Here is a 72,089-nt window from a genome sequence, read left to right on the forward strand (position 1 = left end):
GAGGCCAAACTGTGTCGGATCTATACGCACACATGAACGCGTTTAATGCTAAACTAGGCCTGTTTAAAGAAGGCTTCCAATCCGACCGTCCGAATTTGGCACACTTCCCCTCATGTGAAGAGATGCGCAAAGATGCTCCCGAATGCGAAGAAACCATGCTCAAGTACAAAGCAGAAATCGAAAAACTGCAGCAGCAGTTTAAGAGCCGCTTCCAAGATTTCTACGCCATGCAGCCACGCATCGCGTTGTTCACTGACCCGCTCTCTGCTGCTGTCAGCGAGCAGCCCCCTGAGCTGCAGCTTGAACTGTGCGAACTACAGGCAGACCCGTTTTTTCAAGCAAACCGCAACGAGAGGGGAATCTCCTTCTGGAGACTGCTACCAGAGTCCCGATTTCCAATCCTCAGGGATTTTGCACTTTCGATGGCCAGCATGTTTGGGAGCACTTACATCTGCGAGAGCAACTTCTCAATGATGAAGCACATCAAGTCCAAAGAAAGAAACCGACTGACCGATGAGACACTCTTCCAGCTCATGCAGATTGGATGCACCAATATTGAGATTGACATTCAGTCTATTGTGCGCCAGCAGGAGAGGCCACAAGTGTCTCATTAAGACAGGATTTTACAGAGGATAACATTTTGAGAAAATGAAAAATGTTATGTAATGTCAGAGCAGAGAAGAATTGCACTATTAGAGATATGTTTTGTTTTGTGTTCTTGACTGAAAGAGACAAATTGTCTGTAATGTTTGAAAATTGGTTTAATAAATTTTGATTGCCAGTATATTTTGTTCTATTTATTAAATTAGTTATATATAGTTAGTATATAGCTATAGTAGGCCAATTAAGTGACAAGGTTATAATGGTGAAAGTGCATGTTGATATACGTGGCCCTCTGGTAGTGAGGTGAAAATTTGTGTGGCCCTCCCTTTTATCAAAGCTGCCCATCCCTGTTCTATAGAATCGGTGCCCTTTGTGTTTGATTGTAAGAAAAAAAAGTACATTCAAATTCTAAACTTTTTTTGATGTGATGTGACATATTGATATTAACATGTAATTGAAACAATATTTTCCCATCTCAACATCACTATTAAAATGATTATTTTGAGAAATTTTCAGAAACATGTCACACTTTAATTCAACCCCGTCACGGTCATTTTGTTATTCAGGTGCTAATATTTAGAATGGGTTTCTGATAATATTCTGACATGATCTCTCAGTTTAGATGTCCCTTGTTAATAATCATATAATGTTATTCAATTTAAAAAAAAATAAAAAGCCTCAAGGACCATCCAAGACCGGTTATGATGAAAATATTTGTCTTCCCACTTGGCATTTTCACTGCTCATATGCAGTAATGTCATGTAATTAAAAAATATATTCATCTACTTGTTTTTCCAGTTACAACACACACAAGTAAACACATGTTGATGTTATATGTTGTATATTTAATACAAAAATACAAAGAAATGCTGAACAACGGAGTTGAAAATCATGTAACAGGGTTGAATGATGATGTCACTTTTTTAAATTCTTTGTATAAAACCCACATTTTTGTGAATTAATGTAATGAAGAAGGTTTTTCTTCCCTTTGCCCAGCTGTCCTGTTAATCCTAACCCTACATTTGACCATGTGTGATGTCACACATGGTAAAAATAGGGTTAGATAGTGAGACCATAAACACTCTTTCTGCCTTTTCTCAGGCTAGGATGAACCGATTTCTTAAGTGTTTGCATATTTATATTACATAGGATCTCAGAGTTCAATACACCTTCATATTCCCACCAGTTAAGTATGTCTTTAATGTCATATTTAATAAGAAAAGTACCTAAAATATTACAAAGATGTACCAGGGATTCAACCCCGTAACGTGCATTCAACCCTGTTACAACCCTGTTACAGTAAGAAGTGTGATGGGGCTGAATGTGATGGGGTTGAAAGTTTTATGCTAATCTTTTGTTAATGTGTTCATGCTAGCAGCTAGTAGTGCACCACATGGCATTATACAATGTAGATATTTATGCACTTTTCCAGTTGCAAACTTTATTTTTTGACACACCTGGTTTACTATGAGTTTTCCTCCTAACAGTGTTGAAGCCCTATGATTGACCAAGCCCATTTGTACATAAAAATCATCAAATATTCATAGAAAGTTAATGAGAAGCCTACCACTTGCTTCACCATGATGTTCAAAAGACTTTGCTGATGTCACTTGCTCATGAAGAATGTCAAAAGGGTCGTACTATTATTTTATGGTAGGGGGAGAGTGGTTGCGTTACGGGGTTGAATGAAACGCAGGGACAGGGATAAACGCTTAAATTACTTAAAAAATAAAAAATTATACTTTATATTAAATGTGTTATTCTTTAAAATTACCCATTTCAATTAAATTAAACCAAAAAGTGCAGTGTTATTTAACATTGAATACTCAAAATGGATATTATTCTTTTCATGATGATGAATGGGGACAGGCGGAATTCTCAATAATCAAAGAGAGAAAACATGTAAATGTTGAAATAAATTAGTATTTTAATTTTTTATTTCCTACAGCATATTAAAAACATGCAGAACTTTTAAAAAATCTGGTTGTAATTTTCTTAAATACATGTTCTGTAAAGTTGTATTAGTAGACATGCTTGGGACATTGAAAGATTATAAAGGGCACCGAATCTGTAGAATGACCCACTGAGCCAGTTCTGAATGCAAATAATACAGAATTATAACATTCTGCCAAGGTAGCCTATATTGCAGAAAGCCATTTCCATAGCATAACAAACATTGAATTTCGACACGGTAACTCAGATTATCAAGATATTGTTACTTACACATACAATTGTAATTGTAAATTGTTTGCTCCGACATATTTTCTTATTTATGTTAGTTTCAACCAAAAACATTAGTTTTAAATAGGCCTAGTCCTATAATTGGCAGCCATCGGTGTTATAGCAGCAATGTGTAAACTGCAATTCATTCACTATATTGTTCCTATGGAAATAGGATAGGCTAATTGAGGCGTTTTGGAATATATTTATGTATATATTTGTCCTGCAGGTGGCCGCGATGTCCCTAAAAGCATACAGTCTACAGGAAAATGAAATATTTTCGAGCAAGTTGCTAGGCAACGACATTGTTTGGGGTCCGCGATCTGACAACTGTACGTGCAGTCATTCATAAACTCTTACAATAGATAAGAGATGAAGATAAATACAACAACTTTAGAGTTACTAAGTGAATTGAGTTATGTGAGTCTGAAGGTACGAACACACTACACGCGTTACCCATGTAAGATTCACGTGCGTAACGCAGCTAAAATGTTGCTTGATCATTTTGTGTCAAAAATGGTTCTACGCGCGTAGTCTCCCTCCCGATATTGTATTTCCCCTAATTAACCATGGCTGCGATCAGACCCGACCCGACACAACAGCGTGCATGTCCGCACAAAAAAAACAACAACACGGCCAACAACTGTGCCAAAAGACAAACTGAACAGCACAAATAGCCTAGCATTAAAACAGCATTGCATATTCACGGCAGCTACATAACAAACACAGTTACAGCAGCATCGGTGCACGGCGGCACAACATAAAGCCAAGTAGCCAACATTACCCTACCTGGCTGTGACAGGGGACCGTGGCTGGCGTAGATCAACACCGGTGCTTTGCTGTACTTGTTGTGAAAGTCCCACGGACATAGCCGTCATGTTTGGGTTCATAATACGAGGCGCTAGCCGCCCGCACACAACCGGGTGAGTTAACTAATGCTATACGGCGCTAACTTGTTTTATCGGCTAAAGCACAGCCGCACATATTCACTGAATTAACCAGGAAGTCCATTCTCCTGGTTTACTCTCCCCACGTCTTCTATTCCCGAGCTGCTGTCATACAGCACCGGCTCAGCTGCCTGCAATACATTTTCCTCCTCGGTGTCTCTCATCAGCCTCTGTGTACAGTACACTGTTCTCCGACCGTGCCAATGTATGTGACGTCAGGTCAAGCCCAACGCTGATTGGCCAACGCGGCTAATCGGCATGCGTAGGAGCGTAAAAAGTTTAATTTTTTGAACTACGCGCGTATATACGCGGCTCATACGCAGCTAATGCGGCTAAAATGTTGCTTTAGCTCGAGTGACGCATCTACGCGCGTAAACCTATGGTTCCCTATGGAAAAATAGCCGATTTTATACGCGTCTGTACGCGTGCAACATGTGTAGTGTGTTCGCACCTTGATAGTGGAGAGAGATCAGAACAGATCGCTGTTCCACACACCGCGGCTCGTCCAGCTCAACTCAGACAGCTGAGTGCTGTCTGATGAGCCGGACAGAGAGCGTCGGAGGGATCCTCTGCCTCAAAACATAATTATAAAACAAGAGGTCCAAAACACAGATGATGAACACAGGACTGTAAAAATCTAGTTCAATATCTAACCTGTAGAGGCCGGTTATACGCTAAACAGCGTCTAAACTGCCTGAATCTTACAAGAAGAAGAAATTCTTCATTGCTTGAGTAGGCTATGGCTGTGTTCGGAAAGCCATACTAGCGTCCTACATCCTACATACTCACCATCTATATACTGCACACTGTCTACTCAAAGATCGATTGTGTATGCGAGGTGCGTCGAAACTTTTTCAGTTGAAGTATACTCAAGCAATGAAGAATTTCTTCTTCTTCTTGTAAGATTCAGGCAGTTTAGACGCTGCTTAGCGTATAACCGCCCTCTACAGGTTAGATATTGAACTAGATTTACAGTTCTGTGTTCATCATCTGTGTTTTGGACCTCTTGTTTTATAATTATGTTTTGAGGCGGAGGATCCCTCCGACGCTCTCTGTCCGGCTCATCAGACAGCACTCAGCTGTCAGTGAGTTGAGCTGGACGAGCCGCGGTGTGTGGAACAGCGATGTGTTCTGATCTCTCTCCACTATCAGATTCAGACTCACATCACTCATTTCACTTAGTAACTCTAATGTTGTTAGGTATTTATCTTCATCTCTTATCTATTGTAAGAGTTTATGAATGACTGCACGTACAGTTGTCAGATCGCGGACCCCAAACAATGTCATTGCCCAGCAACTTGCTCGAAAATATTTCATTTTCCTGGGCGGGTAGAATTGACCCAGTGCATTGTGGGGCGGTTGAGTAGGAAAAGTATACAATCGATTCATACCAAAAATCTTCCCGGAAGTTAGTACTCATCCGGGAATTTCTCGCATAGCCAAACTTGCATACCCAACCGTCACATAGGCCTACTCAAATTGAAGTCAAAATGAGTATGAGTAGGACGTTAGTATGGCTTTCCGAACACAGCCTATACTTCAACTGAAAACGTTTCGAAGCACCTCGCATACACAATCGATCTTTGAGTAGACAGTATCCAGTATAGAGCTGGTGAGTATGTAGGATGTAGGACGCTAGTATGGCTTTCCAGCCATTGACACTAACGCTTGCCGCTTGCCCGGGGCAAGTGAAAATAATGTTCGGGCAAGTTGAGATTGCTTTTTGGTTGCTCGGACGGGCAAGTGGATTTTAGAGGGGTTGTCAGTAGTCTAGGCTATTTATTCATGTGTTTTAGAGTCCGCAAAACAATTTTTTTCCCCCGCTAACCCACACAAAATAGATATGCTATAGCCTATTTGCAATTGAGCAGCTCCGCGCAGAAGCCAGCAGCATCACGCTCTCTCTCTCTCTCTCTCACACACACACACACACACACAACAGCCTGTGTGCGCGCAGTTTCGCTGCCTACGTTCCGAAAGCCGGCTCTAATTAGGCTATACGGACCTGGTTCTGCTATATTCAAAACCCAGAAATCAATAAGCCTAACATTTGAGCTTATCGATACCCTATGAAGTCCAGTAGGGCACATGATGTCATTTTAAATATCGAGTAGAGTCGGGTCATCTTCAACTAAAGTGTTGCACCTTCGACTGTGTTGAAGAAACTCCTTCAACCTGCTTCAACTCCGTCTCCAAAAAAAAAAAAAAAAACCCCGTCCGCTGAGCCGCTGCAGACGTGCTCGGCACCGTCTCATCATTCATTCAAAGCAGCGGTGATCAACAAACGAGAGACTGTTTAGCAAGTCCCTAAATCCATATTAACATCTGCAGGATAATAACTAGTTAGCTTAAAAAAAATCGCAAACGTTCAAATGTGATGTGTTCAGGTCGGCTCAGTAAAATGATTATTAGGCAAAGGTCAATATCATGATGTGTTCAAATGTAACATCAAGAAAAAATAATTTTTAGTTTTTCGCGAGAAGCTTGAATGATACAGTTTGGGTGAAAAACTTGTTTTCCCAGCAATATAAAATAATTAGTAGGCCTAAATATGGAATTATGGCATGTTTAAAGTCCTAACCTTAGCTCTGCTCATCTTATAAGCAATTAAAGCAATAATACCAGTTCTCTTTTAATTAAATAATAGAAAAGTATCAAAAAAGATTTGGTTTGTGGAGTCTTCATAATGGTATCAATATGAAAATAAATTAATGATCCCCCTCCCTACTTACAGTATAACTGGGCAATAGCTTTAACATGGTGGACTTTAAAGGCCTACTTCACCGGTGGGAATATGAAGGTGTATTGAATTCTGAGATCCTATGTAGTATATATGTGCAAATTTTTTTTAAATTGGTTCATCCTAGCCTGAGAAAAGGCAGATAGTGACAGACACTGTGATGTCACAGTAAGATAAATGTAGGGTTAGACAGTGAGACCATAAAACACTCTATCTGCCTTTTCTCAGGCTAGGATGAACCAATTTCATTTTTTTTGCACAATTATAGTACATAGGATCTCAGAATTCAATACACCTTCATATTCCCATCGGTGAAGTAGGCCTTTAATCATTCTATGGCAGACGATCACTTTTTGGCACAATGTGACCGTTTTGAATAAGTAAAATAAGTCACATTTTTCTGAACACATTTGTGTGGAAGCTAACATTCAGCTTGACTCTGAGCTAGACTGAGTTTTCTGAGACCCCCAAAACCAGGCCAGGTGCATGGCAAAAAGAGGCCCTTTCAGACCAAGCTCTTGGCTGTATGTGTGATGTCATGATATCCAGGCTTATATGAATTGTTGTTGGTTGTATGTGGTCAGGATGAAACAAGTAAGCAGTGTTTGCATTTAAGATATAAGGTTCGCTAAAATGTATATTTTAATAAGCATATATCACTGTTTAACATTTAAATTTTTAATTTTTTGGGCAAGTGAACACGACATTCGGGCAAGTAAAACATTACCTGTACTTGCCCTATGTGCAAGTGCTTTTGAAACCTAAGTGTCAACCTCTGCTTTCCGAACACAGCCACTGTCTACTCAAAGATCGAGTGTGAATGCGAGGTGCGCCGAAACGTTTTTAAGTTGAAGTATACTCAAGCAATAAAGAATTTCTTCTTCATCTTATAAGATTGAGGCCGTTTAGACACTGTTGCTATAACCGCCCTCCACAGGTTAGATATTGAACTAGATTTTTATAGTCCTGTGTTCATCATCTGTTTTTTAGACCTCTTGTTTTATAATCTAAGTAGGCCTATCTTTAAGAACACTAATCACGTTTCGTGGCGACTCAGTAATGAAACTTAAAGTAGGCTACATATAATATCGCTAATAGCCTAAATGAAAACAGACGGTCAAAACAGCGTCCAAATGAGCTAAAATCCTAAATACAATAAACAGTAACATGGCACACTTATTTTAAGGTACGCTCTAATTGATTATTTATAAATTTTTTCACACGTTTATGTTTTGAGGCGGAGGATCCCTCCGACACTCTCTGTCCGGCTCATCAGACAGCACTCAGCTGTCTGTCAGTTGAGCTGGACGAGCCTCGGTGTGTGGAACACAGCATTCAGTTCTGATCTGATTTTATATAGCCTAGCCTACTATCTATGGTTCTGATCCATCTCCACTATCACACTGGCATCACTCATTTCACTTAGTAACTCTAATGTTGTTAGGTATTTATCTTCATCTCTTATCTTTGAATGACTGCACGACTGCACGTACAGTTGTCAGATCGCGGACCCCAAACAATGTGTGATTATTATAGGCTACTATATTTTTAAAAATAGTAGCACATTTCTGACTTACTTACACATTTATTGTAATACCGTAAAACTCATGCAATTGGTTAATATTCAATAGATTTTTACAAAATAACATTGGTTTTCTTGAGTATTCACTAGGTTTATCACAGGAGCAGGCAACAACAAAGGACACTATCACAGATATCGCCTATGCCCTGAGGTGCAGTAAAGAACTGGTCAGACATCCATATGGTGTGACACCTGGGTCTGGTCTATGCAGTATGTTCAGTAGTGACATGAAACTCATGGAACATTTTTCAAATTGTACCTGGCTGCTGGTGTCAACAAGAAGACATAGGTCAAAGACGTTGGACCTTATTGTCCCCAAAGGGAAATTCTTTAACACAAAAATGTAAGTTACGAATTTAAACCTGTTTGTACACCTGTTTTCTGTTTTACCTGAGGGTCCAAATACTTTTCGCAATACATAGAATAACACCCAGACATAAGTAGCAGAACGACTCAGGTAAAATAATACATATGCCAAAACTGTACAACAATATATCAAAACCAAATTTTGTAACCATATGGCACACAAAAAAGTAAAGGAAAGTAACGCATAATTGTATTGAAGAACTACATTTATCTGATATGGAGACACCTGAATTCATCAAGGAAATAATTTTACTGTAACTCAAATTTAAAAAAGCTCTTCAAGACTAGATTATTTTTTGAGAGTAATCTCTAGCGAACACTTGGCGAATGTTTGTTTATGTTTATACTAACCACGTTAATATTTGTCTCTCAGAGCCAGTGCCCCGCCTAGCCCATTCCCGAAACGTCAAAATCGTAAATATAAACAGCTAATGGCTCTAAGCCAGGCTTTTTAAAATTGGTGTTAGCGACTTTTTTTCAGCGTGTCGTGCACACAGGATGAACACAAAGCGGAGGAGTAGATATTGGCATTTTACCCAAGTAACAATATTTAAAATGTTTGTTTTGTCGTTATGGTCGTGCAAGTTTTAAATGGTTAGAGTGAATATTTCTGTTAAAAATAACGTCAGGCTCAGTTAGGTTATTGGCCTCTGAAGACCATGGGCCCCCCAAGGTATGGGGGGCCCTGAACCCTTCACCTTCCGTTCAATCCATATCCGTTTTGAAATCAAAACACGAAAACGACCAGTTTTTTTAAATTATCAACCTTTCATCTTGGCTACAATATTATAGTCGAGGTAGTGTGTGTGTGTGTGTGTGTGTGTGTGTGTGTGTGTGTGTGTGTGTGTGTGTGTGTGCAGTTGTTGATGCACAGGCCCGGTTCCAGAACAGAATGCCTTAGGGTGCATCTGAGATTACAGGGGGTGCACCAGTACTATACTAAAACCAGCTACCCAGCTTCAGTTCAGACTTCGCTTTTTACACAGGCCTTTCTACCAGTAGTCAAGCACTTCTGGGCAGTGGCGGAGTCAGAACATTTTCATTGGGGTGGCCAGGATGGGGCCAGTGATAATTTTGGGGTGGCAAGCACAAGGGCTTAGGTTTTGCTTCAACATAAGTTGGGGTCTGGGGGTAGCCTACTCCCCCAGAAAAAAATGTGCTTCGAACACACCATTTTGTGCATTCGGGTGAATTTTTATGTACTTATTTATGCCTTCTGTATTTAATTATTTATGGCGGACATGTCTATATTTCTATTAAGGAAAAGACAGCAGGCTCCCAGTGACGTTAATGTAATGTTATAAAAAGCAGTAAGGCTCTCAGACATTCTGTATTGCTTTCAAATATTTACTATACTGTATTGTTCAAAACTATTTTTTTTTTAGGACTCGCTATTCATGACACAGCAGCAATGTGAACTATTATGACACTTGAATATGTATTAACAATTAGGAGATATATCAATGTTTCAACATCCTGAACTGTTATTTTTACCTCTTTTGGGGAGAATAGGGTTTCTTACTTTTTGAGAAAAAATGTAGGCTCTCTTCTGATTATTGGGGGGGACACGTCTCCCCTCCCCCCGCTCCCACCAAATCTACGCCTATGGGCAAGCATGAGTCTGTGAGTTGCTGAAAAAAACTGCACCACAGCTGCCACCGAAATGTTCAGACTTCAGAATTTGCATCAAAGCCCTGATGATCATAAAAACAAGAGGCTTTATTTAAACGATAACGATAACCATTTTTTTCAGCTGTAGACTGAAACTAACGGAGGGAAGCGGCTCACTCTATTTTCTCTCGTCGCACTGTCAGTTTGCCGACATTGCTCTGTGTTTTCATGCTCGTGAAATGCAATCCGATCGCGGAAGCCTCCCCTGAACAACGTTAGCGGACATGATATCCCCGGCGGCCGGTTATCATTTTAGCCGTTAAGCCACAGAGCTTTTCTCACCAGCAAGGTGATGACACCGTTACCCACAGTCACACCCCATGTTTCACCGGGTGAATCACTGCTTTGCTTTATGCTGAATAACCATTGCACTGCAATCGCTGAAAGCGAAATAGTTCAGGCGGGGGCGGGCGGGGCAGAGCGGAGCGCACTAGTAGAGATGGGTTCGCTTAGCCACAGTTGCCAGTCGAATAATGATAACGTTCTTATCGGTTTAGTGAACAAAATAAATGCAGAAAACAGCGGTATTTAATGGAAATGGTCAAAGGTTAATTACAATTTGTTTTGTGAGCAAGTATTTTATTATTTTTATCATATTTATAAAAAAAAATCACTCCCTCCTTTTTTCATTTGAGGGTGCAAACCATTTTTTTGAGGGTGCAATGCATGCTCATGCACCCCCGTAGAACTGGGCCTGTTGATGCATGGTCAAAGGAATTCAATTAATGATCCCTATCTTTTACAGAAGTAATATTTTGAAAATTGTTTTAAAATTAAGAGAGAAAATTAAATGTTTAAATTAATCAAATTTAATTTTGTTTTCAAATGTTGTGTTCTTTTTATAACTAATATACAGTGCAAACACTTACTCCATATGGAAAATGTAGTGTTCTTCAAATACAACGTGTTTTGCGCAGCACATGTACCTGTGTGTGCTTGTGACATGCCACAGTTTAAATTTGTGTGTGTGTGTGTGTGTTAAGTTAAGTTAAGTTAAGTTATCTTTATTTGTCAGTTGTACACGAGGCACATTGAAATTTGTCTTTTCGCATATCCCCTCTCAAGTTACCACACTTCGGAGGGGGTCAGAGCGCAGGGTCAGCCGCAGTGCAGCGCCCCTGGAGCAGTTTTGGGGTTAAGTGTCTTGCTCAAGGACACAATGGTAGAGATGGTGGGCACCGTAGACACAATACCAGCCTCTGCTAGTTTTACGACTCACACCCTCCTGTCCGGTGCCGGGGATCGAACCAGCGACCTCATGGTTACTGGTCGGCCACCTTACCTCTAGGCCATCCTACCACCCCTGTGTGTGTGTGTGTGTGTGTGTGTGTGTGTGTGTGTGTGTGTGTGTGTGTGTGTGTGTGTGTGTGTGTGTGTGTGTGTGTGTGTGTGTGTGTGTGTGTGTGTGTGTGTGTGTGTGTGTGTGTGTGTGTGTGTGTGTGTGTGTGTGTGTGTGTGTGTGTGTGTGTGTGTGTGTGTGTGTGTGTGTGTGTGTGTGTGTGTGTGTGTGTGTGTGTGTGTGTGTGTGTGTGTGTGTGTGTGTGTGTGTGTGTGTGTGTGTGTTGGCCAGCAGGCCTGTGCTGATACTGTTTATTGCCTCCTGTCACTCTGCAGCTGCGTGAGAGAGAGAATGTTGCAGGTTTTGACTGTTTAAGCTTGGGAGGCACCTGGAGAGCCAACCACACCTTGGTGAAATTCATAAACGTCAGCTATTTCTGGCATCCTCAGAATGTCCTCTTTTTACACACCCTCATATTGGTGGAGTAGATTACAACTGGACTCAGTGGATCATCCCTCCAGTTATTATGTATATGGGAGTGCTCTAAATGGCGACTGGCGTCACGTGAGTGTGTCCTAACTTTTCTGGCTATTGTCCAAGGTTAGGATCTGAATTGAAATAAGCTATGATTTAATCTTAATGGTATAGCCTACAGATATCACTTCACCACAAATGAATGACTCAAGTTTGTGTTTACTTTTAAATAAATCTATAAGGAGAGTTAAACCTGCATGCTAATTATTGCTTTCGAAATTATTTCTCTGTCAAGTTTTCAGACAGTGTAAGGCCCTGTTCTCACAGCAACACGAAACGGTGCAAACGCGGAAAAATTCCCGCGGTTGCACTATATCATGTACATGAAAACAGCAAACGCAGGCATGAAACCGCAAGTTTTTGAGATCACCTCCCAGTGAGGATTTTTTGGAAAACACAACGGTTTTGGTTTCTTGTAAACACCGAAACCATTTTCCCTGGTAACGCTGACGTCACGGCTCCACTTCACGTATGCATAGTCTATAACATTTGCTGTCAATACCCACACGCGAGTTATAAAGTTAGAAGACAACATAACATGCACGGTGTCTCCGCGGCACAAAGATGTCAGATAAATTGTGTCTGAACGGGTTTTTTTTTAAACCAAAAACGGGAAAACTGTCACGTTTTCACCGTGAGAACAGGGCCTAAGTTTAACTCTGATTAAATATATTTCTGCTTAAATGCATACACTGTGGAGTAGGCCTAATGATTAAATATAAAGCAAAATAAAAAATAATGGATCTTAATTTAATTTTGAGCAGTGATGTCAGATTTATGCAGGAACCAATTGGGGAAATGCATCAAGGCACGGGGTTTGAACTCCCAATTAGCACTCAGCCTTGCCTGTCAGCAAGACATTTCCCATCAAGCTCCCGCAGCCCGTGGAACTCAACTGCAGCGACTTGCTCATAGTGGTTGTAGCCCAGTTAGCTGTGGTTGTAGCCCAATTGGCTGGGGTTGTAGCCCAATTAGCTGTGGTTGTAGCCCTGCTATCTGAGGTTGTAGCCCAGTTAGCTGTGGTTGTAGCCCGGCTAGTAGTGCTTGTAGCCCTGCCAGCTGTGGATGTAGCCCTGTTAGCTGTGGTTGTAGCCCAGTTAGATGTGGTTGTAGCCTGAAAAGGCTGTGGTTGTAGCCCAATTAGCTGTGGTTGTAGCTAGTAGCTAGCTAGTAGTGCTTGTAGCCCTGCCAGCTGTGGATGTAGCCCTGTTAGCTGTGGTGGTTTAGCATCCAGGTAGTTTAAGATCATTGAAGGTCCAGGATTTATTTCAACATCACCAGCCAGGAGCAGTATTATCAGAAGATGTAGAATTCCCAAGAAAGGTTTAGGTTTGTTCAACTGTTCATGTTTGGCTCAAGTGGCCTTGTGTTACGCCCCTGTAAGGGAGGTTATAGAAAAACAACGAGGACGCAGTATGTTTAGACTTGAAGTCCAACGTTGTAATGATGTTCACAATATTCAATAGACAGTGCATTTCTCATGCAATTTCAAATATTAGAAATACCTGTACAGTATTCATAAAATGGCCTTTTCACAATATGCAAAACTCAATAACAGTGCCTTTTCACTTTCAATGTTCAAAGATCACAAAATGACATGTGAATAAACAGAATAATAAAGTGTGCATTGCTTGAGTACTAAATACTACATTTTAAGCTTTTACACATTCCACATTTAAGTATTGCTTCAGCTAAAACACATTGGCAATACTCTTTAACAACGCTTAAACTGAAAGAAGAGCCAGCTTATACAATAACAGATTGGCAAATATTTTACACATTAACTAAATAAAGCGCCAGCTTGTACTATACTACGTTGGCCTATATTTTACACATTAAATGAAAACCGCGCCAACACATATTGTCGTGGAATGGCGGACACTTTCTTACCACGCGCCTGCCCGTGTGATGCTGCTAGCAAGCACGCTACGGCAGAGCGACTCCTCCGTTTTTAAACAAACTAATCTTTTAAACATCTCATGCACAGCTATTTTACTCTCGGCATTTTCCCTAGCATTAAACATATACATAAACAATTTCACAGCCACCGTTCTTACCTGTAAGGGGGGTTATAGAAAAACAACGAGGACGCAGTATGTTTAGACTTGAAGTCCAACGTTGTAATGGCCGAGGAGACGGCGGCTGAACGAGGTAAACTAAACTAATCGAACCCAGAGCATCTACAGATAAAACTAAAAATAACGTGAAATAAAGAAACACTGCAACAACTAATCTAATTTAGCATTTCTGAAAAGTGTTGTAGTAAATAAATAAATAATAGATCCTAAGCTAAACATGAGATTACACAAACACATATTTCACCGGCATCCCATTGTATCTAAAAAGGGGAGAGCAATAGATAACAGATAATGATAGTGCTAAATCCGTTTTTGCATTTAAAAGCATTTCAGAAACACACATCTTTATAACCATTACACTTGCACTTCCATTGTCCAGTAATCTTGATAAGAGAAGGTGTTGACTGACTCCTTTTGGCTGGGTAGAGGAATTGGTCTCCATTTGTATCCATTTTTCGTGTAAGTGTTGGGCACAAGAGTAGAGAACATGCCAAAACAGTAAAGATACATGCAGATTGCAAAAGCCAATGTCTTCTGATGTTTTTAGTTGGCTTTTGGAGCATACACACAGAGCCTGCGAAACTGTGTGGCTTCACGGCAACCATCTTGGAAAAGATCACAGCCACAGTCTCCCCCAGAATTTTTTTTAATTAAAATACATATAAGAAGTCCCGACGCGCTTTTGGTGTGCTCCAACAGCACCGTGCGTGTCTCCCGAGGGGACTACTGAGCTGAATGTTGCGTCGCATTCCCAGTATTTTCGGGTTGGACATCGCACTTTCTTTTACCCAACAGTCCGAAATAAAACGGGCCGTGGTGGTATGCCGGGTCCCGCTCATCTCTGTACTATGGACGTATTACCTGCTGTTAACCCATCCTCACACTGGGCCTCATTTATAGGGCGTATGGCTATTATAAGTCCATTGCAACTTCCACAGGTACACAGCGCACAGGTTGAATTTATTAATGAAAGTATGACAGTTGAGTTCTGTCACTATCGAAATTGTTACGTGTCACTTCACATTTGTAAGTGGGCATACGGAAATGCTGGAACTTTCTTATACCTTATACCTGCGTATCACGTAGACTACACCACTGGCTGCAACCCCTTAATTAAGTTTATGAAAGCTGGGCTGTCCACTTATAGGTCTCCGAAAATATAGGCTCGGAGATGAAGACAACGGAGCCGCTACTGTACGTCGTTAATGCGATTTGGGTAGTAGAGGATCTGTTTGGTTTTGGCATGCGGCAGCGCAACTCTGTGGTGGCTGGTGTTGCAAGATTGGGTGTTTTTTCAGCTAAATATTACAGTTTTTTAGCATCGCGCGAACACTAATATAAAATCAAAAGTATTACACAATTATCAAAACCTTAAACTCAAGAAGCAAACCATTGGCCCATATGTGCACCACTATCAGCACAAAGTCAGCCTCACACTTTTTGCAAAACAATACACAGTGATTTGCAAAACTTTAAACACACCTGAATACATTAGACACATAAATATGTCATTATGTCACTCCCTTGCAATTCCAAAGCCAAAAATGTGTGCTTAAAGGCCTACTTCACCGGTGGGAATATGAAGGTGTATTGAATTCTGAGATCCCATGTAGTATAAATGTGCAAAAAAAAAAAAAATCGGTTCATCCTGCCTGAGAAAAGGCAAAAAGAGTGTTTTTTTTAACCCTATATTAATCTTACTGTGACATCACAGTAAGATAAATATAGGGTTAAAAAAAAATTACTTTGTAAATATTACTGTGATGTCACAGTAGGAGAAATCACAGTAATATTTACAAAGTAAGGTTTTTTTTTAACCCTATATTTATCTTACTGTGATGTCACAGTAAGATTAATATAGGGTTAAAAAAACACTCTTTCTGCCTTTTCTCAGGCTAGGATGAACCAATTTAAATTTTTTTTGCACATTTATACTACATAGGATCTCAGAATTCAATACACCTTCATATTCAAACCGGTGAAGTAGGCCTTTAAGCAATCGAAAAAAAACTGTAAGCTCGATTTTGAAACAGGGCCCGATTTCTCAAAACACTACACACAATTAGCACACCAAATACCCAATTAGCAAAATACCTCAGACCCTTTGCAAAATGAAACACTCTTTTCAAAACTATACACTATTTTATAAAAAACATATTTTGTCACCATATGAAACACACGCTTCATATTACTTAATTATGTCTGAACCCGTTACACACTGCTGTTGCTAACCTTGATCACTTTTAGTAATTCTACTTCTCAGTGATTTGAGTAATGTATATAAAGTACACAGAAAAAGTGCAAATATACAATAAGTTCACCAAACACTTGACAAGACCAATGCTGCAGACTGAGGAAAATATCATTTATTTCTCTCCATACACCCAAATCAGTCAACATGGAAAATCACAACAAAACATGTCTGCAGTAGTCTGCATAACACTGGTATCCCAGGAAGCAACAACACACATACAATACTGTACAGTGTAACACTGTCCAGTACAGGTTACAAATTACAGATAATACATTTAAAAACAAATCTGATAAAGGTAACAGAAAATACAGTATAGAAAATACTAGACATTATCTCTTCGCCTAGCTGGACCTGTCCAGAGAATTTCATTCACATCCTTCCACCGCCATGCAGAGAAAAACTGGATAAGGAGAGTATGGTGGAAGGAATAGGACTGTGAACTGTGGATGGTGTTGAAACCAGTTCTGGACCAGAGCAGCATGGTGGAATGACACATTGTCCCAGATGACAATGTATTGTGTCTGGTGCATTTGGTTACCTGTTGTGACGATGTTGTGCAATCAGTCTAAACATGTGAGTATGTAAGGCAGGGGTGTCAAACTCTGGCCCGCGGGCCAAATCTGGCCCGTTTCAATATTTAATCTGGCCCGCGAACCAATTCGGCAATTCCATTGAATTGAAAAAAAAAATAATAATTATGATTTTTTTTTTTTTTTTTTTTTCTCATGCGGAGCCTGTGCCATATCCGCACGTCGCACACGCTCCCAACCGTTAGGACACTCGCATAGCTTACCACTAGGAATGTCTGCTGAAAGTTCCACAGCTCAGAATTTTAAGCCATGAATTGATGAACTTGCATTGAAGAAAATATGTTTTTTCTAATGGCTGTAAATAGGCCAATCTATGTGGCAAAATAGAATGCTAATATGATGATTGATTGTGTCAACTGTCTAAGGATGAATGCTAACATTATCTGGTTTCTAACTTTTGCCTCAAGTTACAATTTAGCTAACTTGCTAACGTTAGATAGCCGCTGATAGCCCACTCCTTTCATTTCCAATGGTGGCTTTGCATTTCATTACCAATGTAAAGTGTCATAAACATTTAACACTGCTGCGTCATGATTCCTATAAAAAATAAAATAAAAAAATGTGATATGTTTTGAATGTGCAGAAAGTTTTGAAAAATCCAAGAGAAAACATATTGTCGCTCAATCCAGAATGCCTGAGAGCCCTACTGCATTATAGTCCTTTAGAATTGTTTCACCAGGAACCTGAATGTTGTCTTTTCCTTTACGAGGCGGGGCGACTGTGGCTCAGGTGGTTAAGCTGGTTGGCCAATGATCCTATGGTTGGCGGTTCGATCTCCGCCCGGCCACTTGTGTCATGGTCGTTGTGTCCCTGGGCAAGACACTTCACCCACCTTGCCTCGTGTGAATGTGTATGACTGCTGTATGTTTGAGGTGGTGGTCGGAGGGGCCGATGGCGCGGAATGGCAGCCTCACTTCTGTCAGTCTGCCCCAGGGCAACTGTGGCTACTATCGTAGTTTACCACCACCGGTATGACTGTGTGTGAACGAATTGAACCTGGAACCCTGTAAAGCGCTTTGAGTACCTTGAAAAGCGCTATATAAATCCAATCAATTATTATTATTATTATTATTTACAAAAATAAAGACATTTCCTCAATAAATTTACGCAGAAAAGGCACAGAAAACAGAAACAGAAAAATCTACTAGAACACAGGAAATTAAGTGTTTGACGCACAAACATTTCTGGGGGAGCACCCCCATACCCCCCACCTATAATTTGTCCCCCAAAATATGTAAACAAAATCTAGCCTATGTACGCAGGTTATATACCTAGATATGTTGTTTGATTTTTGGATTAAAAAGAAGGCAGCGACATGTCTGGCCCTTCGTGTGATTATCATGTCGTAATTCGGCCCTTTGTGAAAATGAGTTTGACACCCCTGATGTAAGGTGTGTTGTAAGGGCTAATGCCTCATTTCCACCGAGTAGAGCGGGTCGGATCGGAGCGGCTCAGAGCGGGACAGCTCACTTTTAAGAATCTCGGTGTTGTTTCCACCGCGGACCCTACCTTTACTGGTAGGGCGGGGTTTAGGCTGGACTGCGATATCCGCCGCCAGAATATGGGTCAAACGATAGGGTTGTGGAACAACTGTGGTCAAGCCAGCGGTCTTTCGTTTTTGCTTGGTCAAACCAGCCGCTTCTTTATTTATTCCCCCCGTGTTGTTGTGAGCACAGAGACTGCTCGGTGCAACTGATAGAGTGAGCGAACAGCGCTGGCTACGTGACATCGTAGCAGTGGGACACAGTGTAGCCAACTGATTATTTTAATGACGAGGAAAAACACCACACAATAAACAGTGCCGCGCTCACATTTTCGCCAAAACAAGACTCTCTTCACTCTAGCCGAGGTGACTACACACGGCGGAAATGATTCTTTCGACCAACTGTGGTCAAGCCAGCGGTCTCTCGTTTTTGCTTGGTCAAACCAGCCGCTTTATTTATTTATTCCCCCCGTGTTGTGAGCGTGTATTTAGCCTAAAACTATCTAGGCTATGGCGTAAACACAGAGACGGCTCGGTGCAACTCAGTGAGCAAACAGTGCTGGCTGCGGCAGCTACGTAGCAGTGGGACACGTAACTAAACCAACTGATTATTAATGACGAGGAAAAACACCAAACAATAAACAGTGCTGTGCTCACATTTTCACCAAAACACAGACTCTCTTCACTCTTGCCGAGATTAATACACATGGCGGAAATGATTCTTTCGACCAACCAATCAAATGACGGCAGCGTGTAGCTCTGCATTTTCGGTCCGCTTTCAGGCGGCTAGTACCCCTACGGAGGATTACTGAGATCTGGAGCGGCTCAGAGCGGTTAGGTGCGCTTAAACCGTACCCTACCCAACTTTTTACAAATGAAAAGCCAAACTACCCGGACCGAACCGCTCCGATCCGACCCGCTCTACTCGGTGGAAATGAGGCATAATATTGGCATCACGGATCTGTGGACCTCTGTGGATTCCCCCTCTCACCCTCACTCTCACTGTTCTTCTGACTCCTTCCATTTTGGTTACTGTAAAGGCAGGTGCACTTACCTGCTGCATTTGTATAGTGCTTAAACCTGATTGGAGTGTCTAGAATAAAGAAATCATGTGTTTGCGCACCTATGGCTGTGTTTACTGTCTGGCTCATGTGTTTGGTAGTTTGACAGTCAGTGCTTTGGAATTACAATGGGGTGACATCATGATATACTTCTGTGTCTAACGTATTTAAGTGTGTTTAGTGTTTTGCAAATCACTGTGTGTATTGTTTTCCAAAAAGTGTGAGGCTGACTTTGTGCTGATAGTGGTGCAGATATAGGCCAATGGTTTGCTTCCTGAGTTTAACCTCTTAAACTCTAGGGTCCCCCAATTGGGGGACTTTGTGATCACTCTCGCAGCAAAAGGCATACAACACTTCCATAACAATGTAGAAATAGTCATACTGCACATCAAATTAAACATGAGAAACTCAGCTACAAGCACATATAAGTCATTTTTACACACACCAAACACAACTCAAACACCAAGCATATTAATGATCAAATATCAAAATCCGAATAGCGTCAGAAAGTCAACCCTCTCTCCACATTTCCATTGCTACCGCTCCGATACTTCATTGTATACAAACATCATCTCAAATGAAAGCTAAGACCACGACGAGTTCAACAGTACCACTGTCACGTCCCTACGATAAAAACTCAGTGACTTAGCGGCCAAAGAATACAAAGGTAAACAATCACTTACTTACAAAGACCAACATAAATTCGCTCTTACCTTTGCGATATTTTGATGAAAAGTTGTACTTTAGAGCAAAAAACTCCTGATATAGTAAATCCAACATGTCCCCTTTCGTTTTCAACCATTTCCAAGTGAATCCGACTTATTCTTTACTTTCAAGGACTCTCGTTGGTTCAGCATGCATCAGAGAAGGATTCCCGGGGGTACCATTTTGCTTTCTTACTGCTAGCCAATCATGTGTCTGGCACACATTTCGATACCTCCCCTAAAATCTATTGGCTCTTACGGTTAAAACAAGGTGTCAATCATCCAAAACGACCAATCACTGGCTGAGTTATTCGTCTGCGTAACTTTCTTAGACTACATGCAGCAGCAGCCATCTTTACGCATAGTGCGCAGAGCGCACGGTGTGAGACGGATACTGAGGAGTCCTGAGGAGTTTTGAGATAGTTTGTCGTTGTTTTTTGGTCATTTATTATCAAAAATGGCAGAACATCGCCGAACCAAGTGCAGTATGGATAAGTTGATCGAAATGATAACTGCTGACAGACAATGCTGAAGCTGGACGAACTTTCTGCACGGGACTCCAGCTCAGACGACAGAGACCTCGGCACAAAAAGGTAGAAAGGTACAATTCAATTCATTAGTTACTATTCATATATACCAGTATATAATATCAGTTTTATGCTAGATAAATGTGTGTGTGTGTGTGTGTGTGTGTGTGTGTGTGTGTGTGTGTGTGTGTGTGTGTGTGAGTGAGTGAGTGTGAGTGTGAGAGAGAGACAGGCAGGGAGGGAGGGAGGGAGGGAGTGTGTTTTTTATGTTATGTTTACTTCCAAGATTATTATTATCACATGTCTATTGCTTTTGTGAATGCATGTATTGTGTGTGTGTTTTACTTCCAAGATTGTTATTATCACACATCTATTGTGATAGCTTTTGTGAATGTATTACACTTTCAAAATAAGGCCACTAAATAATATTTGTTTCCTTCCACAATTGGTGTTGCAGTGATGATGAGCAGCTTCATCTTCCCAGACAGAGCCATTGCCTTCTCAGATAGGAAGCTAGGAAGTTGGTGTTTGCTGAAGGCTCAGCAGCTACTCCACCGCTTGCATTGCCCCCACGCATGCCCATCTACTATGACTCGCAAATTTGCAAGCATTGCAAGTGGTGCCTCAATACTGGGATCCCGAGGGTGAAGACATCCATGTATTACAGGAAATGTCAGGTACCACTGTCTCACTGCAAAAAGAACTGTTTCCAGCTCTGGCACGACAACAAGTAGAGAGGAAAATGAGACTCAGGAGGGGCTGTTCATAGTTTGGACTTATTGTTGATATATTGTTTTTATTTGGACTTCACAGTCAGTGTAAATAGTTTTGTGTGATTTATTTTTTTACAGTTTGTTTATTATTGTTGATAAATAAATATGTTTCATTTTGATTCAAACTTCAGTTGCTTTTTATGGTTCTTTGAAAATTGTATATAGTTTAGGTTGGTTATGAAAAAAAAAAAAAAAAAAAAGTCAAAAACTCTTGAAAATGTATGTGATGATCACAGATAATGACATAAAAGTGAAAAATATAGTTCAGTACATCAAAAACTTCAAATGGCACAGCTAGTGCCAAAGTGTGCCAAAATGTGCCAAATGACCATTTTGGAGAGTCCGTCTGACTAGTCTGTACTAAAACCTCTGTAATTCTGCTCTGCTTCACTTTATAAGGATCAAACTTTGCAGGGATAATGGTAACACCTTGTGCTATGCTTAGATGTAGAGTTTTAGCCCCATCAGCATCATTTCAAAGAGATATTCATTGAAAAAGTGTGATTTTTTTTTAGGCGGAAATGAAATCAGTCATTTATGCTTGTGTGCAAATTTAATTGACTCTGAGCCAGTGACGTAAATACTGATACTTACACATCTGAACACATTTCACAAGTGTTCCCTTCATAATGACACCACAATTATTCAAATAGACCTTGTAGATGCAGACATATACTCTATTTATTTTGGGTATGTCATTTTCTAGCAGAAACCTAAAAAATAGGCTAGAGCTTAAGAGGTTAAGGTTTTGATAATTGTATAATAATTTTGATTTTAGTGTTCGTGCGATCGTAAAAAACTGTAAACACTTTTAGTAATTCTACTTCTCAGTGATTTGAGTAATGTATATAAAGTACACAGAGAAAGTGCAAATACACAATAAGTTCACCAAAAACTTGACAAGACTAATGCTGCAGACTGAGGAAAATATAATGTATTTCTCTCCATACACCCAAATCAGTCAACATGGAAAATCATAAAAAACATGTCTGTAGTAGTCTGCATAACACTGTTATCCCAGGAAACAACAAGACACATAAAATACTGTATCCAGTACAGTATACAAATTACAGATAATTCTGTAAATAAATTAAAATCTGATAAAGGAAACAGAAAATACAGTATAGAAAATACTAGACATTATCTCTTCGCCTAGCTGGATCTGTCCAGAGAATTTCATCCACATCCTTCCACCGCCATGCAGAGAAAAACTGGATAAGGAACTGTGATGGTGTTGAAACCAGTTCTGGACCAGAGCAGCATGGTGGAATGACACATTGTCTCAAATGACAATGTATCTGGTGCATTTAGTTACCTGCTGTGACGATGTTGTGCAATCAGTCTAAACATGTGAGGTGTGTTGTAATTCGAGCCGAGTGTTGACATTTTCTGTCAACACTCGGCTTCGTCCTTCTCCGCAACCTCGCCCCCCTCCTGCCAACCCCACTCAGGTTGTGATTGGTTACCTTCCGGAAGAATTTCAGCGGCGCGCGGGCAGATTTGAGCAGGCAAGTGGGGGCATGGCAGGAGCATACCTGAGCACTTTGCAGCATTACCATACATGGAAAATCCGGATTGCTCTACATAGATAAATCCCGGAAATTTGAACATTCCTAGTTCCTAGTGGTTAGCGCTCTCCACAGCCACCCCAGACGGTCAGCAGGGAATACGTCTAAATGCATGCAAGTCATTATTTGACACTTTAGTATGGTTAAACATGACTATAAATCATTATAACAACGTTTATAGGTCATAAAAGTTGAAAAAGCATAATAGGTGCTCTTTAACTGATGTCCTCCCAACGCTGCCTCCAACTAGGTTCCGTTTGGAGGACCAAACACCGACACGCTGCCTCTCCCTTAGTACTTGTTGGAGAAACTGAAGTTCATGAGAAAGGATGTGTTGTGGTCACAGCAGCCCGCTGTGTTTTCCTCGTCTGTATCTGCCACTCCCCCTGTCTGTCTCACTTCACACCTGGTCCTCATCTGCAATCACGCTCACCTGGTCTTCACCTCCAATCAACTCCCCTTCATAACCCGTGGATTCCTTGCTGTTGGCGCCGGATCGTCCTATGCGCTACCGTGGTAACTATAACGTACCTGGCTCCAGTTTACTGTTCCCTCGCTCTCGCTTACTCGTCTCTTGTTTCTTGTTGCCTGTAGCTGTTGACCACAACCTAACTTTTGTTTTTCCTCTGCCTGCAGTATCCGGACCACTCTCTCCAGCTTCCCGGCTTTGGTCTCCCCCTGGCTCCCTCACCCACTACCTGCTTCCCCTCACCATATATATAATAAACCTTTTTTATATAAATCCTACTTCGTCTCTGTCTGCTCTTGGGTCCAGCATCGTAACCATAACAGAACGATCCGGCCAAGATGGACCCAGCGGACATCGGAAACATTCGTGGAGCTCTCGCCGCCCAAGGCACTCAGGTGGCGGAGCACAGCCGAGCTCTCCGGGACGCTATGGAGGCTTTTAAGAATCTCGCTACCCGAGTCACACAGATGGGTGACCAATTGGACTTACTGGTACCTCCCACCACAGCGCCTCCACTACCAGCGGCACCCCCGCCTGCTCTCACTTCCCCGTTACACCTGCCACGAGCTCGTGAGCCATTTATTCCTGCGCCAGAGCGCTATGCTGGGGACATGGGTACGTGCAGAGACTTTTTGATTCAGTGTTTCCTAGTTTTCAGTCAGCAGCCTCTCACCTATCCCACAGAAAAGGCTAAGATCGCTTACATTATGGGGTCACTTAAGGGTAATGCACTAGCGTGGGCTTCAGCATTATGGGACAGTGATTCCCCAGCTAATGACAATTTTGACCTTTTTGTAGCAGAGATGAGGAAAGTGTTTGACCATCCAGTAGAGGGAGGGGACGCCGCCAAGCGGCTTATTTCTTTACGTCAGGGCTCCCGCAGTGTAGCTGAGTTCTCCGTTGAGTTCAGGACCTATGCAGCCAGGTCAGGCTGGAACGACAAGTCACTACGTGGGCTTTTTCTTTCCGGTCTCAGTGAGACAATCAAGGATGAGCTGGCTACTAGGGAGGAAGCTGACACTCTCGATGAAATAATTTCCCTCTCTATCCGGCTGGATAATCGCCTACGCGAGCGGCGTAGGGAGAAGGCGGGCAGCTCCGTGCCTCCGGTTTTCGCTGCTTCCTGTTCCCCACTCTTCCCTAAGACTGCCCTCTCTGCCCCCGTGACGCGTGCTGTCACTGAAGAGGAGCCCATGCAGCTGGGTCGCACACGTCTCACCCAGGCAGAGCGGCTTCATCGGATTAAGACCGGAGTGTGTCTGTACTGTGCGCTGCCCGGGCATCTCATCTCCACCTGTCCGTCACTGCCAAAAGACAGGGCTCGGCAGTGAGGCTCGGGGCCCTGCTGAGCCACGCCCCCTCCGTCCCCGATTCTCACTGTTCTCGCTCACTGCTGGATGCCACTCTCCTGTCCCTCGGGCATTCCTTTCCTGTGTCAGCCCTGGTGGATTCTGGAGCGGATGAGAACTTCATTGATGCGGGCTTCGCGTCTCAGGTTGGCATTAAATTGGAACAATTACCCTCTCCCTTAAATGCTAACGCCTTAGACGGCCGTCACCTGGCCCTTATTACCCACCGTACTAAGCCCCTTGAATTAATTGTTTCGGGCAATCACCACGAGATACTTCAGTTTCATGTCATCCTGTCTCCCCTCACTCCCCTGGTGCTGGGGTACCCCTGGCTCAAGCTTCACAATCCCCAATTTGACTGGTCTTCTGGCAAGGTGGTGAGTTGGAGCACGTTTTGTCATTCCACCTGCTTACAGTCTGCCCTGTCTCCGGCAGTGGGAGATGTTCTCTTGCCCAAGGAACCTCCCGACCTCTCCTTGGTTCCCCAAATTTATCATGACCTGGGAGAGGTATTTAGTAAGTGTCGTGCGCTCACCCTGCCTCCTCATCGCCCCTATGACTGTGCCATTGATCTCCTCCCCGGCGCCCCTTTGCCCAGTAGTCGCCTTTATAACTTGTCCCGTCCTGAGAGGGAGGCCATGGAGAAGTACATTAAGGATTCTCTTTCGGCTGGCCTCATGAGACCCTCCTCTTCTCCTGTTGGTGCAGGTTTCTTTTTTGTGGCCAAAAAGGACAAGTCACTTCGCCCATGCATTGATTTCAGGGGTCTCAATAACATTACTGTGAAGAACAAGTATGCGTTGCCCCTCATCAGTTCCGCATTCGAGCCACTGCAGGGCGCCACAGTCTTCTCCAAATTGGACCTACGTAATGCCTATCATCTGGTGCGCATCCGTGAAGGCGATGAGTGGAAGACGGCCTTTAACACCCCCCTCGGCCATTTTGAGTATCTCGTCATGCCTTTCGGCCTAACTAATGCCCCTGCTGTGTTCCAGAACCTGGTTAACGACGTCCTCCGGGACTTTCTCAACCGCTCAGTTTTTGTCTATTTAGACGACATCCTGATTTTTTCCCGCAATCAGAAGGAACACGTCCAGCATGTCCGGCAAGTTCTTCAACGGCTGTTGGAGAACAAGCTATATGTGAAGGCCGAGAAGTGTGAGTTCAGTGTCACCTCTGTATCCTTCCTGGGGTTCATCATTGAGAGCGGGCAAGTGAGGACCTGCCCCGAGAAGGTCATTGCAGTGACTGACTGGCCCATCCCCGATTCCCGCAAGAAACTGCAGCAGTTTCTGGGGTTTGCCAATTTTTACCGAAGGTTCATCCGTGACTACAGCAGGGTGGCAGCCCCTCTCACTCATCTCACCTCCCCTGCCCGCCCTTTTGCCTGGACGCCTGAAGCGGAGGCTGCCTTCTCTAGGCTTAAGGAGCTTTTTTCGTCTGCCCCCATTCTCATCCAACCGGATCCCTCCAGGCAGTTCATTGTGGAGGTTGATGCATCTGACACTGGGGTGGGGGCGGTCCTGTCCCAGCGCTCGGCCTCTGATGAGAAGATTCACCCCTGCGCTTTTTTCTCTCGCCGGCTGGTTCCTGCTGAGCGGAATTATGATGTGGGTAACAGAGAGCTGCTGGCTGTGAAACTGGCGTTGGAGGAATGGCGGCACTGGCTTGAGGGGTCAGAACAGCCGTTCGTGGTATGGACTGACCACAAGAATTTGTCTTACATCCAGACAGCCAAGCGATTGAATTCCCGCCAAGCCCGGTGGTCCCTGTTTTTTGGGCGTTTCAATTTCTCCCTCACCTACCGGCCCGGTTCCCGTAACGTCAAACCAGACGCCCTCTCCCGCCAGTTTGGCACTGTGGACACACCGGGTCCCCCTGACACCATCCTCTCTCCTTCCTGTCTCAGGGTGGCTGCGGTTACCTGGGAGATAGAGTCCCTCATCCGGGAGGCCCAAATCACTGAACCAGACCCGGGCAACGGCCCTCCTAACCGCCTCTTTGTCCCCAGTTCGGTGCGCTCCCAGGTTCTGGTGTGGGGTCACACATCGCGTTTTGCCTGTCACCCTGGCGTGGGTCGCACCCTGTCACTCCTTAAGAGGTACTTTTGGTGGCCAGCGATGGACGCTGACACCCGGGCTTTCGTGCTGGCCTGCACGGTTTGTGCTCGGGCCAAGTCCTCCCATCAACCCCCTGCTGGCCTGCTTCGCCCGCTTCCTGTTCCTGGTCGGCCCTGGTCTCACATTGGCCTGGATTTCGTCACTGGTCTTCCCCCCTCTAAAGGCCATACAGTCATCCTCACAGTTGTGGATAGGTTCTCTAAGGCTGTTCATTTCATTGCCCTCCCAAAGCTCCCCTCTGCCACCGAGACTGCCCAGCTGCTCGTGCAGCATGTGTTCCGCCTCCACGGGATTCCCACGGACCTCGTCTCCGACCGCGGCCCCCAATTCATCTCCCAGGTGTGGAAAGCCTTCTGCCGTGCGCTGGGGGCCTCTGTCAGCCTGTCATCAGGGTACCAGCCGCAGACTAATGGGCAGGCGGAGAGAGCGAATCAGGATCTTGGAACCGCGCTGCGTTGTGTGGCTGCCCGCAACCCCTCTGCCTGGAGCGACCATCTCTCTTGGATCGAGTATGCCCACAACTCCATGTCCTGTGCAGCCACCGGCATGTCCCCGTTTGAATGTTCCCTGGGGTACCAACCGCCCTTGTTTCCGGCTCAGGAGGACGACATCTCCGTTCCCTCAGTACAGCACCATCTCCGCCGCTGCCGCAGGGTGTGGAAGGGCGCGCGCACCGCTCTGCTGCGCTCCGCTGAGCAGAACCGGCGCACGGCTGATCGCCACCGGGCTCCCGCTCCTGCCTATCGGGTGGGTCAGCAGGTGTGGTTGTCCTCCAAGGACCTTCCCTTACAGACTGGCTCTAAGAAGTTAACCCCTCGTTTTGTGGGGCCCTTCCCTATTGTCTCCGTCATCAACCCCTCTGCGGTCACACTCAAGCTGCCCCCAGCCATGCACGTCCACCCCACCTTCCATGTCTCTCGTCTAAAGCCAGTCTCCACCAGCCCTCTCTCCCCCCCGGCCGTTGCCCCCCCTCCTCCCCGGGTGATTGACAACCACCCAGCATACACCGTCCGGCGGTTGCTGGACATTCGGCGTCGGGGCAGAGGGCATCAGTACCTCGTGGATTGGGAGGGTTACGGTCCTGAGGAAAGGAGCTGGGTTTCGCGGGGTCTCATTCTCGACCCCTCCCTCATCCGGGATTTCCATCTGGCTCATCCAGAGAAGCTTAGGCCGCCTGGAGGCGTCCATTGAGGGGAGGGTACTGTTGTGGTCACAGCAGCCCGCTGTGTTTTCCTCGTCTGTATCTGCCACTCCCCCTGTCTGTCTCACTTCACACCTGGTCCTCATCTGCAATCACGCTCACCTGGTCTTCACCTCCAATCAACTCCCCTTCATAACCCGTGGATTCCTTGCTGTTGGCGCCGGATCGTCCTATGCGCTACCGTGGTAACTATAACGTACCTGGCTCCAGTTTACTGTTCCCTCGCTCTCGCTTACTCGTCTCTTGTTTCTTGTTGCCTGTAGCTGTTGACCACAACCTAACTTTTGTTTTTCCTCTGCCTGCAGTATCCGGACCACTCTCTCCAGCTTCCCGGCTTTGGTCTCCCCCTGGCTCCCTCACCCACTACCTGCTTCCCCTCACCATATATATAATAAACCTTTTTTATATAAATCCTACTTCGTCTCTGTCTGCTCTTGGGTCCAGCATCGTAACCATAACAGGATGTTTTAATCTGTGTTTTAAAATAATATTTAAATTCATGCATTGACCTAGTGCAGCGTTACTCATAGCGCGGCTCGCGAGCCGCATGCGGCTCGCCAAGCTTCTATGTGCGGCTCGCATGGCAATAAAAAAATACTGTGATATGATCATGCAGTTAATACAGATAGTTCATAAAACCATTAAAAACAAGCAGATCTATAACATCAAACCTGTTAAACTAACGTGGCTGCTCTCATACAAATAAGTAATAAAAGAATAAGTCAACAACGGCATTACAAGGTGGAAATACAGACTAGAAAATAATATATTTAAACTTGCTCAGCCGTACGCTGACTGACAGCGGGGTTGCCAGATTTGCGGTTTTCATGCATTACAAGGGAGAATGTGCTCTTGGATAGATTGGGCTGTGGGGGAAAAAACTAACTCACGGTCAATAAAAATATGTTATGCATACCGTCTATCACAGGCATGCTCACGAACATGGAATATATTAAATCATTTGCAAAAAAATAGATCTCGTTTCATATCGCTAAGTTGGACATTTAAATTGGAGAACACTTAACAACCTGGCAACCACACGCACGGTACCGCAACAATGCTAGCTTGGATGCGATTTCAACATTTCATGCTGGTTACTGGTACATTGATAGATGTCTATTCAGAACCAGTTGGGCACCAGGTGGACAGATGAAAAGCTCCACAAACGAGGAAAATTAAGTGTTTTGGCTAAGCTGCATATTGTATGTTCACTTTGATCAGGCAGGGTTCCCAATGTCTCTGAATTATTCCAGAAAAATAATAGGCTGCTAAACAGCTCACATAGGACACAGTTGAATTAGCCTCTTAATTTCCCTCTCATAGTGCACCTGATTGATGAATTTACCTTTTGAAAGGTAAAAAAAATGTAGGCCTATTCCAGAGGGGTATTATATGAACACACCCATTTTGATTGATAATATGTCATTCATAAAAAAAATAGGTTAGTAGGATAATAATTTATTATTCAATAGCTTTGATGTTATGTGACCCAGTGTCTCCAAATTATTCCAGATAATAGTACACAGTCACACAACTCTTAATTTTCCTCCAAAAGTGCACCAGATTGATGCATTCTGGGTTAAAAGGTACCAAATTTTCTTCCGGGGGAGCATGCCCCCGGACCCCCCTAAGGACTGGGTTCCCTCAGTTTCACAAAATACTGTGGGAAACACAAGAATTACATATTAATAAGCAGGCATGCTTATGTATGACTGGATTTATAGCTTTTGATACTTTGCGGCAAAAATGGCTCTCCTGCTGACTTTGTCCTGTCAGTGCGGCTCTCCTGAAAAAAATAGTGAATACCACTGACCATTTGGTATGTTTTATTGTCATGGGCGCCCGAAGGTAAAGATAAGCTGGGCCTTGGTGGAGAACCAGACTCCCCTGATAATATTGAAGGACAACCAACTTTGACCCAGAGGCCTCCTGTTACTCTCTGTGTGGAGATGTGTGATGTTGAAAATGTCCTTAAAATCAATGTTTGTCTTTCTCTCTGTCATTTATTTTGGAAACAGAAAAACAAAATGACTGCTTTGTAAAGGGTATCCTCTCAAATTCATATAATCATTGACTTACATTACTTTTAATTTAGCTGATACTTTTACACATTGTGCTGCTCTCTCTCTCTCTCTCTCTCTCTCTCTCTCTCTCTCTCTCTCTCTCTCTTTCTTGGAATTCCACAGTGATCTTAAGAGAACAGCCTCAGGTGGAAATGTAAGGTGAACAAGAGGCCCCTCAAGAAGATAATATAGACTTCATGGTATGTGCTTTGAACCATTATGTACACTAGTTGTTGGAAAAGGTTAATTAAATCCCCCTTTTTTCCCTATTAAGAATAATATTATATTTATATCTCATCTGGTCTCAGGTTCTGTTGTTTTTTCTACACTCATCTTATGGTTTGTAAGGTCTCAAATGTCCACACACTGTTCTTGGGTGAGAAAAACCAGCGGTAGCTTGTTTCTTTTAGTTCCAGATATAGTGATGTCTGTCAGCATTTATGTGATTTCTACAAGACATACTTATTTTACTGCTAACACCGCTGTTGTCAAAAAGCACATTTAGATGCAATGTCTCAATGAAAGACACCATTGTACTGCACAAAGCAGCTGAACTAATGGCAGAGGTCCATCTAGTGACAATGAGGCTGAGTTTTGTTGTCAAGCTTTAGACCAGTGTGCTCAGCATTTACTTTAAATAAAGGTGACTTGACTAAATTAAGAAAAAACATTTTAATTCCATGGAAGCCAAATATAACCATTTAAACATTAAGAAGATGTTTCATCGACAAATGTTTGTCACCAACTCAAACTAACTCAAAGCCAGGTGTGTCACACCAGTAACATGATCACTGCAAATTCCATTACTACAGTTTTAGTATCTTGTTTTTGGATTGGATTGGATTTACTTTATTGATCCCCAATGGGGAAACTGGTTTGCCACCATCGTCTGTACAACAGAACATACAGGAATACAGTACCAACTGTAAAATAAAACTCAGGTCATGATTTTCACAAGGTGGGTTTTATAAATCGTTGATGCTTCAAGCACAGGTTTATCCTGTTTGAAAATGGCTGTGAAGGTTACATCTTTATCTCCAATCATGCAACACTGGTTTCCAAAAATATGTTCACTCACCCTAACCCTAACAGCATGCGCAAGCTACTGTCCAAATACAGATAGAGTGGATTATTGTATCAGATGATTTAGTCAGATTCCAGTTTTATAATCATTATGTAATTTGAACTTCCTCACATAGGGGTACTGTACAATTATATAACCACAACCCCATCCATCCCACTCCCCAATTTCACAGTTTCACAAACAGTTATATAAGTGGGGAAAAAAAAGGTAAGTCATGAAGACAATGCTCCTCCCTCTATGGATTCTTCTAAATACTATACCTTACTTAAAGACTCCTGGGGAGGATTCTCATTATACAGATTGGAACCGGCTCCGATCACACCTGTAGCTGTAGCAGTCATCACATCAATAATGGGAAAGGTTCATCTGCAGGATACCGATACCAAAGAAAAGACAACAGAGTTTAACTTAGTGAGAGTCAAAGGAACCTGGAAGCGCAGACTAGAAAATAATGTCAATTTGGACACAGTTGACCGTGTTTCTGCTGCAAAAATGTGAGTACAGAAATGTAAATGACTGTAATGCTGAGCAAAGGTAGGTGGTAACCATTCAAGGGATGTGTGATGTTATGTTTTCTTTTTTAAATTATTTTTTATTTATTTTTCAAGTGTATGTAATCATCTTTTTCTTCAATTTTGCATATTTGTTTAAATGTCTTCATCAAAAATAATGTTTTATTCTATCTGTGACTCCCTTTTAAGTAGATTTATTTAGTTAAAAGGTTAAAAGGTTAAAGGTTAGGTTTCTGAAAATTGATGAGGTTGCATGTTTGCAACTCTTGGTGACTGTAGCACTGTCTGACACATGACCGCAAAATCTATCATTTACAAAATGTGGTTGCTTTAACATCAAGTATTCAGGATTTATTCTTTGGTTAGTTTTTACTTGTAAGTGCACACTATGTACTCAGTGTGTAATAGGACTGCCATGTTTACTGTGTGCAAAATGGTGTCAAAGTTCCATTAAAAGTGAAGAAACACAATGAAAGTTTAATATGCAGTGTCAATACAAAAATTACTTTAAAATCTAAATGACACAAATTGTCCAACTTGAAATAAAATATATATAATGCAGTAAAGGTGTGTGTGTGTTGTTGCCATTGGGTTTCATTAATCATTGCTCAAAAGGGATGTACAGTGAGTCATATACTCATCCAGGGGTTTAGGTTGAAATACATTGCTTTAATAGTGCAAGAGGTTTTACATTTTAAACATTTATAATTTAGGAGGTCAAAATAGAAAACGTTTGACACTATAATATGAATTTAATTGACAGGACACTAGCTTCCAGATCAAAACTAATAATGATAATCTAAAAATATAATTATATCCGTTTTTAACAAGTGACATTTTAATGTTTTTTTTTCTTTATTTACAAACATTGTAGGGGGGGGGTTGGTACAGTGGCCCTGGGAGCTCAACACACTGCCACTGCCAAGGAAACACATCCAAATAGACTAAACACAACCATTTCAGCAAGCATTTTCATTTACTTGAAAATTTGCTTGTGACCTGGCAGTAATGATTTAGTCTATGAACAAACATAGTAAAAGACGATTGTTGTACTTGTATTATACATATATTTAATATGTATAATACAAGTAAAACAATTGTATATATATATACAAGTAAAAAAAATTATATATATATATATATTTGTTTGTTTGTTGCCTTTGTGCGTGTGATGTCTGGTACAGTATTAGATTAATTATGCTGCATTGACAACCATGTCCACCAGATGCCACTGTACGACCTGAGTTTGTCCAATTAAATAGTCAATTAGGCTGATTTGGCTGCAGTTTTTCATATGCACTTCTAAAAGGTATATTCAATTAAACGTAGTTAAATAATAAAAATATGTTCTATTCCCATATATTGACTTTTCTGTGTCCTGTTTCCTTATGGCAAAATGTACTTCTTATTTTGTCTTCAGAAATTAGAAATACTGCTCTTGTCATTGGTGGTACATATTTTGCATCCTGTTCAAAACTAAGGTTGGCTATCTTAGTTTTAGGACTGTTGTATTAGAATGCATTAGTTTCAGCTTGGTGTTCATAATAAAGTCGCAATGAAGTGAATGCAGTGCAAATTATGAAGGATTATTTCAGGAACAGAAATAATTGGTATACCCATTCCATTATATTAAATATTACTTCATGTGTTTTTTGCAGTTATGAAAGCATCACAGAAAAGGGCACCACTTGGACAGTGGTCAGCCCTATCACTTTTACTTACAAGGTAACTGAGACTCAGAGCTTGCTGGACCCGAGCAACGACACCCTCCTGCTGGGCCACATCAGCGACCCGCAGCAGCTGGACGACCTTAAAAAATCAAACAAGCCAATCAAACGCTTTTTGGTCGTCGACCAAGAAGTCTACAAAATCTATGGTCCCAAGCTCCATGTTTATTTAGAGGCCAACAATGTCCTGTTCAAGATCTTGGCCCTTCCCACCACCGAGGAGAACAAATCCATGGAGATGGTCTTGAAGATCCTGGAAGAAGTCAACAGCTTCTCCCTGGATCGCCGCACAGAGCCCATCATTGCCATAGGTGGAGGGGTGTGCCTGGACATAGTGGGCCTGGCCGCCTCTCTCTACAGAAGACGCACCCCTTACATCAGGGTCCCCACCACGCTGCTGTCCTACATCGATGCCAGCGTCGGGGCAAAGACGGGGGTCAATTTTGCAAACTGCAAGAACAAGCTGGGTGCCTACATTCCACCCAGCGCTGCCTTCCTAGACCTGTCCTTCATACAGACTGTTCCTCAACGACACATCTCCAATGGGTTGGCAGAGATGTTAAAGGTACATTCAGTCCCCTGCATGTGGAAGCTGATGCACACTAGAGAATAATCATTCCAGTATCAGCGTGATCATCAGCTAAAACCATCACATTCTTCATGACAATCATAACAAATATAATATAGGGCCCTATTCTGAACGTGATGTATGTGCAGTATTTGAGGTTGAATATAAATCAGAGGGGGTACTGAAAATACCTGAGAATAAAATGTTGGCTACAACCGGTCATTTAAACAGTCAGAGCGATGCTTGCGCTGGTTGTTTCACCACTAAGAAAATAGGGTCCATAATGTTTTATGTGAAAGAAAAACCTTGTATACCAGCAACTCAGATAAGTTACAGGTTTGGCCAGAATTTTCCCACATGCCATTTACAGTAGTTAAGTCAAGGCCATTTCAAATATATACAGTGGATCACAATATCACAAAGACCTGTTTGCATCAGGGGGCTTTACAAATCTGTACATCATACAACATCCTCTTTTCTTAGACTCTATTTTGGAATGGGAAAAAAATTACTCTATTATCAAATAACGATCAACAAATAAATACTTATGCATGTTGATTGTAAAGTAATCAAAGCGAAGTTCCAATTCCACTAATGGTAGCAGAAATTCAAGCTTGATCCATTATTGAGAGATTAAGTAAAGTATTTTATATTTTGGGGTATGAGTCGCTCATTGAAGATTTCCTGCACATTTTTGCTTTGCAGATGGCCTTGATGAAACACAGAGGCCTCTTTGAGCTTCTGGAGAAACATGGTCGTATGCTGTTGGCCACTAAATTCCAGACTGACAGCAGTGTGTACGGGCACAACTGCTCACAGGCTGCATCACAAACAACTCATATTGCCATCACCACCATGCTGGAGGAGCTGGCCCCAAACCTCTGGGAGGATGACCTGAACAGACTGGTGGACTTTGGCCACCTTATCAGCCCGCCATTAGAGATGGCAATTGATCCCTCATTACAGAAATAGCTAAACACTTAAATCCTACTGTACATGTACATTATATTTACTGTAGCTCATATTAGAGTATATGTGTGTCCTTAATACTCCTGAGGTTGGATGGGATCCTCACGTTTTCTCTTTTCACTTTTTTCATACAGGAGGTGCTTCCATCTTTGCTGCATGGCGAAGCAGTGAACATTGATATGTCTTACATGGTTTACGTGTCCAAAGAGAGAGGTCTTTTGACGGAAGAAGAAAAGCAACGGATCATCAGCTGTATGGTGGGCCTGAAGCTGCCAGTCTGGCATGAGGCCTGCACCATGGAACTCATACATAGGTCACTGCAGGACAGACTGAAGCATTCTGGAGGCCTGGTCAGAATGCCTCTACCAGTTGGCATTGGGCAAGCAGGTAAGGGACAGTGGGCCTCATTTATCAACCGTGCATAGACTATGTCCATGCAAACCTCTGCATTTATCAATTTGGACGTGAGTGTAGGGTACAATCAAATCCCACGCTAGCTCTCACCTCGTGTACGCAAGTTTGTAGGCAGCATGGACTTGCAGTGCCGGCTGAGCCACGTAGCTGATGACTTTGTCGGACAATAGTTAGTAGATAATACTACTGCAGTGTTTTTTCAGATGGAGATAAACATATTTATAACTTAAAAATGTGCATCCTATGGTGTGAAACTTAGTAGGAGCGCTGATTCAAAAGTGCGCACACGGGCCACTTTGGAGCGCTGCACGGAACTGCGTAAGGGCAGTTGGCTCGTTTTTGAGCAGTTGGAGGGACTGCAGTGTGGGGGCTGCATTCTTTCATGGATTCTATGTAAAGTATTGAATATGTATGCAGGTGGTAGGCTGCTCTGTATGAGAAAAAGACACTGCACAACATTCTTCTTAACATTTTATTTATTTGACGCACTTGAGATTTTAGTTGATCTTTTAATGTGTCATTGATTGCTATAACTGAGCGATTTATTTCCAAAATTGACCGTCACATTTCTGCAGTTTTTTTCGGGCCAAGACATCTGCAGTAAAGATGGTGGTGGAGCAGGATGGTGGGCGCTCTCAAAGCTGGTTGTTACCTGGCCCTGTGGAGGTTAGTGCAGCTGACGGCTGACCACTCGTGCCAAATGCATCTGTCATAGAGTAAAACGCAAAACCCCCTTAGAGTAGTGCCATCTAATGGCGCTTTTCCACCGCACATGTAGCTCTACTTGACTCAACTCGACTTAACTCAACTTGGTTTGGTAGCAGCACGGGTCGTTTTCCACTGCAAATAGTACCTCCTGAACGTGGGCGGGGTCGTCATACAAAAGGGCAGAAAGCCGACTCCGGAGTCAAGTAGCAAAGCAGAAGTTATGAGAAGTTGTTGTACTATTAACTGAAACAACCGCCAAAAATACGTATGGAAAATGTTTAAGCAATACCCCCCATGTATCTGTTTGCTAAAAGAAGTAGAAGGATATTGCGACGGGCCATTAAAAGAGAGGATTGGTGTCCCGGTGAGTGACTCGGCCAGTCAGCTGTAGGGAATCCGGGATGCGTCACGTACATCCCTATGCACGTTAATACGGGCATCATAAAGTTGTCTATTTTGCGCTTGTTTCAGGATACGTGTTTGCAAAAGCAAGCCGTGTCTCAGCTTGAATATTTTATTGAGGTAATCAGTGCAGTCCGAGGCTTAGTTTAGTTTTAGTTTAGTTTTTAGTTTTATTTGATTAGGACAGTGCATATTAATCAACATGTCAGCAAAGCATCAATGTAAATATGCCGGAGTTAGCATAAATGCTAATTCGCATCCGTAGTCCTAAGGCAAGTCATAATACAATACATCAATATACAACTACTTGAAACAATTTTACACAGTTAATTCACAACTAGCTAAAATACAGTTTTACACTGACACCCAATCAGTATAGGCGGTTAGAAAAGACAAAAGAAACAAAACAACATCAGGAAGAAAAGAAGAGGAAAAAAAAAAAAAAAGTTATGCATGAGAACAGGTCTGGCTTGCTACTAACCACTCTTTGAGGGTCTTTTTAAAGGTAGTGTAGCTGGTACAGTCTCTGACTTGAGCTGGTAATTTATTCCAGGACTGTGTTCCTCTGATGGACAGGACCATTTGGCCAAATTTGGTTCTGCGCCGTTGTATTTCACAGTCACCTCTAGTTATTGCCCTGGTGTTTACTCAAGGGGATTTTTTCTTTATGTAGTTCTGTAGTGGTGGAGGGGCTAGACCGTTTAAAACCTTATAAATTAAACAAACATCCAAAAACTGTTGAAAACTATCCAGGTCCATGATTTTATACTTATTAACAATTTTACAATAGTGGTAGGATATGGGTTTATTGACTAGTATTTTAAGTGTTCTTTTGAATAGAGATTTGATTGGTTTAAGGGTGGTCTCAGATGTGTGTGACCATGTTGTATAACAGTACGAGATATGGGCAAAAATCATTGCATGCATATAAGTCCTTGCCGTCTCCATGGTCAGGAAAGGTCTTATATGCTTGAAGTTGGATAAATTAAATGTAATTGTATTTCTAACCTTCTTAACATGCCGCTCAAAGTTCAGACCAGAATCAAAAATGACCCCTAGGTACTTAAAATGATCAACAACTTCAAGCCTCTCTCCACCCACCATGACAGAAGGTTGCTGTCCGCCTGTTGGCCGTCGAGAGAACAACATACAGACTGTTTTCCTTATATTCAAATGCAGACAGCAGCTCTGGAGCCAATGGGACACTGGTACCATAGCTCCTGAAAGCATTGCAGCAGCTTCTTGAATAGAGCTGGCATGGCAGTACAATACAGCGTCATCAGCATATAGTTGCATATTAATATTTCTACAGACATCTGGTAAATCATTGACATACAGGCTGAATAAAACAGGGCCCAATATCGAGCCCTGTGGTACACCAGCAGTACATGTGAGGTATGAAGACAGAGAATCACCAATTTGAACTGCCTGTTTGCTGTCCGACAGGTATGATTTCATCCAACAGAGGGCATTATTTGAGAAATTAAAATTAGTTAATTTAGCAATAAGCAAGTCATGATTAATGGTGTCAAAAGCACGCTTTAGATCCAAAAATACCGCAGCTACAAAGCCGCCCTGATCCAGCAGATTTTTTAAGTTTTCTAGGAAGTAGCAAGTAGCCGTCTCTGTTGAATGAAATTTCCTGAACCCAAACTGCATTGGATTAAGAGTGGCATAGTCATTATTTAAGTGTTCTGTCAGATTTTTGACGACCCATTTCTCAGCTACTTTTGAAATTATTGGTAAAATACTTATTGGCCGATAATTCTCAGACTTTGTCTTGTCCCCAGCCTTAAAGACTGGGGTGACCCTAGTAATCTTCCATGTTGATGGTACCATTCCTTGTTTTATGGAAAGATTCACAAGATGTGCAATTGGGTCAGCAAGAGCCTCTTTATGGGTCTTCAAAAAGTCACTAGTAAGACCATATGTATCTCTCGCCTTTGAATTTTTTAGAGATGAGATTGTTCTTATTACCTCTGGGACAGATATTTCTTCTATGTTAAATATTGGCTTGCTCGCATCAACAGGATTGTGAGGAATCTGTGTGCGTTTAAAGTGCTTTGTCAGTTCCTCAACTGAGCTAATGAAAAATCTGTTGAGTTCATTTACAATGGTGTCTAGATTGTTAATTAGCTCACCATTTACCTGGAGTTGTAAATCACTCAGATAGTTAGACTTGTCCCGCCTTAATAATTTATTTAGATTATTCCATATTAGCTTTCCATTGCCATTTGCCCGTTTTATTTTCTCAATATAGTATTCTGCTTTCGATTTGCGAGTCATCCTTAAGACTTTATTTCGTAGTGATGTAAAAATGTGTCTGTAACTTGTAGTTTTTGTTTTTAGAGATTGCTTTAAGGCATTATCTCTGTTTTTCATTCATTTTAAAATTTCGTTGTTCACCCAGGGCAGATAATTTTTTTGTTGCTTGGATTTACCTTTTTTTGTAAAGTGTGTTACAATATCATCTATTTTTTTAATGAAGCCATCTGAGCAAGTCTCGATATCATTATTTTCTAGAATATTAGTCCAGTCTACCTTTTGGATTTCCTCTTTCAGGACTTGTTGCTGGCTTTTGGGTATGAAATAATATTGTTGTCCTCTATTGGATACCATTTGGTGCTTCATCTTTATTTTCCTCAAGCACAGGATAAAATTGTGATCTGACAAGCCAGATAATAGATTAAAAGTTTTGGAAATTCTTTCAGGCTTATTAGTAAATATTAGGTCAATTGTTGTATTTGACGTGTTTGTTATTCTTGTCGGTCCTTTTATAATTTGCATCAAGTTGTGCTTGTCTGTAAGCTGTTTCATTTTTTTCTTATCTGATTTGATGTCCCAGTTTATGTTAAAATCGCCAAGAAGGATGATTTCCTTTTTGGAGCCGCAATGATTTAAAATTGTCTTAAGATGGTCATAAAATACATCCTTTGCTGAAGGAGGTCGATACACACAAATTACAGTAAAAGACATTGCAGAACAAAGTGATATATTTAGACCAATACACTCAACATTAACTTCTTTAGGCCACTGTATTAATTCACATTTAAACTTGTCTTTGACATAGATTAATATTCCCCCTCCTCGCCCTATTCCCCTGTCTTTTCGAAATACATTATAACCTGGGATACTGATAGCTGCTGTAGATGATGCTTGTGTCAACCAACTTTCAGATATTCCAAGTATATCAATGTTAGAGTCACTCAATAAATGTTCCATTTGCTCCGTTTTGTTAACAATGCTGCGAATGTTAATATAACCCAGTAGAATTCCACTTGGTTTGGATCTTGAGTCCCAAATGGTTTTGGCATTATTAAGAGTTTTAAAGAAATGCATTTTATGTTGCTTCTTAATTGCCGGATTTAGTGAATTTAGTTTTTTCTTTGTTAGATGAGTTACCTGAGGTTGTAGCACACGTGGACAATCTCCATGTTGTGGTAGTTGTTGCTCATTTTGGCCAGATAGAGATGGAGAAAGCCTGACCTGGTGTGGTGGAAGATGTGGTGAAGGCCTGGTCTGGTGTAGCTGTGGCTCAGCTAGCAGTGGTGGTGACCCAGCTGGTGGTGGTGAGAGCTTGGCCTGGTGTGATGGTTGCCCAGCTAGCAGTGGTGGTAGAGACCCAGCTAGCTGTGGTGGAGGCCCAGATAGCTGTGGTTGAGGCTCAGCTAGCAGTGATGGTAGCCCAGCTAGTTGTGGTGGTGGCCCGGCTAACTGTGTGGGAAACCCAGTTAGCAATGATGGTAGAGGCCTGGTTAGCAGTGGTGGAGGCCAAGCTAACAATGGTAGAAACCCAGTTAGCAATGATGGTAGCCCAGCTAGCAGTGGTGGTAGAGGCCTGGTTAGCAATGATGGTAGCCCAGCTAGCAGTGGTGGTAGAGGTCTGGTTAGCAATGGGGGAGGCCAAGCTAACAATGGTGGAAACCCAGTTAGCAATGATGGTGGCACAGCTAGCAGTGGTGGTAGAGGCCTGGTTAGCAGTGGTGGTGGTGGCTCGGCCAGCAGTTGTAGTGGAGGCCCGGCTAGCAGTTGTGGTGGAGGCCCGGCTAGCGATGGTGGTGGCCCAGCTGGTGGTGGTGGGAGCCTGGCCCGGTATGATGGTAGTCCAGTTAGCAATGGTAGAGGCCCAGCTGGCTGCAGTGGTGGCCCAGTTAGTAGTGGTGGTAGCCCAGTTAGCAGTGGTGAAAGCCCAGCTAGCAGTGGTGGAGGCCTACTTAGCAGTGGCTGTAGCCCATCCAGAAAATCAGAACAAAGGGATTGAGGCCCAGGGTTTACTTCAACATCACCAGCCAGGAGCAGTATCATCAAGAGATGAACAATCCCCATAAAGGAACTAGTTGTAACCGATTGTTCTTCTTTACCTGGGGGTGGCCTGGCATGGCCATAGTCCAATACTCTTGTGTACAAAGCATGTTGGCTCCATTTGGCTGGAAGTAGGGTCAAATCATCCCTTTTCCTTGGATAAATTAGACTCGGAAGAAGATATAGAGTTACAAAGACGATAGACAGAACCGTTGATGGCAAAATCCGAGACCCTTTTTTGTATTTACAGGACTTTTGGCGCAAACCCACAGGACCTGCCAAACTGTGTGGTTGCTCCTCGGGAGCCATCTTGCTTAATGGAGTTCTTGTAATGTAATCGCTCCCTATAATTTCTGTCCCAGCTGGCTACTATAGGCTAGCTGCTAGCTGCCCTACATGTCTCCCCTCCTGTCGTGTAGAGTATGTTTAAAGTAACATCCCCAACAACCAACACAACTGGGTGAGCTTAGCGAATATATGGACATTTCATTTAGTTTTTTCGGATCTGTGATGGAAATCAAATGAAAGAGAGCTGCACGCGACGAGACAAAATACACTCGAAAAGTCTCGGAGAGTTTGGGAGTAAATACAACAGAATGAAGCCGGTAGTCTCTGACCAATCAGTGGCCGGCAGTCTGCCGACATCACATTTTAGCATCAGCTCAGCTCGCTTGGAACCTAGAGCGAGGCGATACCAAAAAAACTGCCGCGAGCAGGGACCAGGTACCATGAAATTGCGGTGGAAATGCCAACAATGCGAGTTGAGTCGAGTCGAGTTGAGCTGATACCATGCAGTGGAAAAGCGCCATAAATGGGCCATTAAATATACCAGTGATTCTTGAGAAGCGGGACAAAAGGACGTCTTCCATATGTAACTGCTGTTATGTTTAAAACTAAAAATATTTAAAATTGTAGATGTTATTAGGGATTAAGATTAGAATGTCTGGAGCACAATTATCCCCTTAAATTTAATTTTATCATTATTATGTCAAATATATGACACTTGTTATCTTCTCACGATGTCCAAAACAGTGTGTCCTCAGAGAAGGTTTCAATCTTTCAGATGTAATAAAAACCATTAAAAAAATGTACTTTAATGATTAAAAAGGGCTTTTTTCACTCTGAATAATCTCTTACATCAATAAAAACAGTTTTTCTACAACACATTCATGTTTTATAAGGATTTTAAGTGGTGGGACCACTTAACTGTAAGTCAACACAGTCAGACATTTCATTATGTAAATGTGATCAAATCAGGCGAAATAAGGTGCAGCTGTCACTTTGAATGACCTCTTGTCACATTCTACCCCTGTAGAGTACATTAGAGTCAGACAGACTCTGATAAGTGTTGTAGTTTTAGAATATTTTACATTCCGAATCTTGAAAGTCCTGTGTCACAACAATGATATGTCAACACCGACTTACAATTTCTGAAGAAGTTATTTGAAATTTTTTGATCATTTTATTTTGCTGAAGTAGTTCATACTAGCACCTAACATCAACAGAAAAACCAAATGGCTACAAGCTAAATTCCATTTGTTATGTTTAAGAAACGTTAAATATGTCAACACCGTCAGACAGGAAATCTGATGGAGTTGACATCTGACGGTGGTGATAGGCCAATGACGGTAAAAAAAAACAAAAGCTGGGAGGTTTCAAAGCTTAGCTCAGTAGATTAGTATATGTTGGATACATACATGTCATTTAATTGTTCAACATTGCACCCTGTTTTGTCCCACTTCTCAAGAATCACTGATGCACGTTCACATCTCTGCAGACGTGTTTTCCTTTCATGGGATAAAAAAAGGCACGCGTAGAAGGTTAATATGAACCATTATTGCTGCCTTCTGACGTTCTTTTATGCCGCTTTTATTGCTGCCAAATGAATTATTGATTTTTTTTCTACTTGCGCAGTCATGGTGTCGATTTCTACCTCAGAGAAGTTCCTCTTCATCGTATTGCGCATCTCCATGCCGTAAAGCCTATGGGCGAGGCCTATAAAGTCAGGAAATATAGGTGCGTGATAATCAATCAATCGATTGTTTTCAGCTGCCGCGTTTATCAACACTTTGGTGTACGCTGAGACTGGCGAGGTACGACCGTTTGATTAATCCCATGTGAAACCTGGGGTACTGTGACTTTTGTGCCAGGATCTGCAACAGTTTCAACGCAAGTTTGATAAATGAGGCCCACTGAGTGTGAGACTGAGCATATTTCAACAACAACCAACAACCAATGCTGTTGTTTTTTCTGCCTAGTCAGTCAGGCTGGAATGTGATGTCATTTTCAAAATCTCTCAGCACCTAATGTGTGTTCTCTTTCCTCTTTTTTCTTTCATTTCAGACATTTTCAATAACACATCTTGTGAGGTCCTTCACAGAGCTTACCAAAACTGGAGTGACGAACTGAGTGTCTCCCCTGACAGCAACGGTGACCCTTGACCTGCCAGTGGTGACTTGTTTACGTTTCAAATAATTGTAAAATAGATTTTAATTAGTTTGAGCAGCTTGCTAATAACTGTCTTGTTACGTCTGTTGAATTCACTTGTAAGTATGTCTCATTAAAGATTTGTACTATAAAACAGGGTGTGTGTATGTTTGTGTGTGTTATGATAATACAGCAATCTCACACATTTTCATGATGACAGCCGCCATTGACACTTGCATTACTAGGATACACATTGCATTAAGCTAAGATAATGTTTAACACAAACAAGCAGTGCAAACAGCATTAATTAGCCTACATCCAACAACAGTTCCACAAAACTTTGTGGGAGAGGTGCTACAATAAATAAATACTTAATAACTTACTTTCTTAATTAAACAGAAAATGTGTATCTTTTTTGTAGGAACACTGAGGATAGTTCACATCCAGGTTGGTCTACGCAAAAGAGAGCTGTATTAGATGACTCGTAAGCAGTGAAATAAACATTTAACTCAATTTAAAACAACTCACAACCACGTATGTAAAACGTACTTGGTGATGGGGAGAATAATTCAGTGACTTGCTGGCAAACCAACAGCTCCCATGATGCATTTATGAAGTTATCGTCAATGAACGATAACTTCTGCTCCTAGACGTTTCAAAATCCTGCTGACAGAGCCTATAGCCTCTTGTTCAATAAATTGTCTAAGACAACTCCTAGAACAGGATTTGAGTTTTTACCTTGCCAGGGGTTTGACTTCTGGCCAGCAGCCAAGTAACATTCAACACATTTTTCAAGAAATTCTGCAAAGACAAAAATTTGGATGGAATAGGTCTTAAAGATAACTCTTTATTGGTAACTTACTTGTGTATACCATAGTTGACACTTGTAGCTACCATGGATTTGTATCATTTGTCCTGGGTATGTCATTTTGACAAACCAAAATGATTGTTTGAATCTGTTGCAATTAAGACTTCTTCAATTCAGTTTATTTAAGAAATACAGTGCAAATTAATAAAACACATGGTCATACATGGGTTAAAAAATGCCAGAATTAGCCAAAAGGCTATTTTTCATCTGTAGTCAAGCAGGCTTTACAAGAAGTTCAGGCCTTGTGGAGGTCACCAAATTGTATTATACACAAGTACTACTAATTCTAACCCCCGACATTACAGTATTTATTTCAAAACAGGCTTTCTTTTTTTTAATTAACAAAGTCTGAGAAATAATTATAAATTCTTTAACATTAGAAAAAAACATTTTGGTTCATCATAAAGAGGAAGACTTCATTTGACCATTTTAATTTTTTTAAATACTTAAAACAGACATTATTTGTTCCAGTTCTCTTCCATTACCTATTTATGAAAATTGGAATTTCATGCCCAGGACATGTTTGTCATCTTTGATAAATGTCGGTGTGTGGTACATATTTTTCAGAATACATTTTACTATTATTTTACAATATTAAAGGGGAAACAAAATGACAGTAAACCAACCAAAACAATTGTTTCTGACAGTCGTCATGCTGCCCTGCAAAAGTCATAGTAATAGTTGTGGTCAGATGCATCTATGGATGGACTGTAGTTTTCACACAAGAATCACCAAACCAAAATGTTATTTTTTATTATTTTCATTTTAAAGCACTATACACATACGTATATATCAACATTTAAAATGGTTTCAAACATTTCTGACATCTAAAATGAATCTTCCCCTCCCCCTCTTCACACATCCACGCAGAGCTTACTTATGCTATCAGCAGTCAGTGCTGAAAAAGTAATATATAAAGATATATTTCGGGCAAAGGCTGCTGGTTAGCATAAACCACTTCTTTTTTTACATGTATTATAGATTCTGGATGTTCATGTATATACAGGTTCCTCTCATATAATTAGCATATTGTGATAAAGTTGATTATTTTCCATAATGTAATGATAATAATTTAACTTTCATATATTTTAGATTCATTGCACACCAACTGAAATATTTCAGGTCTTTTGTTGTTTTAATACTGATGATTTTGGCATACAGCTCATGAAAACCCCAAATTCCTATCTCAAAAAATTAGCATATCATGAAAAGGTACTCTAAACGAGCTCTTAACCTAATCATCTGAATCAACTAATTAACTCTAAACACCTGCAAAAGATTCCTGAGGCTTTTAAAAACTTCCAGCCTGGTTCATTACTCAAAACCGCAATCATGGGTAAGACTGCCGACCTGACTGCTGTCCAGAAGGCCATCATTGACACCCTCAAGCAAGAGGGTAAGACACAGAAAGAAATTTCTGAGCGAATAGGCTGTTCCCAGAGTGCTGTATCAAGGCACCTCAGTGGGAAGTCTGTGGGAAGGAAAAAGTGTGGCAGAAAACGCTGCACAACCAGAAGAGGTGTCTGGACCCTGAGGAGGATTGTGGAGAAGGGCCGATTCCAGACCTTGGGGGACCTGCGGAAGCAGTGGACTGAGTCTGGAGTAGAAACATCCAGAGCCACCGTGCACAGGTGTGTGCAGGAAATGGGCTACAGGTGCCGCATTCCCCAGGTCAAGCCACTTTTGAACCAGAAACAGCGGCAGAAGCGCCTGACCTGGGCTACAGAGAAGCAGCACTGGACTGTTGCTCAGTGGTCCAAAGTACTTTTTTCGGATGAAAGCAAATTTTGCATGTCATTCGGAAATCAAGGTGCCAGAGTCTGGAGGAAGACTGGGGAGAAGGAAATGCCAAAATGCCTGAAGTCCAGTGTCAAGTACCCACAGTCAGTGATGGTCTGGGGTGCCATGTCAGCTGCTGGTGTTGGTCCACTGTGTTTTATCAAAGGCAGGGTCAATGCAGCTAGCTATCAGGAGATTTCAGCACTTCATGCTTCCATCTGCTGAAAAGCTTTATGGAGATGAAGATTTCATTTTTCAACAAGACCTGGCACCTGCTCACAGTGCCAAAACCACTGGTAAATGGTTTACTGACCATGGTATTACTGTGCTCAATTGGCCTGCCAACTCTCCTGACCTGAACCCCATAGAGAATCTGTGGGATATTGTGAAGAGGGGGCGACTGTGGCTCAGTTGGTAGAGCGGGTCGGCCGATGATCAAAGGGTTGGAGGTTCGATCCCCGCCCTGCCACCTGTGTCATAGTTCTTGTGTCCTTGGGCAAGACACTTCACCCACCTTGCCTCGTGTGAATGTCGATAGTTAGCCTGCTATCGGTGTATGAATGTGTGTGTGAATGGTAACGTGGGAAAGGAAAACAGGTCTCCCTTGCAAAAGAGTCTTCGGACTCAATGGGATTTACCTGTATAAATAAAGGTTAAAGAAAGAAAGAGGAAGTTGAGAGACACCAGACCCAACACTGTGAATGAGCTTAAGGCCGCTATCGAAGCATCCTGGGCCTCCATAACACCTCAGCAGTGCCACAGGCTGATTGTCTCCATGCCACGCCGCATTGAAGCAGTCATTTCTGCGAAAGGATTCCCGACCAAGTATTGAGTGCATAACTGAACATAATTATTTGAAGGTTGACTTTTTTGTATTAAAAACACTTTTCTTTTATTGGTCGGATGAAATATGCTAATTTTTTGAGATAGGGATTTTTGGTTTTTCTTTACTTTTTTTGCCAAAATCATCAATATTAAAACAATAAAAGGCTTGAACTACTTCAGTTGTGTGTAATGAATCTAAAATATATGAAAGTCTAATGTTTATCAGTACATTATAGAAAATATTGAACTTTATCGCAATATAATATGCTAATTATATGAGAAGGACCATATATATATATATATATATATATATATATATATATATATATATATATATATATATATATATATATGATATCAGCACTTCATTAGATTTAACAAACCTTATTATAATAAAATAAGTTTGGTACAATGAACAAGGTATAAATTAATGTACTTTTGGTCAATTGTGGACCCAAAACAACTCTGATTTTATTTTTTTCTTTGGTAACCTGACCCACAAAAAAATCTATATTGTCATTGACTACTTTTCCTTCCTTCATTTGCCTTTACTCCCCAAAACTAGCTCATAAAGTACAAATTAATATAAAGATGTGAGTCTGACATCATTTTTAAATAAGAAAAGATCAATACTGTGTGTTTATGGGCTGGAAAACATTACAAGACTCCTTGGGTAGAAACCAAACTCTGCTATAAATCTCAAACAAAATGAGTTCTCTGTGAAAATAGATTAAAAATAAATAAATAAAATGATAATAATAATATAATAAAATATCATAATAATATAATAAAATACATAAAACGTAATGGTGACAATAAAACTGCTAATTTGGTTAATGTTTGTTATTTCTTCAGATTAAGAATATGGGATAAGAAATCAAATAAATTAAAATATGTTTGGAAACAGTTAGGTATATGCAACTATGTGCAATGCGTGATCCTTTAATATTTAAACATTTATATTTTGTACATCATCTTACAATGGTTTTTCTTTCTTGCCATGGACAGTTCAGTACAGAGTTCAATCAGTCAGACAATATTTTTCTATTAGAGTTCAGAAGAAATGGACAAAAATAACTTATTCAGTTGCTATCTCCACTTCTACCTTAAATCACTCAGTGGTGACATGCCTCATTGATGGGATGCTACAGATAGAAAAGTGTCTGTGTGAAAATGCTAACAGCCTTGCTCCTTCTCATCCATACTAGAGCTGGAACTATGGTGGCTGCTTCCATGGTTGGAGCTATCTGGGGAGATTGAGGATAGCAGAGGATCACTTGGGGAAATTGGCGACAGGGTGTCCCTTACCAAGTCCTTTATTTTACAGCTCCTGGAGTGTCCATAGGGGCCAGGGGACCCAGGGTCTACAGGAATCTGGTCGAATGTGATGGTGCCGTTGTTGAGGTCCAGTGTAGTGGGAGGGGACATGTCAGGAGCCGAGCTGTACAGATCTGAGGGGCAGTCGCTGAGAGCGGGCTCCTGTTTGATCCGGGCCATCAAATCAGACGTACAGACAGATGGGGATGGCACCACAGCAAGACCATGAGCACGGGCCTGCATCTCCAACTCCTAGACAAATAATGCAAACAAACAAGATGTGATGAAGACAAAAATCAAGAGCAAAAATTTCCATGCAATCAAGGAATATTTACGTCAATTTTCACAACCATTTAACATAATTGCAATATCAGAAACCTGGATCAACCCTGAAAAGGGGGTGGACTTTGATCTAGATGGCTATGAACTGAACTACAGAAGCAGAGAACAAGACTGGAGGAGTTGTGGCTCTGTATGTGGATATAAACCTTAATTGCAAGGTGGTTGATGAAATGACAACTGCAATCGGAAATGTATTAGAATGTCTAACTGTTGAAATCTGCATGGAAAATAAGAAGAATGTGATTGTTAGTTGTATTTATAGAGCACCGGGTTCTGATATTGACATATTCAAGGAATGGATGGAAAAAATGTACACATTGTCAAAGCAAAAGGTCATATTTATCTGTGGGGATTTTAATATAGATCTTCTTAATCCCAATAATCACAAACCAACTGATGACTTTATCAATACAATGTACAGTCTCTGTCTCTATCCAAAAATCACCAGACCAAGCAGGATCACATCTCACTGTGCCACATTGATAGACAACATATTTACAAACGTTATAGACAATAATACAATAAGTGGATTAATGATCAATGACATCAGTGACCATCTGCCAGTATTTCTTGTGTACGATAACAACTACAAGAGGGAAAAAAGGGAAAAACGGGAGAGTACATTCAAGTACAGAAGAGTACGGACAGAAGAGGCAATAAACACTTTAAAAAATGAATTATTAAATCAAAATTGGGAACCATTATATAAAGAAGAAAATATTGATAAAGGTTATGAAATATTATTGGGGATATTTAAATTGTTGTATGATAAATATTGCCCAATAAAATAAATTAAAATGAAATTAAAATATTCAGATAGTCCATGGATAACTAAGGGATTACAAAATGCCTGCAAAAAGAAAAATACACTATATAAAGAATTTATAAAGCTTAGAACCAAAGATGCTGAACATAAATATAAGAAATATAAAAATAAACTAACTAACATTATGAGAATTAGTAAGAAAGAATATTATAGAAAATTAATAGATAATAATAAAAACAATATTAAAGGTCTATGGAAGATACTGAATAATGTTATTGGAAATGGTTCTAGACAAGTTAATTATCCGCATGAGTTTATTGAAAATGATATGACTATTGATAATATGGATGATGCAGTAAATGGCTTCAACCAATATTTTGTAAATGTTGGACCAATACTGGCTGAAAAAATACCTGTTCCTGTGAGATCTGATGACAGGATTAATGATTTCATAGACATTAATCCAAAATCAATGTTTCTAACAGCAGTGGAAGAGAGTGAAATTATAGAGATTGTCAATAAATGGAAAAATAAAACTTCTACTGACTATAGTGACATTGATATGAGAATAGTCAAAGAGGTAATTCACGGAATTTCGAAGCCATTAACGCACATCTGTAATTTATCATTTAAAACTGGTAAATTCCCAAGAAAAATGAAAATTGCAAAAGTCATACCGCTGTACAAAACTGGAGACAAACACCACTTCACAAACTACAGGCCTATTTCACTGCTTCCTCAATTCTCAAAAATCTTAGAAAAAGTATTCGCTGCTAGACTTAATAAATTCATCAATAAACACAATTTACTAACTGACAGCCAATACGGATTCAGACCCAACCGATCCACTTCATTAGCAGTCATTGAGCTAATTGAAAAGATTACAAATTCCCTGGACCAAAAGAAATATGCAGCTGGTGTTTTTATTGATCTCAAAAAAGCATTTGATACCATAAATCATGATATATTAATTAATAAATTAGAACGGTATGGTATCAGGGGGGTTGTATTAAAGTGGCTGAGGAGCTATCTACAGAACAGGCAACAGTTTGTGAAGATGGGTGAATACGTGTCAGCTTGTTTGGACATTGCTTGTGGGGTCCCCCAGGGGTCAGTGTTAGGGCCAATTCTTTTTATTCTCTACATAAATGACATATGTAAAACATCAAATATTTTACAATTTGTGTTATTTGCAGATGACACAAATATTTTTTGTACGGGAGAGGACTTGCAGCAGCTTCTGGAGTCAATTACATCTGAAATGAGCAAATTAAAAAGGTGGTTTGACAATAATAAATTATCATTGAATTTAAGCAAAACAAAAATCATGTTGTTTGGAAATTATAATTTAAATAGTGATGTAAATGTCAAGATAGATGGTGTTAATATTGAAAGAGTGTATGTAAATAAATTCCTGGGTGTGACAATAGACCACAAGCTATGCTGGAAACCTCACATAAAACATGTTAAATCTAAACTGTCACGAAGCATCTCAGTCCTGGGTAAAGCAAAGCATATATTGGATCACAAATCATTGCATATTCTTTACTGCTCAATGATCTTACCTTATTTAAATTACTGTGTGGAGGTCTGGGGGACCACTTACAAAAGCTCACTGCAACCACTAGTCACACTTCAAAAACGAGCCATAAGAATAATCAATAAAGCTGGATATTATGATCACACCAACCTCCTCTTTTTACATTCCCGTATCATAAAGTTCAATGACCTGGTTGAATATCAAGTTGCACAAATCATGTTCAAAGCTAGAAATAAACTGCTACCAGGTAACATACAAAAACTTTTCTTTGACCGAGAGGGGGGTTACAATTTGAGGCAACAGTTAAACTTTAAGACACTGGCGGTACGCACGACTTTAAAATGTCATTGCATCTCAATTGGGGGTGTGAAACTGTGGAATGGGATGAGCACGGAGCTAAAGCAATGTCCAAACATGATCCAGTTTAAAAAAAGGTTCAAAGCAATGATTTTCATAAGGTACAGGGATGAGGGTGTGAAGTAAGAAGGTAATTATAATTATATGGATATATATACTGATTGTATAGATATGTATGTAGATATGGATATATTGATTGTTTATAAATATAAATATAGATATATGCATTGTATAAATATATAAAATATAAAAAATGTATAGTATATTAAGTTGTATGTAAATGGCAAATATAGTATCGCCAATAGTACAGAGAATATATGGATAAGAGAAGCGAATATAATTATTATTTTTATTTTATTTTATTTTTTTTTTTTTTTATTTAATAAATATTTAGATTTTTAATTTTTTTAAGGAAAGGGGTAGGATTAAATAAGTGTATACTTCTTCCTGCTCCTTTTCAGGCATATCTCAACAACACAGATAATTTTTTTTTTTTTTTTTTGTTTTTTTTGTGAAAACATAATTTTTGTTTATTGTATTTCCATGCTTTTCATTTTGTTTTGTATGTGGATATGTCTGAAATAAACTAAATCAAATCAAATCAAAGACAACACATTTGTTATCTAACATTGCACACATTTTTGACATGCTGATGTTTAGCAGGTATAAAGTAAACTGTGTTCACCATCTTATTTAAGCGTGTTTGCATGCTAATATTAACACTTAACTCAATTCAGTATTCAGAATATTCTTTTTGTTTCTTTTGTTAAAGTAGCTTGAACTGCAATACATTGTGTCAGCAAATACAAATTAAGATTACAAGTTATACAACAATTGCAATATACAAATTAAACGCTAATTTAAAATAAATTATCAAATTATTTGAACTTTGACCTAGTTGGCCGCTGATCCTTCAAAGCGCAACCGGTGTGATACCAGCTGTAAGCTACGTGACGTTGTCAAAGCGAGGCAAACTAAAAGCGGCACTAAGCGCAGCAGGGATAGAGAGATGGAGGAAGAATAATTATGTTTCCCTTCACTTTATAACACAAAATTAGCGCGATCTCGGAAGGAAAAGCATTTATTGGCGAAATGCTAACATTATCTTAGCTTAACTGTTTGTGTACGTTCGCTATGCTGCACTGCTATTTGCCCATGAACAGTGGCTGGCTTGCGTCATGAGAATACCCAGTCAATAATGGATATATGGGCACAAAAGACAATCAATATTGGATCTTTGTATGGATTTATAAGTTCCCGAAAATGTGTGTTTTTTAGAGCGAGTATTCGAATACTGGCTCGGAAAAACCAACGAGTATTCGAAGCCTTTAAAATGGTATTCGGGACAGTTATTCCCACAGTTACCTGATGGGAATGCCATTCGTTTTGCAATCAAAAATATACTATAGTATAGCCTACATTGAAACTTTGACCTGATGATGCAGCCACATGAAGAGTTAAGAGATTGGCCAAAGTTATTGCAATTCACCCTGTGGCATGAATGTTCACACCAAAGTAGTTGAGACGTTTAACTCAAGACCCTGAATGTCAAGCTCATTGGGTTACTATAGAGAAAAAAAGTCAGGTGACCACCTCAATCCTTGAATTCATGTTTGGGAACCTGTTTCAAACTGCTTGAGAATCCATACATAATTACAATGTGCATAGCCACATAACTAACACTGTCACTGCTACCTTTAACCTCTGGTAGATGAATAAAAATACCCTAATATTCCAATGCTGCTTGCACTGTATTAGAACTGGGGCTTATTTGTTCTCAGTTTGCTGTACTGTAGGCTCTCGTTCAATGGTTTGTTCCACTTAAGACAGAAGACCTACCTGTATACGAAGCAAAAGATGGCGGTTTGCGTGTTCGATCTTCCTCTGTCTACACTCCAGATCCTTGGCTCTCTGCTGCTCCCGCTGTAGCCTCCTGATATAGTCCACGGAAGCTTTCAGAATGGTGCCCTTATTCCAGCGCATGTCTCTGGGGTATATAGGAAACAAATGGTCTACAGTCAGAGTCAGCTGACCACAACAGCATAGGACTTCTTACGATTTACAGATGTTTGGCCATGTTAAGAGGAAGCCATTAAGGACAAAGACAGACAGACGGAGAGACAGACAGACATAAAGCTGGATATATAGGACAGGCATCTATAACGTAAAAACATAGTAAAAAACAACAAACAAAAAAACGTACGGATCATTTGACTTGGGTATCAAGGTTCCCAGCTCTTTGATGCGATCGTTTATGTTGAATCTCCGTCTACGTTCAACTAAAAATTTTGAAATAGAAAACACAATAAGAACAACAGCACTGTTAAGCAGTCGTTGTATGTTTAATTAGTCTACAGGACATACATTCACTGAAAATAAGTTTTTAAAAACAACTCAACCCTTTTTTTTTTCTTACAAATGAAAAAAAAACTGTCTAAAACTTTGAATACTGTTTTGATAAATTATTTTAAATATAATTAATAGACATGTCAAAAATTAAAACAAATACATAACATTTACAATAACATTGAAAAATAATACTTAATAAGTTATATTAGGAAATCAAGGCAGTTTTGGTATTTTTTAGAAACCTCTAAAGATGCCTGCTCTCTAAAACCCCTTTGCCATAGAACTATACATTAATGTAATCAAAATTAAGGAAATTAGCTGGGGAAAACATTGGATTATTTTTTTACTGACTCACTTAAGTTGTGGTTGTCTTTCTTTTGTCTCTCTTTAGCAAGAGCACGGACTTCAGCCTCTGTGAAACAAAGACAAATGTTGAATCTCAGCACCTTGAAAAGCATTATAGTTTGATCAAGCATGAATGGAATAACATTTTTAGTATTTCACATACTTGATAGGAAAGCTGCGAACAACTAGAACATTTCAAACATGCTTAGTTTTACTGGGTTACCAATACTGATGAGATATAACTTATGTAAAGCTAAAAACAGGTCAATAAACTTCTGAAATTCTTAAACAAAAGCACAATTCATATTGTGTGCGATTTAGTCATACACGAAACGATTTATATAGTATAATGTATAATTTTAATGTATAATTTCTGAAAATCAAATGGAAATCAGCTTTGACAATACATCATATTTTTTCACATTTTGCTTTGCTTACCTACTGGATAGCCCTCTTGCCTTTGATAGTTTTCATACTGGCTACAGGATCCAGACTTTTCCAGTACATGCTTCATGCCAGGAGCTGGAGTAATTTTTAGGAAATGAATAGACTTCATATTATCTTGTGCATTTCATAAATTGCACACAATATTTACATAGGCCTAATCATACTTTCACCTTCCTTATTCTTCTGACTTTCAAATTATTCCCAGTGTGAATTTACATGAAACATTTAGTCTTTGCCTCCAACCTTAACTCAACCCAAATGATACCTCAGTAGGCCTATAGTGAATCAACATGTAGAAAGAATAACCATCAACCAGGATATACGTTATGGATGTTTCTGCGTGGTTTACCTGAGTATTCTCTCTTAATGTTGGACTGACAGGAGTTGCTGATGCCGAGGCCTGAAAGTGGAAGTCCTTGGTTGCCGTACACATCGAGAATCTTGTTTTTAAATTCAAAGAATGGAAGAAAGAGTTGGTTCTTTGCAAAAAAAAGTCAAGATACTCTGAATACCTGCAGTCATAGTTTCAAGTGTATCCTTTTATCTTTTTAAAATTACCTGGTTGTTCATTTGGAGTCCTGGGTCCATAAGTCCAAGTACATCGTCATTGTAACTGGACTCCAAGCTTATTATGTCATCAATGACATCATCCATCTGTAAAGGACAAAACTACATCAGTTTCAATAACCGAAGCTCCTCAGAGTGTCTGAATGAAATCAAATTCAAAATGTTTGATATTGAGAAGGGCCTATACCTCTTTCTCACAGTTGGAGCTGAGGGTAAGCAGGGCCATGGGACTGTTGGGGGCGCTGTTGCCGGGCCCGGGTGGCATGCCGTGTTCAGGGGGCTGGCTGGGGCACTGGCTGCCAGCTTTACCCCCCAGGGTGGTGGACAGATACTGCCTCACCTGCTGCCTCTGAGCCTGCTGGAGGTGGTACTTGGTGGGATTCTCCAGATGGGAAGGCACCTATATGAGCAGGACGTAAACGTTATAGCCAGGGAGGTGGAGTGTGTGGATCACAAACAATGGCAAGTTCATAAAAATAAGAAAACATGAATAATGATTAGAAAAAAAGTTGCTTTAAGAAAACATAAAATAGTGATTTTCTTTTTATCATTTGAATGTGTAGACGACAGTATAATACTGTAGAAGTTATTAAAGTAATGGAAATCTAAAGACAGTCGATTCGATTCAGTTTCATGTTCCGAGTTTCCATTTTAAATCCCAAATGTACAAAGCAGAAATGTGTTTAAACACACCTCTTTGCCCTTACATTACAATCCAATTATTGACATCACCAAGCAATGACTATTCAATGTTCATTAAATCTGAAAGGACTATTTAGAGCAGACTCTCATTTGCAATGATGTCGAGAAAATACATCACACAATTTACAAGCGCAACAACAAGAGCAATAAAAACAATCTGACCAGTTAAAACAGAATTAAAATACTTAAAAGATAGAAGGTGTAAATTAAATTGAAGGACCAATCTCCAATGTGCAGTGCAGACACTATGGAGCTGCGCAGTTGTGTCACATGATCAATAACTAGCTAAAGTCCATGCAGCTCCTCAACAACACATGCAGCAAAATAAAAACTATTTTGATTAAAAGCCATTCTCTGTTCCTGTATTCACTTTCCTCAGCATGAACATTCCTGAACGGTGTTGAGCTAGCATAGATAAGAGTTAATGAGGGATGATGACAGTCTTTTACAGTATATTGTCAAAATAATGATATTATACAATTATAGATATACAATTAAGTCCATCAATCTTTTCTTTGAGATAATAACAAAAACAATCCATCTCACCTGATAGTGGCTGTATTCGAGCATCTCCAACATGTTACTTGAGTAGTAAGAGACAAAAGACAATCTACATACAATATATAATCCCTTTCTCTTGTTGGCCTACTCTGTAGAGGGTAAACTAGCATGTGCCAATCTGAGAGCACTCCCTATAGCACTGCTTCATTTACCAAGGCTTTAAGGCTCATTAGTTATGCAAGTTAAGAAATGGAGGAGGACATTGAGACTCATCCTCCTTCTTCTGCTGTGTTGTTCCAGCTTAACTATGAGTTTATGACTTTATAGAGCACATTTGACGTCACCACCTCTGGTGCACAAAGGACTCTTTTTACTGGATGGCCAGTAGTCTGCGAACTGTAGCTTGCTTAAGGCCAACTAACGTTTAATCTTTAGTTCTGCTCGTCTGGTATAAAACATTATTTGTTCTAAGTACCAGAAACACAATTGACAACACTGTTTGACTGCGAACTAGCCATACGGAAACCCATATTAGTCCATGAGCCAGGGCCCCAAATTTGGGCCATCGGTATCATCTGGGGGGACAAATGCTATCATTGTTTTTTGGCAAGATATAAACCCCTTGTATTAGAAAAATCACGATAGCAGTGACGAGGTGGTAGCGAAATCTCTTTTTTCAGCTCATGAAGTTACTAACCCCCTAAGATAAATTGCGTTTTTGGGATCCGGTGTATCTGTATCTGGTTTAGGCTCATGGTAGGGATATTGTATATATTCTATAATATGATGCTTGGTATCACTGGAAAGGGGACATTTGAGGCTATAATTTAAGCCCAGTACTGAATCTGGCTGACAAACACAGAGGTCACACACATGACTTCTTTAAACCAGAAATATAACACATTTTCTCACAAGTTCCGCCGAAACAGTATGCTTTCTTTAATTCCTGTTGAATGAACGAACACCAGGGACACAAAACTCAACAACTTCAATGCTCAAGGCACTGATGATTCATAAAATGTATAATATACCCATACTATTTATTTGTGAGAGGTGATTGTGAGCCTTAAATTAGACTTGTGCAACAAGCACAGTGGATAGAATGGACAAATAGGGAGCCCTTATTAGTCCAGCAGATAAGTGAATGCAGGGCCGACGGACTGGGTAGAAAAGTGATACAGTCGTGGGGGGGCCCAAGGCAGAGGGGGGCCCATAATTTTTTTTTTTTTTTTTTTAACAAGCTAAATGTGTGGCCCCGATCTTTGAAGGCCCTGAACAATGCCATTCCAAAAAAAGAAATAATTGACTGGCTCGTGATAGGCCCCTGACCCTTGCAAGGAGATCAGGGGCCTGCGCATGACTAAGCCATGTATGCGGGAGAGTAAGCAGGAGCAAGCCAACATTGAATTGAACTGGTGGAGAAAATAAATGCAGCGATGTTTCTATGGGGATATTTAGCTGTACAGAAATAAGTGCTGGCAAAGCTAGGACAGTTTAAGACTCCACATCACTGTGGCAACACAACCTATCTATCAGCTCAGACAGCGCAAAGAAAAGTCTGATGAATACATGAGAGTGATGGCCCCTGCAAGTTTCAGTAAGTTTAAAGAAGGGCCACACTGTTACTGCCTTTGAAATGCATTTCGACATTTTAAGGGGAAAACACATTGTATTTATTATTTCAACTATTGAGTTATTTGTAGAACAGCATGCTAGTGTAGGCCAACAAGATTGATTTTCTGAATTTTCAATGCTGCTTTATTTTTATGTTTTAAATTGGGAAAGACATGTTCCAAAACAACCTGTATTTAAAAAGAAATCAAGCAAGTAGGCTAATAATAACCATTAATTAATTATAGGCTATCGCATCACAGTAGGCCTATTGTCCACAATAATCACAGCCCCCCATCCATAAAGGAACTTTAAAAAGTTTAATTTGCACTTGATGTGCCTACACAAGTGTATGGTCTATTATTTGTATTTAGTGTGTCTGCATAGTATTGCACAAAAACAGTAGAAGTTTTCTTTAATTGTGTTTTGTACTGTCTGTAAAATTATACTTGCACATAGCAAACAAAATTGCACATCTGTATTCAAATAAACAGTTGTTTATTTCTATAGTGCGCATTGGCATCTTTGAGCAAAATACCCCCAAAATTTTCGCCTCCTGTGACCCTGCCCAGTGACCACCTTGACTAAGACATATTATGGGGGAAACACCGGTAAAAGTAATGATTTGGTCATTCATCAGATGAAATATTGTGGAGTTGTCTGGCTCAGAGAGACATGTGTATTGTAAGACCGCTTTTCAGGGGGCCCATCAGGACTTTTTGTATAGGGGCCCAGAATTTGGTGCTACGCCCCTGAGTGAATGCATTGTCCTTTTTTTAATACAAACATGAGCTTTGGCACACTGTTAGAGCATGCCCTAAGGAAGATTTTTGGCTATAGTGCCATCGCCAATTTCTCCTATGGTTGCTATTGGCTGTTGTAGTATCAGTAGCTTGGGTTGTAGAGCACCTAGGATCTTGATTATGGTGTCTAATCCTACATTTTCAAGGATGAAAAAGGCAGTGGTGCTATTTAAAACATGCTGGAAAGTACCCAACTTCATATATCTGGCAGTCAGGGAACAAAATTATGGTAAAACCTTCAAATAGTAGCGGAGTTATGCGTATTTTCATGAAATACAGAATCAGTTCATGAGTTGTGTGCTGACCTAACAGCTCCGGAAAAATTGAGAGACCACTCCAAAAGTTCAGTGCCTCTTGTTTTCCTCTTTAAAGGCATATGTTTGAGTAAAGTGAACATTTTGATTTTATTATACAAACTACTGACAACATTTCTACCAAATTCACAATAAAAATATTGTCATTTAGAGCATTTACAATAAGTGATATAGAGATAAAGATTTAAGAAAAGACTTCCGGCTTAGCATGTGAGGAAGAACAACGTGTTGCGCCGGGGCTCCTATGCGTTCATTTCTTTTTTATATATCATAACACCACACACTATCCGAAAGCCGTTTTTTTTTTGCTTGGATATTGATATTGTTATTGTTTGGTGATGATGGGCCGCAGCAAGCAGAAGGAAAAAGGGCATAATTCGCCGGAGAAAGAGGCAGACACGATGTCGGACTGTCATGGCGGAGTCGTCTCCCTGCCGCCTGATCTAGACAAGCTACGCGCGGTGCTGCTATCCGACCTAACAACAACCCTTACTACAACCATGAAAATGGTAGTGAGTGAAGCCTTGAAGCCCATCTCTGCTGCCTTAGATGCCGTCAAGTCGACCACTGACTCACTCAACCTGAAGTTGACCACCATGGAGACAGCACTGTCTGACCACAGCGACCAGATCACCGCCCTGGAGCAGACATGTGCACGTCTGCAGTCTGAAAACACACAGCTGATGGCTAAGACCGAAGATTTGGAATCACGGTCACGTCGCAATAATCTACGCGTGGTTGGAATCCCGGAGACGACCGAGGGAGTAGACCCAGTAAAGTTTATGGCTACCTTTTTCAACGAGGTCCTCGGAGCCAGCTTTTTCTCCCCTCCTCCGGTGTTGGATAGAGCTCATCGCATCGGCCCAGCGCGCTCGGTGGAGGAAGGCAGTGGGTCCAGACCTAGAGTGTTTACTTTTCCGATTCCACTACTTCAGCGATAAGGAGCGTGTTCTGAGACACGAGAGATACGCACAGCAGCTCAAGTTCCATGGACAGAATGTTTACTTTTTCCCCGACATGAGCGCCAACATCGCCAAGAAGAGAGTGTCCTTTGCCGGTGTGAAACGCTCCCTGTACGAGAGGCAAGTCAGATTTTCCCTCCTGTTTCCTGCCCGTCTGCGCGTAGAACACCGGGGAGAGAAGAGGTTTTTTGAGTGCCCCAAGGAAGCCCAGGCTTTTTACGACTTGCATTTTTCTGTTCGCTGAGGATTTTCAGACTACTGAACTCTTTCATCCTGTAAGGTAAAAACAGACTTTATCCTAGATATTGGCCACTTAAAGAATGTTTTCCCAGCTGTAATGTGTGGGGTGTTGTTTTTGTTTTTTAAACATTTATCTATGCTACTCCATCCCCACACGGGCCTGAAGACACTGTTAGCCTATAAACCACGCTGGTTTTCAACGTTGATGGGGTTTCCCAGCTGAGTTGCGTGTGTTGGAAGAATGTAATAAGTTGATGACCCAATGTAGAAAACAGAATATTGAATTACTGCATGGAACAACACTCACTGCCGAACATGTATAAAATAATGATTACAATAGGATAAAGACATGGTTCATATAGATGGTTCCATGTTCGGAGACATTCCACTTGTTTCTAGCTCCATGTGTCGGCACCAAAAGAACTCTGTTGAAATGTACATCAACGGGCAAGTGCAGATCAAATCCAATCATTAAGTTTCCTTATTAATTGGTAGAAGGCTTGTTTCCTGATGCCTTCATTTATACAAACAGACTAAGAGACGAACTCAAAATGTAATAAAGGGATTTTAGTTCATAAAAAAAACATACAGCCTCTCAAAATGTACTGTGCCACTTTGTTCATCACATCATCATATTATACATGGCTTTAAGTAATATGTTCATGATTGGTCACTCAAAGTTTACATGTATTATGGGGAATATCCAGCATAAGCATGGGGTTCAGCTGCATCGATTTATATTTTTTATTATTTATGTATTGTTAGTATAAACATGTCCTTGTTGGCTAGTAGTGGCTACTCACATCTATTCTCTCAGATGAAAAACTGTTCTTGTAAATAATGTGGATAAATGGTATCCTCTTTCCCTTAATTAGATATTCTAAATGTCAGCACGGTCATTAGGTGAAATGAAAAATAACAAATCCCATTTTGGAATGAGTAAAATCGCAATAAAAAGCCAAACCAATCATTCCATTTCCATTTTGGACATTGATTTGGCAGTCCTCTCCAGAATAACTCCAAAGTATAATAAGATTCAAGGTGTTTGTTAAAAATGACTCAATTGCCAAATACATCTGCTATTGCTTTTGATATTTTGTCCATACAGTCAGTCATTACCATGCAATTTTAACACCACACAAGGTCATCATACCTTTCCCGTGGGGGAAAGGATAAATCATACTCTATTCAAAGTAATACAAATGTTTCATGATAAATAACACTCAAATAAAATGTATAAACAAATAAGAAGAAAATTCAGTATTTTTGAAAATATGAAAGCAAGACTGACTTTGTGAATTTGATAGGATGTACAGTTTAAACTCAAATGTTGTGTTTATTTAAAACGCTCTTTCATAATGGCTTCTTTGTTACTAATGGCTTCTAAGTCTTACAGCAATACTGGTTAGTTGCTTTTGTGCCTCCCAACACAATATCCATCACTTATTAGGCTGTGATGAATACTCAACAGAATGATACAACAATGTCACACCAAATCCTCCAACAATATGGTTGTCAAAGCCAGGCACGGAGATGCAATTTTCTCTAGATGTATGAAAAAAATCTGGTTTTGTCCTCAAAAAAATTATACGCTACTGCCATGGAGACAAACCCCTTTTCATATAACTGTTCAACTGTTGAGTATATTGCACCAGTCCACCAAAATATGAAGCATTGAACTGATAGTACACAAAATGTTTTTTCCCTAAAGCATCGATTTTGTGCACCGTTTTAACTTACATTTGTCACTGATGATGTCGATGTACAGTAAATATGTCATTTCAGGCAAAGAACAAACTAAAATACTGTCATGAATTTTAATAGTAAACTATCCTGAGAATTTTGACATTCATCCAAGGAATTATCTGCTTGGCAGGATCCTCACGTGTGATGAGGCACTATAAGCCGTGCAGATGCTTAACACCGACGTCTGCCGATGCATCTCGTGCAATGCTGGCGGATGATCTTTGCCTGGGTTATTGGAAACTCACTAGGAGCCAAAGAGGTGAATCCAAACAAGAGCCCCCTGGCTGGACAGAGCCTTCTACGATAAAACAGAGCAAGCATTCTATGTAGCAGAACGTTTCTTTGTCTACCCACCGCAGTGTGGCCTTTTCTTTCAGACAAACCTTTGGGTTGAGGAGAAACTATTAACAAGGGAAGTATTTCATTTATCCCTACAGCTAGCCAAGCTCTCACTTTATTTATGGAGTCTTTGTGAGCCAGGGGTTTATTACCTTCTCAGGGAGAGCACATGGGTCCATGTTTTAGACTTATGCCTTGAGGACCAGTAACATTTCGAGAGAAAGTCGTCACTCCTTGACCCCTGAACAGAAGCAGATCCATTCATATCTCTCCAATCCGCTCCACTCTTGTTTTTTTATTTCCTTGGCAACCAGCCACCCTTGAGGGCATTTTGTCAAAGGGAGATGCTAAACATTTACTGTGTGCTAAATTTAAGGAGATGCTGACAGTAGAGCTACTGACTACTTAGGCCTTGCAAATCACATCAAATGCAACACGACTCAATAACACAAGTGCACAGTGAACTGATGGATAGATAAGTAATACAGGTAATAAATGTGTCAAATAGGCGCATAAAGGCCCTTGCACTAGCCTGGAAATCCAGACCCTGATATCTTGAACGATAGAGGGTCTGACAACGATCAATAGTAATTTCCAACTCAAGGGGCGGCTCCTACTCGTGCATTTCAAATGCCACTGCACGCAGTTGGGTAGCACTACAACCAATCAGAGCGATGCACAAGGTGACTATTAAGCCCTGTTCGTTTAGCGAACAGCTGTTAAACTGTTAAATTAAACTTTTGCCGTGGTCGGTCGGCAAAACAGAACATTCCACTTACTTGTTAATGAAAGATTTGAGTGCCGTCTTCCAAATCGTAAAGGGTCGAGGCCAAAGCAGTCTGAAACTCACACAACATATCCGCAGCCATCTTTGATGTTTACTATCACAGCTTCGACGTCGCATGCACATCACTGTCGTCATCCGGTTACGTCCGCCCCAGAGCACCATACAAAAGGCTCTGGCGCGCCCATATTAGATAGAACCAATTGAAACGTGAGCCAGGATTTCTGGGATTTCTGAAAAAGCTTCAATGGAGAGTGTCCAGACCAACAGGCGCAGCAAATTTAATTTGCCAGCGCCTAGTGGCAAATCTGCAAATTATTAGGGAGGAGCTGGGGTGGAGCTATGTCTGAATCTTGTGTTTACAAAACAAAACCAACAAATGTTACCATGTAAAATGCAGCCAAAGGTGGGGGGACTGTGCAGGTAAACACCACACATCAAGTGATCATTGAGAGGGATTATTTTCGTGTGACTCTATAATTAATTTTTTCATTAAAATGTTGCATAGTAGGGGAGAACGGGGTAAGTAGACACAGTTTTTACTCTAGTGAGAATTGCTTATCACCTTAACATCTTTCAATAGTCATTCCTATATTAAATTGAAGCTTAAGGTGTTGGCTTGAAATGTGTACCCCTCACTTTTTCTATCGTATTGTAATAAAGAAGAAATTAATCATCAAAGACACCCTTACACATTGTGACAACCAACCCCATCAAGGGGTCGGTTGTCAAACACTATGGGGTTGTTTGTCACAATGTAATCTTAATGGGAATAATCTTAAAAAGAAGGCAAGAAAGTAGAACTAAATTTGAAAGTTTAATTGCATTGTCAAGTTGACAAATAGGCCTACATAACGTTCTGTAGCCTTGGCAGCTGGTCTAGTTTGGGATGCACTGGGTTGTTTTGATTTTGTTGCCCTTTTTTCTTTTGCTTGCTAGCTGCCTTTTCCTGCTCTATTCTTTCCTTCTCTGGGGTGTCAGTGAGGATACAGCTTGACAATGTATTTCGTTATTGGGTTCCTTTTCTGGCTGCAGCCTTGAGATAACATGTGACAACCAACCCCCCAAAAAATTTGACGACCAACCCCAACTTGAATTTCTTGCTAGCATCAAGGCCAACAACCATCTGACAACTAATTAGCTTGCTAACCACAATCTAAACTATAGTTTACCCTTCACACTTTGTATGGGTAACAAGTGTTTTGTTATAAACCCATTGTGTAAAAGCCTAGAAGAAAAATACTGAGGAGCTAAATATTTTCAATTTGACATGAAAAACACAAACAGTCGTCTCACCTCAAATTCAGCAGTCAAACTCCAAGGAAGACTATGTAGGTGACCTCTGATCCCAATTCTGGATATTTACATATCAAAATTTCACAGACAGCGCCTTCTGGTTCCGAGATATAACGATTGTGACAACCAACCCGTGTGACAAATTACCCCGTTCTCCCCTATGCCTTTAAGTATACAATAGAATGTTCAAACATGCTTATAAAAAACGTATTTGGATACACTGTAAAGGCCAGGACACACCAGCCCGAAAATCGCCGTCGTAGAGTCGATAGGGGGTCGGGAGACGAATCTGTTTGGTGTGTGCCGTAACGTCGGCCGACGTAGAGGTCGTCGGGCTTGTTTTGAGCCTGTCGCCGCCGATTGAACATGTTCAATCGGCGGCGACAGGCTGGCCGACCGTCTTTCATTTGGAGCAATTTGATTGGTGGAGGGCTAGCGAATCAGTGAAGCCCGGAAGTGAGGCGGGTAGCACAAACAGCTAACAACAGCTAGCCATCGTTTTAATGTGTTTGTTCGTTTCGTTTTGAGAGTACTCACATGCATCAACCCTTGTTGACTGCTCGACACCATGCTCGACACTCTCTGCTAAAAATTGTGCTCTTATGGTCCATAAATATAAATACGTATTTCTATCTATGTTTATGCTCTAGAGAGTTGTCCCATCATTTCCGGCTTTCGTATTTTTTCGGGCCACAATACAGATTAGCGCCGCCTGCTGTTATGGAGACATTACGTCCCGCGCAAGCAACAGAGCGTACGGAAAGTCAGCAGTCAGTTTGGTGTGTTCTCTGGCCGCGACGGGAAGCCTGGAGCTTCCTGAAACGGCCGACCCCATTTTTTGCGTAGTCGGAACAAGTAGAAACAAGTCGGACTGGTGTGTCCTGGCCTTAATACTTGTATGCCATAAGTGTTGTAAAATATTGTGTGTAGCACAAGGTTAAAACACTGATCTCACTGATCAGAATATGGAATGCAATACACTGTGTTTCCCTTGTGCTGCTTCCTGTTCTCAGCGATCGAGCTTCAATACATGTTGCTGCTTAAGACTTCCAAGTCTCCCGAAACTTCTTCAAGACCATGTTGACCAGTTTCAGATAATCCTTCATCTCCCCCATGATTGTCCATCACTAACCTAAACATAATCACCATATTCCAAGCGCAAAATGCCCTGTGTGAACACAATGTCTGGTTTACTGAAAAAATATGGACAATGATACACAGCTGGTTAAGATTAGGTCATTTGAGCTGGCAAAAACCATGTCCCCAGGTTGTTTTAAGCTCCAGCAACAATTTGCAGTGGCTCCAGCCAATGTAAGTAAGCTCAAAGACTGCTCGGACTAACAAAGGGACTAACCCTTTGTTGGAGGAACCTTTGGTCCATCCAATGACTAATCTTTGTAATACACTTCCTCAGTGCTTTAATGGGACCATAGTCACTTAATGATTTAATTATGTAAATCTGTATTTCGCCTTTATTTATTATGTAAATGGTAAGGTGTATGTGAGATTTGTCGTTGTCCATAATCTGCTTAACTGGGATTCAATGTTCAACAGAAGAAGCCCAAAAATGGTGCCTTGGGGGCCACCAGATGTCATATTTGTAAACTTAGATATGTTATAGTCATTGACACAAAGTAGTCCCTGTCCTTCAGGTAGGATTTAAACTAGTTAAGCACTGTGACAGAAAGTCCCAGTCAGTTTTCCAGAGTGTTAAGTAATATGGTGTGGTCAACTGTGTCAAATCAGCGCTTATAATAGTGCAGATTTTCCACCGTTTAAGTGGGTGTCATTCAAGACTTTAACAAGAGCAGTCTCAGTGCTGTGGTCAAAATCATGTCTGGAAAGCATCAATGCAATTGTCCAGACAGCATAAAGTTGAAAGAGCCATTTCAATGATTTTAAGTAATGGGAGGTTTGATATGGGCCTACAATTTGGTATTAGTGATTTGATATGATGACATGGAATTACACACTTTTTTTTATCCTGTAGGGAGAATATCAAGGCAGCAGGAGGAGGGCTTAAAGTATTACACACTTTCTTCCAAGGTTAATCTGGTTGATAGGGATCAAACAATGTCACGATAACTGAATTGCAAGGACAATAAACAATGTTTCCTTTTATAGATGTCATAATGAACTTGGAAATACGTTTGTCACCTCCTGTCAGCAGCTTTACGACACTCTTGTCTACGGATTTGTACTAGTGTTGCATTTCTCAATGGTGTTTTGTGTCTTACCAGACCTTACTTTTACCATAGGGGAGGCAATGTCATCAATTGCATAAGCGATTTTAGAACGGAAATGCTTTACAAGATCTGTGGTCAAGGAAGAGAAAGTCTGAGGGCGCACTCATAATAGGCAAAGTTGCCCTGTTCCATGTCAAGTATTTTTCATCTCTCTATTTTACTAGCCCACACCTAGGCCTACACACACATTAATTCTCACACATTTCAAATCCAAGTGATTGCCAATTCTGGTGCCGACTAGTAAGGCAGCGGACGTTTAAACGTTTAACCCACTTTGCATCCCTAATAAATTCACATCAGGAACGCTGTCTGTGCGCTTGATTGTGCGCATGACATCTCATTAGCATCTGTACGTGCATGAGCACACCTCTCCCAAGCGTGCCGTGGCCAAGGAAGTGTACCGTACTTGAGCATGGATGGTGTGCTCACACTAGCCAAACGATCTAGACTTTAGGGGGCATACGCATACGTGCTCGGGCACGAAACAGATGGCCTAGTGTGAGTGCGTCCTGAATGATTAATTCAATATGGGTTTTTCCGTTATATTTCATTTTCTGATTAACTCTGATTAAAACATTTGTGTGCAAAGAGATGGTCTTCTCTAAGAAAGCAAAGGACTGATCAAAAGAGCATCAGCAGTCACCACAACTCAAGAAATGTTAGGGAGGATTCACGCCTTGTTTACACGTATCTGTAGATATTTTGAAAACATATTATTCAATCTGCATTCTGGCTTCCCATCCACAAGAAAACAGTAGCTCCCTCAAACATACAGATGGTGTCTGATGTAACATATTTCCGCCACCTACTGACCTGACATTATTATGCATGCGTTGTTGTGTGTTGAAATATTCTAAAACACCACATTTGCCCTTGTTCTCCATCTGTTGGTTTAAATAAATAAAACCACTGTCCTAGCTTGAATTTTGACAGTAGAAAGGAAGTATTGACACAATAACCCATCACTTCCAGGTCAAATTGAACAGGTGATTATGCACTTGGGATAAAAAAGAAAAACAAGACTGAGCATGAAGAATCCCTGTAGCTGGCTTAATGTATTTACAGTGACATTGAGACTGGAAAGGCAAACTTTTTGTGACCTTGTAGCCTTATCTGTCTTTTCTGTTTGGGCAGGAAAGACCTATTATCTTTTTTTGTAGTCTTTGTTATCATTACATTTGGTTGCGGTGCATGCAGACAACTGGCAACAAATAGCAGCTATAGCACAGACAGGCCACTTCATCAAGCAGAGCTTGCGACAAAGATATTCTCTGGTCCTTACCCTGTGGCTATAGGGAAACCTTAGCAAAAATGTAACATCCTCTTCCAAGAATGAGACACATTGTCCAGTTTGTGTGGGATTAGCAACATGCACTTGCTTAAGTCACTAACAATGGAGCTTAATTTAGCGGCAACAAGAAAACACAGAGCCTAGTTTCTATGCAATCAGCTAGGCTTGCTACAACAGAGTAAAACAGTAAAACGATTTAGACAATAAACTGCCTTTGCTAAATGGCACACAGTCCAGCACTATCATACTTTAACCCATTGATGACTATGGCAATCTAGGATGCATGTCCTTAATGCCTGAGGGTTTTCTGAAAAAATAGTATGAATTGCAAAGGCTACCAAAACCTTAATATCTAAGCCTGTGTAGCACATAGAAACATGAAATAAAATACATTTAAAAGTTAAGGTTCACAGGTTTTATTTAAACATGCTCCCTTAGCGCTTACAAACCAACACATTTTTCTAAAATTCGTCAAAATTAGAAAAAAAATAATAAATATTATAAAATATTTAAAAATAATGTGCTAAACGAGGTTATAATCCTGCTTCCTTTTAGCATGGATAGTAGTGACTGAGTGTGCAGTGGAGGGAGAAAGATAGACAGATATAGGAAGGAGAAGATAGCTTTATTTTATTATTTAGTTCAGTTATCACTGGCACCATAAATCCGACTTCCCAGTACAACTGGAACGCAGACTGACTCCTGCTGTCGCGAGCCGATCAGCTGGTCCAAACGGCTGTATACCACGGAGATGAAAACGAAACTGAAACTTAACTATCGCCTGGCTGGGCTGAATTTGAGTTGGTGCAGCAAAATATAGCCTAAATTCATAAATATTGTTAATAAATAGATGCAATGTGCTGTGTGATTTTCGTCAGTAGCCTTTCTGACGAAAGGCATTTCTTTTATTATTGTTTATTTATAAAAAAATTTATTGGTGTGATTTTCGGCAAACCACACATTTTTGGGTGGTCACGTGGTCTTAAAAAATCAACAAAACCCACCTCATGTGTATTTGAACCAATGCCGGTGCATTCTATGTTGCGCACGCCATGAAAATTAGATAAAGTAAGTAAGATGACGCAGCATCAGGCAGGAGATACAATGTGGCATCGCGCAGCAGCCGTCATCAATGGGTTAAGATAAAGTGCAATGTCAAAAAAATAAAACACACCACTTCTATTTGAGAAAATTAACTGCTTTTTTGCAGTGTATTCTGAACTTGTACAGACAAGTCCTTTTTGGAAACCTTATCTTTTAGCATCTACTGGCTACTAGAAATTGAGAACAGAGCACTAGGTATACTCTGATGAGTTGAATAAACAAAAGGCCTTCTTAGCTCAGCCTCAACAGAGTTTGAAACCTCAGAGTCTACCCTGAAATTCAAGGAGCACAAAGATGTAGCATTATCCAGCTCAATGTGCCTGGAGTTTGAGGAAAAGGTCACTGTAAACCACCAACGTCTGCACGTGGAGTTGAATCTGATGATTTTTAAAAGCCAGGGCCTTTCTGGGATTTCATATAATATATGAATGTCTTTTATACCATTGTTTGATTAATTCAAAGCTCCAATTGAGGCAGAAAATTCTTGGGGTGGATCAATTCTATTCTCCAAGTTGTAAGAATCAGAAAACCTTTATAGGAAAAAACATTGTTTCTCCTCAAATTAATACTGCATTCACAGAAATGAGAATTGCAAATACAGACTACAGAAACAAAGACACCAGCTGCATCCTTACTACATACATTTATACAAGCACAGCCTCAAAAGCACTGTTTCACACAATTTCCTCAAACGTGCATTGACTCTTCTTTTAAAATTGACTATCCAAGAAGCTGTAAACCTCCATATAAAGTTACCCAAATGTGGGCTGTGCCCACCCAATCAATTTAGGTGGAAGTCCAGACCCAGTCCAGTGTATTGAGTTTATTTAAAAAAAATTGAAAATGGGGCTGCCCTCAGTTGCCCATGCACTGTGTATAGTGTATAGCCTATTTCAGCCTCGTCTGTGGAAAAAAGATAACTGGACAACAGAGTTCTTCTGCTTTGTCGCTCTCACTGCATTTAAATAAATTCATTATATTACAGAAAAATATGTCCCGTAAAAGAAAAAGAGCACCAAGCCCATCCCAGAGGACCCTGCATAATATTTTATTTCAAATTTATATTTATATGGAAGATCCATGTGTCTTTCTTCAATAGCTTCTAATTCATCCGACCCAGTGTCTCCAAATTATTTGTTCACACAAAATTTCTCAGATTTAGCCTCTTAATTTTCCTCGTGCATGCGACGTCGAAGCCGTGATAGTAAACATCAAAGATGGCTGCGGATATGTTGTGTGAGTTTGAGACTGCTTTGGCCTCGACCCTTAACGATTTGGAAGACGGCACTCAAATCTTTCATTAGCAAGTAAGTGGAATGTTCTGTTTTGCCGACTGACAACGGCAAACGTTTAATTTAACAGTTTAACAGCTGTTTGCTAAACGAACGGGGCTTGAGTCACCTTGTGCATCGCTCTGATTGGTTGTAGTGCTATCCAACTGCGTGCAGTGGCATTTGAAATGCACGAGTAGGAGCCGCCCCTTGAGTTAGAAATTACTATTGATCGTGGCCAGACCCTCTATCGTTCAAGATATCAGGGTATGGATTTCCAGGCTACCAGATTCATGCATTTCACTTTAAAAAGGTAAAAAAAAAATCTCCCGGGGGGGCATACCCCCGGACCCCTCTAGCAGGGTCGTGACCTCGGCTGGCTACTATTTTCACCCAGCTGGACATCAGAGGCAATAGTGGAAAGTAGTGTGTATAGTATATAGCTCTGGACTACCACCATCCAGGTTGCCCAGTCCCAAAGCTTTCTCTTCAATCAGCTCAGGCTGCCTACAGTTAATACTGCGATAAAAAAAAATATACATTATGTATATAATGTATATTATATGTTATTCATAAACATTTGGGAAAAAAAACATGCAAGAATCAAATCTCCCACACAGCAACACTCAAAGTTTATTTGCATATTGTGTTCTACACAATTCACAGTAAATGTGCCATAACGCAGACGCAGAGATCTTACAAGGGCTAAAAATTGACATGCATTGACATTCATGAGGTCCTGTTTCTGGCAACATGGCAAATGCAAGTAAAACATTCCCTCTCTATTGCTTTGTTTTTGGTCTCTTGAGAGGAAACATCTTCACGGTAAATGTTCCACTACCTTCACTAACAAGTTTCTAACAGTGTCAGTCTGCCATTTAGTGCTGCTGAGAAGGTGGTTCACAGTGTGTTTTTTATAGAAATTACTATGAAAACAGCTGCCTGTTACAGTAAATCTGAAAACAACGACTTGTTAAGATTATAGGGCAGCAAAACCAAAGCAAAGGACTGAAAGCTACAACAAACAGTGGAGCTGAACTGCATGTCCGATGACAATTCTTTGTGGGTTTGCCCCCAAATGCAACCCCTTTGATAAAAGTCCCTTTTATACATAGTTAATAAGAAATTTTTGATTAGCTTGCAGAAATTTGTACAGTTTGTAGTGTTTGGAGGCATAATGCTAAATGGCAAACATTTATATTAAAACACTGGAAGGTAGGAGAAAAAATTTGGGTGCAGAAGAAAAGGGTTTCCAACTATTTCTAATGTTAACTCACTATTTTTATGATACAGTGTTTGCCTGTTTAGGTCTGATTGAGGGAGTCACTATTAGTCTAGCTCCTGGGAAAGTTTTGTATGCGCTTCATTTAGCGGAGAATATCTCAACTGTTATAGACTAAAGGTGCGAACACACTACACGCATTACACGCAGTACAGACGCGTATAAAATCGGCAATTTTTCCATAGGTTACGCGCGTACATGGCGCGTAGATGCGTTACTCGCGCTAAAGCAACACTTTAGCCGCGTATGAGCTGCGTATATACGCACCTAACGCGCCTACGCAGCTACGTGCGGAGTTCAACAATTTAACTTTTTACGCTCCTACGCGTGACGATTAGCGGCGTTGGCCAATCAACGTTGGGCTTGACCCGACGTCACATACATTGGCACGGTCGGAGAACAGTGTACACAGAGGCTGAGAGACACCGAGGAGGAAAATGTATTGCAGGCGGCCGGTGCTTTATGACAGCAGCTCGGGAATAGAAGACGTGGGGAGAGTAAACCAGGAGAATGGACTTCCTGGTTAATTCAGTGAATATGTGCGGCTGTGCTTTAGCCGATAAAACAAGTTAGCGCCGTATAGCATTAGTTAACTCACCCTGTTGTGTGCGGGCGACTAGTGCCTCATATTATGAACCCAAACATGATGGCTATGTCCGGGGGACTTTCACGACGTAGGGGAGAGTGGCCTAAGTTGTGCCACTTTTTACTCAAAGTGATTTTAAAGTGAGGCCTTGACAGTTATGTCTCCAACTCAAATATGCACATATATTTCAGGATGTTGTGCATCTCTGGCAATA

The 72,089-nt window shown here is 40.8% G+C and overlaps 3 protein-coding genes across 4 annotated transcripts in view; 2 read left to right on the plus strand and 1 right to left on the minus strand.

The window, feature by feature from the left end:
• The window catches only part of LOC307249803 (general transcription factor II-I repeat domain-containing protein 2A-like), a gene marked incomplete at both ends in the record, with an annotated part of 1,775 nt that extends 1,161 nt beyond the window's left edge, over window positions 1-614 (plus strand). The window contains one exon of the mRNA XM_080026655.1: window positions 1-614. This exon is cut by the window's left edge and continues 367 nt beyond it. Within this exon, the coding sequence (XP_079882781.1) occupies window positions 1-614 (614 nt within the window).
• Window positions 615-31,617: 31,003 nt separating this feature from the next.
• eevs (2-epi-5-epi-valiolone synthase) lies at window positions 31,618-43,309 on the plus strand (the record flags this gene model as incomplete). The annotated part of the gene is made up of 5 exons (XM_080025559.1): window positions 31,618-31,760; window positions 33,437-34,070; window positions 34,779-35,018; window positions 35,177-35,429; window positions 43,212-43,309. 5 exons carry the CDS (start codon window positions 31,618-31,620, stop codon window positions 43,307-43,309), a joined length of 1,368 nt encoding a protein of 455 aa, XP_079881685.1.
• A 4,634-nt stretch (window positions 43,310-47,943) lies between these two features.
• Window positions 47,944-56,135, minus strand: mitfa (melanocyte inducing transcription factor a; the record flags this gene model as incomplete). Of its 2 annotated transcripts, none has more annotated exons than XM_080026854.1 (9): window positions 56,046-56,135; window positions 54,985-55,197; window positions 54,789-54,884; window positions 54,580-54,670; window positions 54,222-54,305; window positions 53,794-53,850; window positions 53,293-53,368; window positions 52,929-53,076; window positions 47,944-48,336 (listed from the first exon to the last, which is right to left on the minus strand). In XM_080026854.1, exons 1-9 carry the CDS (start codon window positions 56,076-56,078, stop codon window positions 47,944-47,946), a joined length of 1,191 nt encoding a protein of 396 aa, XP_079882980.1. In that variant the 5' UTR covers window positions 56,079-56,135. The 2 variants fall into 2 exon arrangements, with proteins under 2 accessions (XP_079882980.1, XP_079882979.1); XM_080026853.1 differs by having other exon boundaries at window positions 54,789-54,899.
• Between the last annotated feature and the right edge of the window lie 15,954 nt (window positions 56,136-72,089).

Source organism: Ammodytes marinus (assembly GCF_949987685.1).
Source record: "Ammodytes marinus genome assembly, chromosome: 4".
Classification (NCBI taxonomy): domain Eukaryota; kingdom Metazoa; phylum Chordata; class Actinopteri; order Uranoscopiformes; family Ammodytidae; genus Ammodytes; species Ammodytes marinus.